The following is a 72089-nucleotide window of genomic DNA, read 5'->3' on the forward strand; positions in this document are numbered from 1 at the left end:
TCATCCGTCCACCGAACTTTAAGCCGACCCCTGCTATGCTTGCCTTCTCTTGGGATACAGCCCGTTATCCTTAACGACCATCAGTTAGCCCGATGGATAGAGTGTGCCATTTCGGACGCACTAACTGAAACCGTGGGGCTGACAGAGCCCGAGTCAGCGGTCAAGACCAACTTCGAGTGGGCTAGCGACCGGAATTCTGTTTCAGCGCAGAACAGGGTGACAAGTCTAGCTTTGAATGCCCAACGGCAGCCCGCATTCGCAACAGGAAGCAGAACCGTATTAAGTGTTGACAGAGTGAGTCCGGCATAACCCTCATTTACGTGAACCCAACCAAGTTTTATACCTTAAACCTGACAGCGGTGGATTGAGTCGGGGGCCGGGATAAGCAAGGTCACCCCAACTCGATGACTGCCCGTTTATATGTACTTGATACCAGAGAGTGAACAGTTGTGACTGTACGAGTCGTAAACCAGCTCCAGCTTCTGTTTTCCACAGCAGCAAATCATTTCCCCCACACACACACGTGAAAGAGGATCAAGGGCAATTTGCAGAGGTGGTTTGTGAGCCAATCCACCCCCCCCTCCCTTTGCTTTCAGGCTAACTGGACCTGACCCCTTGACTGCAAGACCTGACTTGATTGCATTTACATGAACACGCTAAGTGGTTTTCTGCCCGAAAAACGAACTTGACTGTCAAGTCCGTGTAAACACAGCTATAGGCAGACGAGTGGTCCGTGATAAATGCGGCAAACTGCAGGCTGGTGGCTCTTATTTGGAGAGATGGGTGAACAGACCAGGCCCATTTCATCCGCATAAACGAGTGCGTACGAGTGAAGTGTAAAGCTCTACCACCATGCCAAGGGTAGGACTCTAGTGTTGTACCACGGTGCGCCCGGAAACGGTCCACATTCTCTTATTGACACAGAGAGCTAACTGACGAGATGACAGAAAAGTTCTTCATACGAAAGCGAAGATATTAATTAACCAGGAGCAGGTACAACCATACAGCACTCCCGGGAAGGGCGCTTTACATGGCAGCACTGACGACCATGGCATGTATGAGCATGTCGCCGTTCCAGAGAATCCACACAGTTGCCATAGCTGGATACAACAAAGCGCCAAGTGCCCCTAAAAAGACGCACTCCAGCCAACGGCGTCGACTAATTTCCATGACGTCGAAGTTAATCTGCGAGTAATTCAGACGCTAGCATGACAGGGGATTAACCACAGATAAATCACAATGTCATGAAAATTGGTTGATGCTATTGGGCCAAGGGCCCTCTTTGAAGATTTTCTGCCGCTTCATTCTTGAGTAATATCCAACTATAGCGCGTGCAACATCTGTAATCTTCTGTGTAATAAGCAACATAAAAGTGGTGGCCGACCACTAGTTTCGCTCCTTCCCGTGTGTTAGCTATCTAAAGTATAACATGACACGTTCCTGGTTCATACGATATCTAGGGTCATGCGATCAAAACTGGGTGCAATTGAAATGTTTCTTTGAGATTGCTGCGTTCCTAGATAACACGCTTTCCCGGTAGGTACGTTAATTCTGCCAAATACGGGTCGTAGGGGACCCTTAACAACCAACACAAAATGTGCTATAAAAAAAATTTATAACGTGCAAGCAGGTTGAGCCTGCCACACGTGACATGATGAGTAGGAGTGCAATGCATTCGGGCGCTGTGGCGGCTTCTCCACGGTGTCTGCAAGAAGGTGAAGCATCCGAAAATGACGAGGAAGAGGCCCCAGCTACTTTCGCTCAGGCTGCTACCGGATTGGATGCGTTACTAAATTTATTCAGCGATAATGACAATGCAAATGCAGAGGATAGACGGCTGAAAGCTTTAGAAAACGATTTCTTGTGTCAAAAACGTTCGACTGACGTTATAAGGGAGTGAGCGCCAAAAATGACTGCAGTTCCAGAGTCACTTAGAAAAAAAAAAATGAATACCTTAGTCGACTTCCGGATAATACGCTTTTACCCGTATTCTTTCAAAAACGAAAGCTTCCAGTACACAACAAATCGCACTGAACGAGCAGTGCTCCAATGGGGCGATTCCATTCTAAAGCTTCCCGCTCTTAACCACAGCTCTGCCAGCCTTCCATTCGTACCAACAGGTTGCGTTCACTGCACGCAATTTTTTCCCCTGCACTAACGGAATAATGACTCGGCTCTGCCGTCTTTACAGAAAGATAGCCGCCTGGCACACAACCCACAATAACCAAGTAAGCGCTCGAGCAGTAAATAAATGCTTCCCGAGTTGTCTACACTAGGGCATAGACCATTCTTTCCCACTTTGGTAAACTTTTCTTCCCTATATCTGTGGGAGCGAGAATCCATTGATAACTGGCCCAATGATTATGGCTCATACTTGCACAAATAAGCAGCTGATGCTGAACATTCTAAAATCATCCGTTATTATTAAAAAGCTCAGTAAAAGACTTTTGGACAAATGATGTGCCAAAGTTAATTTCCTGAGCACAATGTCGTTAGCTGATCTGCACAGCTCATGCAATGCGCAGTTTTTTAGAGCCAGCTTGCAGACACAATCTCAGCAATACAAGATACCTGCTGCAAAATATAGTGTGGTTAGTATATCGTGCAGTTTGCTCAGAAGGCTGCTTCAGCTCTGGCGCAAGAACAAGCTGTCTGGTTTTGGCCTTTGTGCACTATGTGGTGGTCAAAGTGGTTTATACAAAAGAATTCCAGAATTCGGTTTCATTTACATGTGCCTTGCTCGAGGGTGATGGAAGAATAAGGCAGGAAGAGGATGCTTTCTTGTGCAATGTGGCTGGTTAACATGCAACTAATTAAGAGCCGGCTAGGAAGCCAGCATAGATTTCAGTAGCTTTCCAACAGGCCATGAGAGATGCTTGCATTGTCTCCAAGCCCTAATTCATCAAATTATAAATTAATGAAAGTTTGGCACTGGAGCCCAGTATACAGGAGCGAGGTCTGCTCTGTGAAACATATGAAAGACAGTATGACAAGACTGTGTCCGGTATTCAGCAATGATTTTATTATGTACATGCACAAAAAACAATGGTCTTTTTCTAGCTGATACCTTCAATCTCATCATACTCCTGAGAGGGACAAGTAGCAGTACTTGTGAAATCCATGTCCAAGGTAGGGCTCTGTGGGCTGTCACATGGACAATACTCTGGCAGTGCTTCAGGAACACCTGCAACACCAAAGTGACCCCCATCACACTTGAAAATGCAACACGCTCCGCGTACACACTTTCTGCAATGGCACTCACACATCTCATAAAAACTGCAAAACACACTCTGTGCTCTTAAAGACGCTTGCAGAGTGTGAGCATCGTATTGATGTGTGTGGTGTTTAGATTGAAAAAAATTAGCCGACGATTATGCTTCTTGGTAATACTAGCCTTGAGAGCAGCTGCTGTGGTACTCAAACCGTAGGCGACCGCATACGGATCATGCAGTGCCAAACGGAGGCGCCTCTGGGTTTCGACTTGGGCAGCGCGGGCAGCGTTTTGCTGCCGATGAATGAGCCTCTCCTCAGGTGAACAACTAGCGCGCTACTCTGACGCCATCTCTTGCGAGCGGCACATATCTTGCCGATAGCATCATTGGCAAGCAGGCAATGGCGCATGCTACTCTGATTTCACAGGTTACCTTCGTGCAACCTGCCTTCACGCTACCTCCGTACCCTTCTCCTATGGTTTCCTCCTCGCAATCTCCTCTGTATCGCTGTCTTTCATCCTCCGCTGTGCACCATGCTCATTTATGCCAATGCACGCCGCTCAACACGGGAACAGGTGCCTAAGAGCTGCGCTTAAAACAAAAAGTACCTGATGCCATCATATACTTGGATTCAAGCACAAGGGACTTCTCTGTATGAAAAAAACAGTAAGCTCACTATAGTCACACACAACTCAAGAACGAAGCAGCCAATGTCCTTTAAAGAGACCCTCCAATAAGTGGCTCGGCCTACTGTCGTGATGTTGTGGTCAACTACTTTGCAACTGCTAGCATAACATTGCAGGCAGCTGGCAGGTGCAAGGTGAATGATTGCAACATCATAACAATAGGTAAACACCACTGGCTGGCAGGCCTCCATTGAGGGACACTGGTCACTTCGTTCTGGAGTTGTATCCAACCAAATCAAGATGATGTCCAATTACGTGAAAGAACTTTAATGCATAATAACTTTACTATAGGCGCTTAAAGTGAAGTTTCAGCTCAAATTGAACCTTACAATGAAAAAGTGACTGGTTGATTATTATATTTCAAAGAAATACTGTAAGCCCCGACGTACAGCGTTTTACAAGTGGTGTACTCCTAATAGTGCTGCTGTGTGAGCAATTCCGATTGCGATCGAGTCCAATCCTGATTGCAATCAATTTCCGATCACACTCCATGAGCACTGCTGCTACATATCCCCACATCATTATTCTAAGCGAGGAAATGGCCTCCTTCAAATGACAAACGGTACTGCATGCCCACACTGTTGTACACGGTGGCAAACAAATGAATTCGTATTCAAGTAAAAGTGAACGAAAGTGCTGCTGATAAAAAATTCCCTGGCTGCAATGTAACTGCAGCAGGTTGGTTGCATAACAGACGCATAAAACGACATACCACCAGCCAAAGGACATGGGTGCTGTGACTGCTCACAGTTGCCCTGGCAAGCACGTGGCACTGGCAAAACTTTGGAAATCAAGTCACATTCAATGAAATAGTAGTTATTTTAAAATTGTACAGGATTTATAAAATTTCTTTCTGACAAATTTTAGTTTCCATTTTTGTTTCCCAAGCACGGGGGTAGCAATCCTTAACCCAATCCTTAACCAGGATCGGTTGAGTGGGATCACATATGATCGCAATAAACCATATATTGCCACATGTAAGTTAACGTTTTTTTTCTTCCAAAAACGGCCACCTGAAGATGAGAGAGCGACAAATTGGTGATTTTCATTACCCCGAGAGGGCACCTCAGTCTATCCAATATGGTAGCACTACAGAGGACTGCTTCTGGGCCCAGCCTATGTAGAACCGTGTCTCTTTCACTAAAAACTCATGCATGCTTGTCGGTGGTGGTGACGTGGTGTGAGTCAGACTTTGGTGCTCGACAGAGTAAGAGAAATAAATGAGAGAAGAAAGAGTTCACTGCCTGGCATGTGAATATGGCTGGCGTGAATGCTAAGCAGTAGATGGTGGTTGCACATTTTGGAGGGAATTTAATATGGGTAACATCAACATTGAAGATTTGCGCAGTGGGTGCATGAAAAAACTAGAAAAGCGCATTTTCTCTGCACTTATCAGTACAGGCTAGCGAACCTCAACGACTGTCAGGCAGCTTGCGTAGAAAACAGATTAGAAACATTTTCACTGTTGCATGAGTTCTTGTTGACTTTGTTTTGCGCATTTTCATGTTGAAATTTTAATGGCCAAGTGCGCTACTTTAGATTACAATATATAGATTCTTAATTGTGTGTACAGGTGGAAAGCGAGAACAATTCGAGATCACATACTATTTTTGCAGAGCAAGTGCGTCTTGCACTTTGTTTGTTTGAAAGCAATGGATGGAAGGCCCATAATGAATGTAAAGCCACTGTGATACAACCGTTCCTTCGTATTATATTCAGTTCTTACCATCCGCACGTCCGAGTGCATGCTTCCAGTCACAGCAATGGCATGGGGCAATAACAAAGAGCAGTAACCCCCCTTCACACCTCCATGAATAACAAATCACCATACACACACACCATCATAAGGCTTGCCATTACAGGGACATTCATGCACAAAACTCTTCGTGCTTCCATTAGTCGTGTGTGCTCAGCGATCATTGTTAACAATAGGTCCTCGTATTTACATGGGCCCACAGCATCTTTTTACAAATAGAAGCTCCCTGCCTGTACGGACTGCGCTGTCATGGTTTGCACACAGCGTGCAAACTTGCTGTCCCCACGCGCTCTATGAATTGCTGGAACCACAAAACTGGTGAAGCGACATTCACCGCCTCTTGTATCTCGTCAGCATGCAAGCATCCACATAAAAAGGCTCCTAGGATATATTTTTACAACAAAACACTACCAACAATGTCTGAGTGTGCAGCAAACTAATCATGTAACGGAGCAAACGGCATGGTGCCATGCACTGATCTTTAGACTAGTTTGCTGCATCGCCACAGCATCGTGTCGATTTCATGAAAATAGCCAATACGGAGTCAACCTCTTTGCGGGGACTAAGGCAGTTACGACTGAGCCACGGGTAGAACGTGCCTCATACTGATGTCCGTTCCTGGCAGGGTGGATGGAGCTCCACGTGTCAAAAAGAAAGTGCTAATTCGTGCGCAAATCAGTTCCACTACGAAAATTCAAACTGCATGCTGCCTACCCGGCTTGCTAACGCTAGTGGTCACTTTTCCTGACGAGCGAGAGAAAACTTCTGGTCCCCAAAGCGCGCTTTGCCTGAAATCCAAAACTACAGAACCATTTGCCATTCGGTGATTCGATGTGCCGCTGGTCACCAACCAGTTGCACGCAAGTATGGAGTGCAGGATGAGCGCAGTTACTGCCTTCGACAGCTAGCCTTGCAATATCATTGTTACGTGCTTTTTGCCTTGAGCTGCACGCGCTACGATGCCATTCCGCGGTGGGTGGGGGGTGTCCACGTTGACTGAAATCTCTGGGAATTTTTGCATTTTGTCTCCATTTCGAACGCAGCAGCCACAACCCGATTGAACCCGTGAACTGAGGCTCAGCGGTCGTATGCTCCAGCCACGGAGTCACTGGTGCGGGTCTACCAGAAAAGCGCTAAAAATTAATGAACAATGGTAAATAAAGAATCGAATTTGCATTCCATTACAAAAGAGGCCCACCCATTCCTTTTACAAAAGAACAGTGTCAGATCAGTTTCTGTAATCAACAACGCAGAGCTAGAATCACTGGCTGATATTTTAATGACGGCTTTGACCATAGACGAAGTTTAAGAAATATCAATGCAACATTTGAGCAACTTTATGCCCTTTACAGATATTACCTTGGATCTTTTCCAGCTCCATTGTTAGCCGCATGTATTTGTGCACAGCATGGTTCACAGAGGAAAAAGAAACATACAGGCATTCATAGCAGTTTATGCAGACATGTCACAGTGGCTACAGTGTCCGGTTGGTAAGCCTAAGGATGAGAGATCAAATCCCTGCTGCAAAGGCCGTGTTTCAATGCAGGCGAAATGCAAAAAACAGCTGTGTGCTTTGTAGTGTCCGCTCACGTTAAAGAACTCCAGGTGGCCGAAATTAATCTCGAGCCCCCAAATTATTGATCTATCTAAATAATAAACATTCAGAAGTCAAATTGTACTAGTTGACGATCTATTATTCAACTCAAATTCAAGAACAATATTCACACATCCATAATTTCAAACGCAGCTGCACAATGCACTTCCTTCAACATAGCAGGCAAGGGAAGGGAAAGAGGGGCTCGTTAAGACATACATGACGGAAGCCAACTGTCACCGAAACCCAGGAGCATAGGGGATGTTTTTTCCACTTTAATTTGCGGTGTTCATCAATGGGAGATAAATAGAGAAATTATTAAGGTGACAGCCTTTAATGGCTCATACTCACGTCCATCCGTTACATTTTAGGTCGCGTGACCTTGTCCGTCTGTTACATCCTAAGGTCACTTGACCTTGTCACGTGATTACAACCTGCCAACTGGACTGTGAGCAAAGTGCCCACTGTGGCGGGTGGTGTGATCCGCTGCCAAGCAACAACTGCGCATGCGCAGCGTGACGTCACCACTCAAATTCAAATCAGTGCAATGAGTCACAAACGGCTTTCGCTTTCCCAAATTTAAGAGATATCTATGTTTCTCCAACGAATTATTTAAGATAATTATTAGAAATCAGAAGATAAACAACCACACGCCACCAGTAGGATGCGAACCCACGAGCTCCGAATTTCACATCCTGTGCTCTATTAACTGAGCTACGGCGATGGCTGTCGAATCTTCTGTTTTTGGGGGTATTTATGTGCAGTGTAACCTAACCTTGAAAGCGTTCCCCAGCGGCACCCTCGTCAAAAGTGGCGGAAAACCGTCCGCCAAACTGCGAAAGCAATGAGCGTGCTTTCTGACGATATCCCGTTTTAATAACGCGCTGGCGTAGACTTCACACATGGTTTTGATTCTCCTTTTGAAGCATTTTCTCATGGTAATTACCGCAAACAAACGACATTTCTAAATCACTTTGACCGCTATGGCTTCAGCTCATCACAAAGAATGTGACGCAAGAGGCAGTGGAAAACCGAGATAAACACGCACAGCAAAAATCAGCGAAAACTCCAAACGGTTCGTTTCGTGGAAGTCGCGGTTTCCCGCACGACCGCGTGGTTTCAGGTTCGGAGTACCGGAGACAGTGCTAAATGTCTGATCCCCGCCCTCACCCGTTTATTCAGTATCGTGCCTCGCCAGTCCAGCGGCCTTGCATGCCTTTTTTGCCCTCTCTACATCTCCTCCAAAGAGGGGGCGCAGCCTTGCGGGATTAAACGTGGAGGACTGTCAGAGACCACTCGAGCGTCCCTGCAAAGCGCACGACCATGGCAGCCGCATTTCGATGGAGGCAAAACGCAAAAAGCGTGCTCTGTGATGTCAGTGCATGTTAAAGATCTCCAGGTGGTGGTAGTGAAGGCCTCCACTACGGTACCTCTTCCTTCCTTTCTTCTTTTACTCCCTCCTTTACCCCTTGCCTTACAGCATGGATTGGGTGTACCTGAGTCAGTTACTGCCTGATTGCCTTTCCTCAAAAGCAATTTTCAATTTTTTCGCTCAAAGGCGATTAATGGTTAATGCTGTTGCTGGCACTGTCGCATGTAGGAGTTGTTGTTGTTAGTGGCTATTTATTGAGAAGGTAACAATGGAAGGAAAAGACGTTGCTAGTTGGGCATCTGACATCCAAACCTGAAGTACCTGAGCTATGGCTAGTGGGAATAAAAGGACAGGGAGAAGGAAAGAAAGAGGGCAGCAATAGTAAGAAAGGATAGGAGAGTATAGCAGTGCACAGAAGTTTGATTTGGGCGAACAGGCCACTCTCCTCCGCATGCCCATTGGCTGCGTCTGGCCGGCCAAGTGCACCCACCGCATTGCGCGGTGTTGGCACACCCTTCTGCCGAGACTGTGGCTCTGTGCAATATCTGGAACATCTACTTTGCTCTTGCTACGCGTTTGACACTCCCTGGCGCTCACTACACAAGGGCTTTAGGGAACTTGGCCTCCCCTCCACTAGCAATGACAATCTGCTCTTCCCATTTGGTCCATGCAAGAAAACACGACGCGCTTTCAAATTCCTCCTCCAAGTTATCGAGGAGACGCAACTATGCGCGCGTGTTTAACTTTTGCCCTATTTTTTTCCTCCTTCCTAGCACAAGCCGGACCCTTCCCATAACTACCATTTCAATCCCCCCCCCCCCCCCCCCCCCCCTCCAGCGCGGCGCAGCGACCATCATCTCGCCCGAGAGAGACTGTTGCACGCGCTGCATCCCCCCGTTCCTTCCATCGTAAACAAGAGCCTCAATTCATCGCAGAAGTGTTCCTTGGTTCGCCAAGTGCATAGGCCACCCAAGTGCACAGCGAGTAGTTCTAATTATGGTGGCGCAGCCAACTCAAGTTCGAATTAACGGGCTATGTTTTACATAGACACCTATGGAGTGTGGACAGACAGAGTCGTACAGTTCGAATTATCCAGAAATTATTTGAATTAGCGACGTTTGAATTAACGAGCCTTCACTGTGCAGTGGCTGTAACCTGAACAAAACACTGAACTGTATTGATAGGTCACTTCTCCAAGTACAGTGTCTATCAAGAAATGTGAGTGCAGTTGACAGAGTAACCTTGTTATCCTGTTGTATTTTAATAGGCCATAAATGACAATATCCAGAGCTAATGAAGGATAGCAAGCTAACGTGTTGCTGTCAGAGTATGTTTGCCAATAAACTGAAATGGAGCATCAAACACAAGTTCTATTGAATCGGAACAACTGGTAACATGGTGATGCAGAATACAGCATTCACAGCCGTACATTGCTATGACAAAAATGCAGTAAAATTCATGCCATTGTTTGCATTCCTTACTAAACCTTTCACAAGGAAAATTCTCCAGCATATCAAACTACTCTTATAACAATGAGTTAGTAGAAACCTGAGAGAGTATTGTAATAGGTGAATGAAAATTCTGAAATGGAACCACATGTAGCAGAAATAAAAACAGTACTTTCATTGGTAACTCATTATTTCATATAGCAAGTGCTCCTGTGTGGTATAGGAAAGCGGGTCACCTAAAATAATTTGCCAAGGGGCAAGAGTTCTCTATTTGCAGGCTGTCCACAACGACATCTCATATATTACAACTGCCAAATGCATGCGTGGTTGTAGTCATTGTTGTTTAACTGCCTACCTTTGCAGGGTGGCAGTTCGTTCATCTGCTGCTCTATTGCTTGTGAAAGCATGGTGGTTGAGAAGGCATCGTCTCTCTGCAAACCCAAAGCCTGAAATTGCAAAAAGGCCAAAATGGCAAAAACTGTGACAAGTTTTTCCTGATATATGTGAGGGGCGCTGTTTTATCGCCTTGTATCTCTGTTTGCCTCTGACTGCTGGAAAATAAAGGAAAGTTAACTGTGAACGTGAAAAGAAGGTGGCACAGGCTGTTGAGAAAGGGAAGGCAGGAGAAGAGCAGCGAGGAGTAGGGAAGAGGACAAGAATGGCGAACAATTGCAGCACAAAGCAAGCAACAGCAGTGGTAGGAATCAAAAGGGTAGCGGCACTGCATAGGAGGCTTTGCCGTGCTTGTTTGTGTGGCACACGCTCCTTAACAGCTGCCTTTTAAATGAGGCCATGGAAGACGACATCATATTCATGCCAAGCTTTCGTTTTCCAATCAACTAAAACTACTACTCTCCCGCATTATATTCATGGCCGCATTATATTTGTGCAAATCAATACTTCCACAGAACTCAGCCGAAGTCGAAAACACGTTAACATAAAATATGATAACTGACAACAAATCATTAGCACATAATGGGATGATTAGAGCAGGATGGAAGGCATTTCTAAGTGCTTCTTTCTAAACCAACACTATGTATTCACTAAGGAACTGAATTATCAGGCAGCACATTCGAAATCATGTCATCACTACAATCGATAAAGACACAGATATAGCAAAAATATTTGCTGGCCTGATCAAGTGACTCAATACAGAGAAAACTGCATTAGCTTACAAATTAGTTGACACGTAGTGTAGGCCGACTCCCTGCCCTCAGGAGCCAGAAAAGGAGAGGTAAGAATGTCATGCTGGTCAACCAATGAAAGCTGCGAGCCCCCCAAGTGCAATTAAGATGACCGGCACAGCGCACCATACACCAGAACTGTGGCAGTCACCACGAGAAACTTCATCACTGGAGAGGTGCTCCATCCGCTTTCCCCGGTATCTGATGCACTTTCTGGCGACATCAAAAATGCGTGCTGTCACGTTTTGTGATGCCTTCGTGCATGAGAAGAACAGTCGCCCACATTCAGAAGGCATGGCTTGTCGTGCGGCTCGGCAACTGAGAAAAATTTTGTTTGTATGACAATGCCTCTAAAACGCGCAGTCTGTGTGATGACGGCACAGTGGGCTATATCTTTACCTTTGTATCGGTCTTATCTGAGATTATCTTGCGAGGCCCTCTTGAAAAAGAAATGGTGCGTGAAAAATTTGCACAGTAGCATTGATATCTACGGCCATAGTTTGCAAAGGCTTTAGGTGGCCCGAATGCAGGAGTTCTTGCAGTAGTATCGTTGACATCATTCTCCCTTCCTATTCCAAAGTTGCACCCAGGTTAGCACCTCGCCCTGGCTGAGATTTGTGCGCTGACCTACACCCAAGTTCAGACGGCACGATTTTGAATAAACAGGTTTACCTACACCCAAGTACATAACGCAACTGACTGTAAAGTTCAAATGCACCCTCAGGCTTGAAGGTAGGATAATATGCTCCTGGGATCAAAATATCAGGAGTCCAATGCATACTGTTCCCTACTTTTTCCAGCTGTCTTGTGTTCACTAGCTAAGCTACCAAAGAACACAGGCATCAACCAAAAATAGTTTTCGGTAGCTTGAGCAGGGACAGCAAATTGTCTGCTGCAGTTTTTTCTTTAAAATGATGTGTCAGACATTAGTAAACATGGCTCGAACGTGTGGAATTCACATGCAACTGGCAAATGATTTATAATTAAACTAATAATTACTATAATTATAATTTTTATCTCGTGTTGCTTCGGTATTAACAGCCAAACTATAGCTAGGGTTCATTACAGTTAGGGTTGAGATCACATAAGGCATACAAGAACTATGATAAAATCGATATTTCACTGTTTGAATTCACTCCAGCTCCAGCCTGCCTCAAGATATGGAATAACATCATAAGACTGAACAGCAATCACATCTCTGCTTTTGAGTGTCTGACGTGAGCTCAACCGAGCCTATGGTATCATGGATTTGGCACAACTCTTGAGACGAGCATTGAGACTGCACGAAAAAAATTTTTTTCAGTTAAAAATTATTCATTGGGCGCAGGCAAATTCTACACGGTGATCCATGTTAACTAATTCCTTGCGCATCGCCTCAAAGCAAAGCACACAACAAAAATTTTATGTCCTAACTCCCGTACTGACATCAGCTGATGGCCAAATTAGCTGGGGTGTTTTATTTCATACAACAAATGCCGTATTTACTCATGTAATTTGCGCATCCCCACTTTTTATGCGGATTTCTGAAAAACAGCTTTCACTCGCACATTCTGTGCTCTCTGCTGCGCCAGACCGCCAACATGTATGCGGGTGCGCTCAAAGCGGGCTGGGGAAAATAGTCGCGGCAGCGTTGCCGCGTGCGGTTGCGTAAGAAAGGTGATAGAACGAATTGTGCACCATTTACCCAGCTCGTTCGCACTAGCGGTCGCTCTCCCGGACAAACAGTTGTGCACGCACCAGAGTCCGAAACTACTGAACTGTTTGCTGTTCGGTTTGCCGCTAGTCAGCAGGACCGCACGCGAAGGATCAGTTTTATCGCCCGTTGTCTCCCTTGCCTCTCACTGTTGGCTTCGCAACTGTATCGTTGCGTGTCTATTGCTTCGTGCTGCGCACGCACCGTCATGCTGTTCCGCGGGGAACTAGATAAAGATAACGTGGGGTTGGGCAGGAGAGGGCATGCGTCTTATATTTGAAGTCAACTTTTTTTTTGGCAGCGAGAAGTGCGAGATGGGAGGTCTACGTATAGGCAACAATATACATTATATAATGCACATTATGGCATTAGAGTATTTCACGATGTGTTCATAAAATTTTGGCGTTACTATTCCAGCTATTCCGGTGCGGGTCATGGAAAGTTTGGGTGCGGCCCTTACACGGATTTTTTTTCTTTGTAATGTTCCCTTCAGGGAAACAGGGTGCAGACCATACACGGGTGCAGTCCTCACAAGCGTTTATACGGTAATGTCACATCTCAGTACACGACACGGGCGAGAGCTATTATGAGCCATGGCCTCCGAGATCGGGCATCGAGGCTGCGTTTGCTGAACCTGCCTGGGCCCTGTCACGTCATCCTATCACTGAGGGCATGTATGAGCATTATGACCGCCATCACGTGAATGGAATACATTGTTGCACTAAACTTTTCAACCCATGCATACTGATCCCCATGATACCAGCAGCATGGTATGTGGAGTCTCTAGTCACTGTTTTTTTAACAATAATGGGAAAGAAAAATATGGCAGGACTCATGAATTTCATGCCAATTATTTGAAGAGTATTCAAAAACTTGAAAAGCTACTCGATTCGTTCCGAATAATCTTGAACATGCACTATTCAATTCGTTCAACAAATCGAGTAGAAGGCTATTTGATTCGTTAAACGAAATTTTCGAATTCGCGCATCTCTAGCTTTAACCAGTCATCACCCCCTGCCACAGTCTCTGGACATGTATGGTGGCTTGTTGCATGCCCTCGATGTTTACACTACTTTCTCTGGCTGCACAGCTCTTCCTGGTGAAATCTGCAAACCGCTTACTCCAACGCGGTGATTGATCAATAGAGATTGACTTGATTTTCGTGCTTGTAGCACCTTTTAATGCACACGCTTTTTTCCATTCACGTAGGAAAGAGTATGCAATGACAATAAGCATCATGGCTGGGGCATGTACTCAGCAGTGTACTGCCAAAACTGAATTTGCTAAAAATAACGTCTTGCAAAAAACCCACCTTATGGAAATAGTCAACAGCCTCAGACCAGTGGCGCAATAGGCTGTGGACGAACCCAATAGCCGAGAACGTTGAAGAATTTTTCGGAGACAGCACCAAGGCCTGGTGATGATATTCCAGCGCTTTGTTGTACTTCCTGCAGTCAAAACAACATCGAGTCAACATATTAGGTATTAAAAAAAAGTAAAAACTCAAAAAGGCTGATTAAGAAGGATTCAGAAAGCGTAGGCAGTGTTATTTCAGCATGGTATTGTTGTCATTGAATTAGTGAACATAAGCAATTTAGGTTCAAGACACGAGCAGCGATGCGCACAGAATAAATTTTGAGTATGTGGTACAGTATAGTCTCGTTACAAGAGACCTCGATAGTGTCCAAGAATTCGGTCTGTTGTAAGAGAAGTTTGCAGAATCCAAACACTGTTACAAGAGATTTTTATTATAACTGCTAACAAGGCAAGAGCAGGGGCTGGTTGGAGCTTCACAGTATAAATATTGAAATTTAACTGTTACAGACAAGACGAACATGAACAGAACGACAGATGGAGCATGTACCGTAAAAACTGGAATATAGGTCGAACTTTAAAAAAAAAATATGGCGAAAAGTCAACCCTTGTCTTATATACCAGTCATTAGCGGAAAAAATATGGAAGTCTTGCAACAATGGGCGGCTGAAGTCAACAGCCTCCATCCCCATCAGCAGTAACGCGGCATGGCGGCACCACCATTTTGCGTTTCCGTCGTTGCAAAGCTATTTCGTTAAAAGCCTGCTTTTTCACATTTTGTTTCAAAATGAGCGGAAGCCGACGGCAATTCACTGTCACCTTCAAGAAAAATGTGATTGAGTACGCAGAAGCTCGCAGCAACCTGGCGGCAAGGCGCAAATTTGGAGTATCCGAAAAGAGCATTCAGTACTGGCGGAGGCAGAAGCTGCGTATTACAACTTGCAGCAACCAGAAGAAAACATTTCGTGGGGAGATCGCAGCATATCCAGAATTGGAAGGAAAGGTTGCGCTGCATGCAAGATCGCTGCCTGTGACTGCCGAATGCATCCGCATGAATGTGGTAGAGATCGTGCATGCCTCTAAACTCACGAGGGTGCAATTCAAGGGCTCGCCACCCTGGGCGCGGTGATTCATGAAGAGGAAGAGCTTCGCTCTATGGCGCTGTACTTCTATGTGCCAGAAACAAACACGCGGGTCGATGGGCACGCGATACTGTTAAAAAATTGGCCGGGTGTACCTACGAGCAGCATTTAAATGAAAGTAAATACTGTCACCATTGTGCAACCTGTTGATTCGCATTGTTTCAAGTTAAGGGTGTCTTTCGGTACCTTTTCCATTGAAAAAGATTTTTGTTCATTTTTAGAATTGGTTAGTTAGGGGATCGACCTATATTTCGGTTCGACCTATAGTCTGGTTTTTACAGTCCTTTCAGCTTATTTTGTTGCATAGGATATGGCGCTTTTATACAGAATCGAAATGACAGGAAGGATTAGAACATGACAGAATGAAACATATTCATTTCGGAATATAAAGCACTCGGAGACGAGTTGATGATTCATTTCGGAATATAAAGCACTCGGAGACGAGTTGATGACTGCACATGAAGTCGATAAACGAAAGGTGAGCGGGCATGAGTTCATGAAGAACTACATGCCAAGAAGCATGCTCTATACATATAATACATCTTTCTTCGAAAAGCTAGGGCTGCAGGATGAGGAACAGAGCCTCTTCACCTCTTCTGGAGCTCTAGCTTACTGACACTCAACATGAGTCAATACAAATGTAATATCTTATATTTCGCATTTTTTTAGCAAGGCCCGTGAGTTGGGCAGCAGTCAACTTCTACTCAGAGACCATCCATGCGAGGAAATTCGCAGTAATAACAAAATGGCTGCCGCCATCATAGTTACTGCCACTGACGCGTGTATCGCCAAGAAACACCGAAGAAGAGTACTTGAAATTAGGAACTTGCTGCCCAATAGCCCACTGCAACGAAGCCCGAATTAGCTTAATGGTCACCTAATAGAGTCCTTTCTGTCCAAATGTAAGCTTTAACCGAATCCGCAATAAACGAAGTTCAATCAATAACAAAGATAGGAAGATCAATCAAATATGGCAGATTGGTATGTCACATCTGAATACGGTAGAATCTCGGTGATACAAACCCGGTTGATACGAATTTCGCGATGATACGAATTCGCGAAATTCCTCAGCCAGATTGTATTGTGTACAATGTGCGAAATTTCGGATATTCCAAACTCTCTCCCTCGCCTCTATGGATGATACGAACGTGCGAGCCGCGGCCGCACCCTCGAGCACCAAGCGCTGCCCGCACAACCCAGACGTCGGGATCGCACTGAGTGTCGGTGCATGGCCCGCACACATCGCCAAAGTCGCGATCGCTTATTGCGCGCTACGCACTGCGCGCACTGGGCGTCGGTGCGTGGCCCGCACACATCGCCAAAGTCGCGATCGCTAATAGCGTGGTACGCACTGGGTGTCGGTGCACGGCCCACACACATCGCCAAAGTTGCGATCGCTAATCGCACGGTATGCACCGTGAGTAGCGAGCTGTGGCCGCACAGCGGTGAATAAATCCCGCCAGCCGTAAACACATCTGTGTCAATGCATTTTTCATGCTTCTGCATACGAATTTTGTTCGTTTGGATGATACAAAATTTCGGATGATACGAATTTTTTCGCGACCCAGTGAGATTCGTATCACCGATATTCTACTGTATCCATTGTGACAAGACTGTACCATGAATGGAACTTTAAAATGTTGGGCGTCGCTTGCTGCAATTTTAAATTTGTCATTCTGCAATTTTGATAGCCACAGTAAACAGTCATATTTTGACAATTTTAACTGAAAAGAGACAGATGTTTGTTTGAATTATGCAAAGTTCATATCAATGAAAATGTTTTTGACACCCTTGACTTTGATGCCACAAAATCATCAGTTTGACAAACTGGCAATTCAGGGTAATTAATGAGAGTCTGCAATACAAATGCCGACCACACCAAATGAATGGCAAATATGAACGATGCCTAAATCTTGCGTCACAGAAGTAATGGATAAGGAACAACAGCAGCAAAATGCTGATGACTGTGATGATGTGTTACACTATGCTACTAGTACGTATTTTATCAACATACGGGCTGTGCAGAGCAAGTATCATTTAGCACACTGCACTCAATGCTGCTTTTCTGCCAATATATACATTTCAATATGCACAACAAACCGATGGTTTCAAGCATAACATCTCTCATGAACTTCTGATACCTCAGTTTGCGACAGGTGTGACCTAAGTTGTTCAGGAGGGGTTCCCACTTTTCAGGAAGGACTGCGTTACCACTGGACTGGAGCAGACTTAACGCATGCTCAAAGTGTCGCTTGGCGTTTGCATACCTGCGAAAAAGTGAAAAGGCAGTGGAATTAGTGCAGCGAGTGAGAGACTGCATACAACATTTGTCCGTAAAGTTCAGAGACTGAGTCCATTAAAAAATTGCGTTTAACATTGCAATCATTTGTGCAGCGCCCCTTCGAAATAGTTTCCCTTGCAGCCTACACACAGCTTCCAACATTTCTTGAGGTCTTGGAAACAGTTGGAAAACACTTCTTTTGGCAGGGCTGTCAACTCCTTTGTCGTGGAGTCTGGAATGGCCTCCACGCTCCCCATCCAGTGACCTTTTAAGGCTCTCTTCACACGAGAAAACAGGAAAAAATCGCATGTGGAGAGGTCAGGCGAGTATGGCGGATGGGAAAACGCAGTAACGCTGTGCTTGGCGGGAAATTTTGTCACACTAAGAGCAGTGTGCAACCTAGCGTTATCGTGGAGAAGGCTCCATTGTCCGGATGCCCATAAGTCAGGGCGATGGCATCGCAGTGCATTATGCATGTGTTGTGTGTTGGAGCATGCGGATATAAAACTCCTGATTCACCGTCTTCCCTTGTGGGACGAACTCGTGATGTATGACACCTCTGGCATCTAAAAAACTATCAGCGTCGTCTTTGTTTTGGTCTTCTGTTGCCGCACCTTTCTCGACGCCGGAGAGCTTGTGGACCGCCATTCGGCACTCTTCCTTTTTGATTGAGGATCGTATTGAAAACACCTCGTTTCGTCTTCAGCAATGATGCTGTCGACGAATGCAGCATCCTTGTCTGCCTCGGACAGCAAATCAGCGCTCACTGATGCCCGCGTGTCCTTCCGGTCCTGTGTGAGGGAGTGCGGCACAAGTCTGGCATTCAGCTTTCGTTTCCCCAAGTTCTCACGCAAAATTTGGTGGCATGTTGTCTTACTAATGTCAAGAGCATCTGATAGCACGCGGACTGTAATGGTGCGGTCTTGCTGTACGATTTCCCTGATCCGAGCCACATTGTTTTCACTCCGTGAGGTTGAAGGGTGCCCCTGCCTTGTGTTGTCTTCCACCGACATTCTCCCCGAAACAAACCTCTTGTGCCACTCGAAAACTCGCGCCCGCGATAATGTCTCGTTGCCATAAGCATCACGAAGACACTCATACGTCTGCGTGGCTGTCTTGCCAAGCTTCACACAGAATTTTATGTTTACATGCTGCTCAAGGTGGACGTCCATCTGTCCACATTCACTCACAGCAGAATGCGCCGATGACTAGTAACAACGTAGGATGGATGGATGGATACGGTTGAACCCTTTAAATCGGGTGGCGGCTCAAGCCACCTAGCCATGATGTATTTTTCTACATTTAGTACCATCTAGCGGCTGCCACAGCAATTAACATAAATAGCTCAGGTTAGCCCGAAAAGATGGCGCTACACATATGCACCAACATTTGTTTTGGGGAATAATTTCTAGAGAAGAAAATAAATCAGTCTCGAAACCTTACGGGCAAAGGCTGTAAATAAGGCACCACAAGAATGGTATGATATAACAAAAGAGTAGCCCATATTCCACACCCAACGTCGTTGCTCAATCAATAAAAACGTCAAATCTTGCTACATCGTTTGCATGTGCAGAGCAAACAGAACAGGAGAATGGCTCAGTTATTATTATTATTAATTGCTTTGATTTCAGTCTTCTTTTTTTTATTCACTTATCCTACGCATGTGCAAAACTTTGTAAAATCGTCTGTTTGTTGTATCGTATTAAGATGTTTTTTACCTATTTCGGCCAAGAAATTATTGGTTCATTTATTAGCCTACAGTGTACTCATGTAAGAAATCACAACTTTTGTTCATTGTTCTGGTATCTGCCATCAACGTGCAAATATATTGTTAAAATGCATGTTAAAAAGTGTTACGATGCATGTACTCCGCAAAATATGAACCTTTTCCAGATGCTAGGGATTCCCAATTTCGATCCCTTTTTGTTCATTCAGTGATACTCAAACATTTCTGGAGCGATGGAGTTAAAGTCCTCACTGTGCTTCCTCAGCCTTTACGTCATGTGCCTGCATTTTCAGTTCCTCCCACATTGACCAGATTTGGTAAATATACTCGAGCTTATTATGTTCCAGATATATTCAATGCTCTTCCCCCTGAAATTAATTCCTGTGAGTCTATATGTGATATCTGCATAAAACTCAAGGAAGTACACTTAGAATAATTATGTTGTATACTTCAATTGCAGTGCCATTGTGAAATTTTTTCTGTTTCTACCTGCTTTGTGCTTGGTATTGTATTACTTGCAATCTGTTTGGTTTCTTTTGTGTCTTCTTTCTTTTCTCACCCAAGAAAAAAGTCAATTTTGCAGCCGAGTCTTGCTGTTGACTGACAGGCTTCGCGTGACAAGCCACAACGATGGCTTAGGAGAGCCTGGTTTCTGTAATTGTATGTGTCGATTTGTGAATATAATTATTATTATTATTACTATTACTATTTAGCAAGTATCGCTGGGCTGTATCACAGGCCTTAGGCAGGAGTGGGGAACAGAGGTTATACAAGTACAGAGAAAAAAAACGTAACAGAAGTTTGCAAGCAGAGTGAAAAACTGTTCTCCAGTGCCAAACAAAATACAAAGCAACAAAAGGATGAACACAGCAAAAGACATCCGGCGAAATAACATGCATATGTGCCCTATTCTTCATTCAGAGCTTCTAAAGACAACTTCACTGTATCGCAATTGGCCAGGTTTATAGGTAGGCCATTCAATTCCACGATAGTGAGGGAAAGAACGAGTACCAAAGAGTATTCATTTTTGACGAAAATGCTGCTACTTTTTTATGACAGGAATGCATAGGGCGGTGACTAACAGGCACAACTAATATACCTTCCTCCATTCTTATTTTATTGTGATAAGTAGAATAATTTTAATCTGTTGTGATGACGTCGCATACACAGCTGTTAAAGTCCTGCAGCTTGGAATAGGATTGTTGGGGATATATTCCAGCTCTAACAGTTAACTTACAACCTTTGTCCATAAAGTTCGAGACTGATTTATTTTCTTCTCTAGAAAATATTCCCCAAAACAAATGTTGGTGCGTATGTGTAGTGCCATCTTTTCGGGCTAACCTGGGCTATTTATATTAATTGCTGTGGCAGACGTTAGATGGCACTACGTGTAGATAAAATGCGTTGTCGCTAGTCGTCTGCGCATTCTACTGTGAGTGAATGTGGAGAGATGGACGTCTACATCGAACAGCGTGTAAACATAAAATTCTGTGTGAAGCTTGGCAAGACAGCCACACAGACGTACGAGTGCCTTCATGACGCTTACGGCAACGAGACATTATCACGGGCGCGAGTTTTCGAGTGGCACAAGAGGTTCGTTCTGGGGAGAATGTCGGTGGAAGACGACACAAGGCAGGGCGCCATTCAACCTCACGGAATGAAAACAACGTGGCTTGGACTAAGGAAAACGTACAGCAAGACCGCACCATTACAGTCCGCATGCTATCAGATGCTCTCGAGATTAGTAAGACGAAATGCCACCAAATTTTGCGTGAGAACTTGGGGAAATGAAAGCTGAATGCCAGACATTTGCCCCACTCCCTCACACAGGACCAGGAAGACACGCGGGCATCAGTGAGCGCTGATTTGCTCTCCGAGGCAGAGAAGGATGCTGCATTCGTCGACAGCATCATTGCTGAAGAAGAAACATGGTGTTTTCAATACGACCCTCAAACAAACAGGCAGAGCACTGAATGGCGGTCCACAAGCTTTCCGGCGTCGAGAAAGCAGTGACAGAAGACCAAAACAATGACGATGATGATAGTTTTTTTCGATGCCGGAGGTGTCATACACCACAAGCTCGTCCCACGAGGGCAGACGGTGAATCAGGAGATTTATATCCGCGTGCTCCAACACATGCGTGATGCACTGCGACGCCATCACCCCGACTTATGGGCATCTGGACAAGCCTTCTCTACAACAACGCAAGGCCGCACACTGCTCTCAGCGTGACAAAATTTCTCTCCAAGCACAGCATTACTGTACTTCCCGATCCACCATACTGCCTGACTCTCCCCATGCGATTTTTTTGCTGTTTGCTCGTGTGAAGCGAGGCCTAAAAGGTCAATAATGGCTGAATTTCGGCGAGTTGGTTTTCCATTCTGAACGTAAAAGCGCAAAAACACAAGGACACAGACTAAGGCAGACAACACGAGCGCTTGTTGTCTGCCTTAGTCTGTGTCCTTGTGTTTTTGCGCTTTTACGTTCAGAACCTAAAAGGTCGCTCGATGGGGAGCGTGGAGGCCATTCAAGACGCCATGACAAAGGAGGTGACAGCCCTGCCAAAAGAAGTGTTTTCCAACTGTTTCCAAGACCTCAAGAAGCGTTGGAAGCTGCGTATAGACTGCAATGAAGACTATTTTGAAGGGGTTCTGCACAAATGATTTCAATGTTAAGCTCATTTTTTAATGGACTCAGTCTCGTAACTTTACGGGCAAAGGTTTGAAAAACAAATCTGACAGCTTTGCTTTGGACATTTTCCAGTTTCGGTTTGTTAGTTTCAGTCCACAGATCCCATACAGTTTTGGCACGAATGATATCTGCAATATTTTATGTCAAGCAATCTTTTAAACAGCTGTGGCAACATGGTCTGTTATTGACTGTGGACAAGCCGTAAGATTGATTAGGTTCCCACAGACTGCTTTTCCTCCCTTCTAGATGACACTTCTCATTTTGGTTTACTTTAAAAATGAGAAACTGCTTGATAAGAACAAGTGTGACATACTCTTGGTTTTGGAAGGCCACTACGCCCATCTCATGCAGCACGAATGGGTCATTGGGCGCAATGGCAAGTGCCTGGCTGAAGAAGCGCTCGGCCAGTTTGGTATTGTTGGTCAGACCATACTCGAGGCCAATGTACAGGAAAGGCAGGTGACACCTGCAAAATCGGTTGGCAAAAACATCAAGTTACCAAACACCAATAGATGACACAACTTCTTTGCCTTGGTAACTAACAGTGTAGAAGGAAATGTGTTAGATAACAGTACTCAAAATAAAACGCAAGCCCTGTGCCCTGATAAGAAGACACATTATGATGAAAACTCAGTCCAGAGGCATGCTACTGTGCCTCCATGGACAGATGTACTCTTAAATGTCTTGAATATTAAGTGCTGGAAAATGTCAAGAAATGTGTTTCCAAAATAGAACCAACAAAACTTGGGGGTCTTCTTAACTACATTCTTATAAAAGAAAATGCTATAGCATTTGGAAGCTGGCCCACCCCCCAAAATTTTAAAGGATCCCAAAAATTTTGGAAGTAGGCTGGCCCCAGAAGAAAAAGAATTAAGGTGGATTAGTGGGGATTAGTTGGCGGGCTAAAGTGGATTAGTGCATTGGGTTAGCATGCTCTCATATGGTAATCCAATGAACGGTATTTGAACATTCTAGTCCTTAGATTTTCAAATTTGGCAGTGCAAATGACATCACGACCCTCTCAACCAATGAAGTAATTCTGTTATGGAGAAACATGAAATTTTTTGTATGACAGCAACCTAAATGCTATCTCATTACAAGCATGCCCAAAACATGAAATCAGCTACTTGGCTACAAACACCGGTCTGAGTGCATCACATGTATGTCATCAAATGCTGACCTAGCAAAGCTCTAAAAAATCCACTCATTATTCTGAAATACCAACAGATTCATTTTAATCAAGATGAAATTTAGCACTGCAGTTAAAAAATGCAATTCCTGGAGTAAGTTAGATTTGTCAAATTATGGCTAATTAAACTGCCCGATTGTATTAACACTGCAGTCCAATCTGATATGAAGCAGTCAGCCTGAAGGTCATTCGTTGATAACCACAAAATACTGCGCACACTTCTAGAATGTGGAGCCTTTTCGTACTTCTATATCAGCAGCTATTATGCCTCAAGTTGTTTCTAAATGTTGGCTAATGCATCGCAAAAAGAAATTAAAAATTCTGCCCAAGCATCTCACATCATCAGGCACTATACTTAAATTTGAGGCAGCCTTGAAAGAGGATAAGTCTGACCCATTGCACTGCATACCAGTATGTCTTTCTGGGCACCACTTCATCGCACGCACGCACGCACGCGCACACACACACACACACACACACAGTGATATATTCTGAACAACTTCCTTTCACATAATTAGGCAGAATTATCTGGCAATTTATCTTGTCATAAAGTCAAGAAACATTTCCCACACAGGTCCATTAGTTGAGAATTCAAGTTCAATGTCTGAGATTTAGTTCAATTTCAATGTCGAAAACGATGTGCACAATCAAATTTGCTGTATTTTTGTTGCAAGCTGCTACTGATTGGAGATGACAGCAGGTGGTGATGGCACATGCACACAATGTTAGAGTAATAGCAAGAGGTGCATTAAGTGTGAGCATGGTGCCAAACTTGCTGCCTAACTATCACAGGGCAGAGTTTATCAGCTGTCACTAACACTCGCCTTCAACATTATAGCACAAATGTCAGACCACTTTTCTGACCAAGTTCAACAAGAGATAAAAGCCAGTTTCTACCCTGACTGCAAGCTAAACCCTGAACAAACGAAGACTAGACCACACTGTATGAAAATGCTTGATGCTTCAGAACTTGGAACAGGTAGACAAGTACTACAACAGCATAACAGTAGGATCACAAGTGCGTACCCACCCCTTGATCAGCTGGAGTGCCTTGAAGTAAGCCGCCATGGCTTGGTCGTGCTCGCTTTCCACAGCAAATGAGTGGCCAAACATGAGCCAGGCCGGGCCAAACACCTGGTCCAACACGGTGGCTTTGCTGTCAGCAATATGTGCAGTATAAACAAGGTAAAAATTGCATATAAGTATGTCAATTCAATAACTAAGTACATCAATTCATGGTATGTCATTTCAGTAACCAGTTACATGCTCACCTAAGGAACCGTCTTGCTGAGTCTGCCTTCCCAATGATATAGTAGTAGCAACCAACAGCAAACCACGACACCTGGCATGAATGGCAGGAAACATCAGCACAAATTTAAACATTACAGCAACAACGAAATAAATTATTGAGGCTAAACCTCCACATAAGAATGATAAGGAAAGTGGTTTAGAAAGACTCAAAAGAAAACATTTGACAGAAGTCTGTCTGGTTGGGAAAATTAATTTAGTAGAAAGAGGACTGACGCCAACTAGGTTAATTTTTGAAAAACACTATGTTTCGGGACAGGCTCGGTCCCTTCTTCACGGTGTGACTACGGGCGAGGCGCAGCTTGGGTTTTTAAGCCCTCGTGTTGAATACCTCCGGGTCGATGGCCGCAAACCATGGATGTAAGACGAAGGAAGTGTCCCCAGGGAGCGATTAACATTCCTTCGTGTCTGTTGTATGTGCCATGACTCCAGCAGAAGCCTCCTGCGCTGGTTAGCTTCGGTTTCCAGTACAATAGTGCCGTCACAGTCAATTCGGTGGTCACATTCCTCGCAGTGTTCGGCCACCGCGCTGCACTGATGGTTCATTCGTCGAACGTCCGCTTTCTGTTGCCTCATTCTTTCGGCGAAGTTCTTCGTTTCCCCCACGTACGAGGCCGGGCAGGCCTCAAAGATCATGCAACTGCTCAAAACTTCAAGCTGGAATAGACGCTTAACCTAAAGTTTCTCAAGGTTAAATTAAAAAGACTTCAGGGAGACTTTCATACTCATTAATCACAACTGTAATGATATAGTGTTATCCTGAAACCAAAAATTACTGTCATAGCAACAACTCTTAAGCCATAGTAGTATTCAGTGTATTTAATGCCTTCTTCTTTTTTACTTACTCATTGTACAAGTATAAACCAGTCATTTTGGAGCTAGTGTTTCTTTTAAGCAAGATTTTGCAAAAAAAATTATCCACACTGTTAAAGCATATCACTGGTGTTTGGTTAAATAAGCAGCAAAGATTTCTTTTGCCGAGAAAAATGCCAAAAGATGTGAAGAACAACACCTTTACAGTGATAATCGTTGGAATACTAGTACTTAAACAAAAACACTAGTGGTCAAGGTGGCCCACAAGGTGGCCCAAGACGTGGGGTTTTTCCACAGGCCCGCACAGAAGATACTTCTACAGGCCGACCTAGAAATTATACGGCAAGAAGGCTTAAAGCTTAGCGACTACACATGATCAGCAAAGAAATACAAAATAACAATTCATAGACTGTCTAAGCTAATGGTGAAAAGCACCCTGGCTGTGCCAAGAAACTCCCTGGCTAAAACATTGTGCCTGGTTATATTAAAGGTGCACTAAAGAGCATTCTAGAAAACTTCGTTTTTGCTTTTTTTTTAGTTTTTCTGGGTTTCCACAAATAAATAGTTTCAGTAGCAGACGACATAGCAGCAAATTAAGCCCGCGAAAATAAAAATACCCAACGACTCTTTGCTTTCGTAAGATTGCTGCCGCAGGGTGATGCACCCCACCGCCTGCTCTGGTGAAAAAGCATACATTGCTTTTTTGCTTGTGGTGCGTCGGTGATCATGGTTCCCTTTTCTCGAAGGTCCCGCGTCTTCTCCACTTCCCAGTTTCGCAATCCCACAACATCCATGGATCTACACTTACTCCGCCAATGGGAGAGCGGCTAGCCGCATCGCAACTGGCTGAATGGCATTCCTCGAGTTGGTTGACTCCTCCTACTCTCTGTGTTCAGTTTAAGAACAACCAACGCGAGGAGTGCCTTTCAGCCAGTCACATGGTGCCTTGCCTCTCTGCAATTGACGAAGTAATACACAGAAGTACACGGAGCTAGTTATGAAATTGTAAAGGTGGCTCATGAACTGAACAACACCTGAGAAAAACGGGATGGCTTCTCCAGATCACACGAAAAAGTGTACATCCATAGGTGTCGTGGAATTGCAAAACTTGGAAATGAGGCAGACGTGCGACCTTTGAGAAAAGGGAACCATGATCACTGACACAACACAAGAAAAGAAGCAAAGTGTGCGCTTTTGCCACAGCAGGAGGTGGGGCGCCTCACATCACCCTTGGCAGCAGACTCGCGAAAGCAAAGAGTCCTCGGGTATTTTTATTTCTGTCAGCTTAATTTGCGGCTACGTTGCCTGCAAGTGAAACTATTAATTCATAAAAATTCAAAAAACAAAATAAAAGCAAAAATGAAGTTTCCAGAACGCTTTTGAGTACACCTTTAACTACGATGCCCAGCCCAAAACCAGGGAATCACAAAACAGTGCCAAAAAGTACATGCGGGACAAGGTTCATATTCAGGTCTCTCCCACAGCGTAAAAAGAGAAAATATAGCAAGAAAAGCTGGGAAAAAGCACATAAAAAAAAAAGATGTAAGGGTTATGAGTGTAAAGAGGAGGTTCCACATTCATCCTCTGTATCAGCAATGTCCTAATCACAAGCAGAAGGTGCACGCAGAATAGACCTTGCAGTACCTTTTTTTTTGCTTGTTTATACTCTCCCTCTATTTTGCTGAAGCCTTCTAACCTGCAGACTGATTTAGCACTGGCAGTCGCACTGGCAGTGCTAAAGTCGCACTGGCAGTCAAAGAATGTGTTCCACATGCTGTTCTGATTTACTCATCTCTGATGTTTGCAAGAAACACCATATTAGTTTTTCATAAGTGTAAAGGTTTGGGAAAGTTTGTGCGACAATCTCTGGGAGGAATGGTGCAGCAGGGAAAGACGTGGAAAAAAGAAAGAAACTACACACGCAAGGGCCCACAGGCGCATGCGTGTGTAGTTTTTCACGAAAGAGGCACTTGGGTGTAGTGTTTCATGACAGATAGTTAATTTCTTTTTGATGAGGCTTGAGCAGCAGATGAGAGGAAGAAGCTTGACTTTTTCGGGAGCTGTTCGCCACTTCTCTAGAAAAGTTTTTTCTCCCACACAGGCTATGGAGACCACAAGAAAAACAACTATCAGGTTCGCCATGCAAAAATGCTGTAGTTATCATTTTTTTTAAACAGCATGTATAAAATTTTGTACAAAGTATTGCAATGGTTGGAAACTGTTATATAGAAACAGCAGGATTTCTCAGTGAGTAACAATACGGATCAGAGAATGACAAACTTTTTAAAGATGCACATGACTCTAGAAGTGCAGAAGTAAAAATGCATATTGATGTTGTTGGTACGTGATGGCAAGCCGAAGAAAACAGGACGACATGATGGATGGTGCTGGCATGATTTAATGGCAGATGGCCTGGTGCGAGCGCTTCGACCCATGCCACTGCACAGTTCATCGCCTTCTAGTTCGTGACATATTATTAAAGGCAACAACATCTGTCCACACCATTATGTCACACGATGCGTTACCAAGCTGAATTTTATGAGAATTATCATTTATTAGATTCGCTAGCAAACATAAAAAAGCACATCAGTTACAGTATGACCAGTAAGTACTAGGTTGGGATAATATATGAATTCCTTCCTGCACTGATACCATTTTTTAACTTCCCGCCCTTCGCCATTGGCTGAAGTGACGCCATACCCTAGGGTACATCCAATAACTAAGAGCAAACATGGGGCATGGCATGACTTCAGCCAATAAGGAAGAGCGGGAAATTCAAAACTGGCATGAAATCGGTTTGGGAAATGTTGTATTAGACCACCACTAAATTCGCCTCAACAAAAGAAACACTGCTAACTGTAGCACAGTTTCACGAAAGCTGTGCATTTGAAATGTACACAGCTGTGCACAGGGCACCCAAAAGGGTTAATGTCAACATTAAAAATAGAATCTAAAAAAGAATGTAATCATTCAACTAGACTGCCAAATTTTCAGCAAAAATAACAATGCTCACAGCAGGACAGCCTACAAGAAGCTGGAACTTACAGCAATTTCAGGATACATATCCACGAGCTTGTGGGCCAGGTGGAACAGGTCTGTAAAATAGAAACCACAGGAGCTTAGTCGTAATAAAGGCATGAGTTACTGAAAAGTGCTATTAAATGCATGGAAGTTAATGTACCATTGGATTTCCCCAGCTCCATCAGGCAGGATATGCGTACAGGAAAGCAGTCTATGAGGTAGGGATCCCTGCTGAGCACCCTGTAATAAAGCACGGCAATGCACAGCAAAGCACAGCTCACTGTATTTTGTCACCACCACTTCTTATATTCACACTGTCCTTATTTCTGCCTTTAACTCTTCCCTTCTTCCTCGGAGTGGTGTAGCAGGTCAAGAGGATGTTACTGAGGTTATCCCCTCCATCAATCCGTTCACAAAAGGTTCTTTTTTTCTAACTTGCTGTAGATTATTCAGAACCTGCAGCCGCACATATATGGACAGTCTGGACCAATACCTCTGTATTGATCACAATAAGCAAGATATGTGCATTAACACCATTCAAGAGTGACAGTTTATTACTCTAGAAAAGAGCTAGCCTAGCCAAGGCGATGATGTGGTACTTCCATTACAAAAGCAACATTCTTTGCCAATTCATTTTTCACTGAAACACATAATGAAAGGAGACACCTACCTTCAACACACACAAGACCCAATTTATTTTAACAATGCAACAACCAAGTTATTCTTACTGTTGTGTCACTGCATCACCTTGCGTTGCATTAATCAATTTTACTTTTATTTTTATTTTCTGCTTTTGCTGCAACACTCCAATTTGTTTCCTGTAATTTACTGCCTCTCCCATCTGAAATGTGTCTGTACATATACCATTAGGGTAAAGAATATAAAAAATTAAAACAAAGCACCACAAGCATTGCATTGTTGTCTGAAGTCCACACAGGGAAATTTTTCAAGTATCTGTGGTGCACTGTCAAGAGGACACAGCGTTACTTGTGACAGATGTAACACTGAAAAATGACGCAACTACAAGTCTTCTGAAGTCTTTTTGTTTATTTTTGCTATCAACGTTTTTAAATTTTTGGCTCCGCCATGTGATCCATTTAGCAGTGACCGATACAAGGGGTACGGGCAGCATCAACATCAGCAATAATTTTCGAATTCCAAGCTCTACCTACCACTCTTGAGGATAGCTAATGCTGCGGATGGAGCATTCTTCAATGCAAAGCATTTATCGAGTCAAACGCATGCCCGCAAATAGGCAAAAAATACATTCAGCAGTGGTTGCAAATTATGACAGGAACTTGAATAACTGCAGTGGCTTTCAGCGAGTTGCTGTTTGTGCATCACATTATGCTTCCCAGTGAAAATGGCAGATACCCCATTCTGATGAAACGTTATAAGCATAAGAGTGATGGCCAATCACACATCAGAGCCTGCCCTGCAATGAAATAAAACTGCAATGACGGCTTGTATTTGTGGTGAACCCAGTGTGCATTTATGTGAACATGTAATGTCTTAGTACGAGACCTTTGAGGGTGTAAATAAATGATTAAATGTCAGTTTCTACCTTTTTGCACCAGGACACACGCCTAGTGGGCCCTTTCGCTGTTAAACAGGCAAATTAAACTTTGGCCACTCAGATGCTTCATACAAATGAAAGCTCGCATATTCAACATGCAGGCAAAGCCTCTCAGCAATCAAAGTACTAGTAGTCCCTAATATCTGTTGCTGTTGTAAGACAGCAACATTTAAAAGCACATTCCTCCTTGTTTAAAACTGGAGCTCTCAAGCCCTAGCCACTATGAGTAAATATGTTTTTTTCTTCTCGTGATCTGTGCCTCCTATAGTTATCAGATGAGTAGAGTAACAAAAGGGTTTCGAACAAGCTTCTCTTTTCAAGATCCCTGGCTTTCCATGTTTTCCCTATTTCACGCAAAATTCCTTGACCACTGCAGAGGCGAAAAAACTTGTTGGCTGACGGTAATGGACAGTGTAGATTAATTATTCACAACAAGAAAACTATTTACTGATGCTGTAAGCAGCACACAGAAAGTAGATGTGCTCTACTTGTTCTACCGAGCTCATTTTTTTCCTGAAGCCCAGCTTCAAGCTGTGAATTATGAAGCTACTACTGCTTCATATACAGCTCTTGTGATGGTACTCACCATCACAAAAGTGGTGGCACTCGCTGCACTATCACAATTAACTGCTGACCATCGTGTTAATTTCAGTCATTTGTTTCCCATGAACTGGAAAAATTTTTTTTTTATCCCTGACAATTCCCTGATTTCTCCAAGTGAACAAAATTTCCCTGACAATTTCAGAATTTCTAGGTCACTCGGCACCCCATCGCTGGTCATTCATAAGAATGAAAGTATATTTTTAGATAAATTTAGAAAGATTTGAATCACTTTTGTTCCCCCCTCTGTAGTATCCTTCCCCTCGCACTAGTCATTTACCTGTTGTTTGTTATATTGTTTTGTCCCCTTTCCTCCACGCCTTCTTGGCTATAAATAAGCCATTATTGACTTCAATAAACAGTTGCAAGTAGCGCCTGTCTCGTGTCTTCCTTTCCTGTGTGCTGTGTTTTTGTGCGCTTCATCTACTCAAGATACTCATTCTAGGTCACTAGACACCCAAAAAACCTACCTGGAACGGTGTATGTCACGACGTTACATCCACCCAAGTACAGTGTCGTACCAAGCACTACACCAACACATGAAACACCAATAACACAAAAATGACTGAAAATAATCATCATCATCATCAACAACCTGACTATGTCCTCTGCAGGGCAAAGGCGTCTCCCATGTCTCCCCAATTAACCCTGTCATTTGCCAGCTGCGCCATCTATATCCCCACAAACTTCTTAATCTCTTCCACCCACCTAACTCTCTGCCGCCCCCTGCTACCCTTGCCTTCTATGGAAAACATCAAGACATGCAGCAGTGCAGTGCAGTGCATAAGTGCTTGCACTTTCTTGCTCACTTCGTGAGCTGAATCTTGTGCAGCGCTGTACACACTTAGGTTCGGTTTTAAGAAGGTACCAGACTGTCATGGTTATTTTCAGAATGCGAACATGAAGAAACAAGAGCTGTTGGTGGCACATGCACTGTGTTAAGCAGACCATGCAAAAGCACACTGCTCGCTTGAAAGTGAAGTAAGTGTCACAAGAGAGCCACAAAACCATTCACAACATATTATTTCAGGTACATATTTCATTCTTAGCATGATCATTGAAGCAAACACTGAGCTTTACAGGGTGACTGCAACCATTTCGTGGGCTCAGTTTTGCTGCTTAAAGCGTTCGCAGACTTTATCTTGGTTGTTGCTTGTGAATTAACAGATAAATATATGGGTTCATTTGAGTCATCACTGACAGGGCTCGATGTGTGGCTGGCATGTTTACTTTGTTATCGATCGCCATGCATGCACATAACCGCAGCAGCTTAACAGTAAAATCTCGTTATTTCGACTCCCATTAATTTAAGAAAACTAGAAAATTCAGACATTTTCACTGATCCTGTCAAATGTGTGTGCTATTCTATAGTGTGAAACACCTGTTAATTCCGAAAAATTTGGAAGCATTTCGGTCAATTCCCCAAGGTGACGGAGCTCACGTGAAGGTGCTGGAGGTAAAGTGATGATGACGGTGAGTGAGTGATAAGTAAGGGCACTATAAGCATATGCAGCACTGGCATCCAACTGAAATGTAAAGGTGCAGTACTTATTCTTATAATTATGATTTTCTTTGTTTTGGGCTGTGCTCCGCCATTTTCATCGTCTTTGTTGCATGCATGTCATGGATCGTACTGCCAGTGTCCTTCATGCTATCATGGAGCGTGTAATTGTCTTACATTACATCATATGTGCATACTTAGGATGTGCCTGTTTTCTTAGTGGTGTGCATGTGCACGTGCGTGTGTGTGTGTGTAGGGGGGGGAGAGGGGGTGACAGTTAATGCCCCAACTGTAGTATAGGATATATATGTTAGTGTTGGTTTATCCTACAGTGTACGCATACTCCACCTTTTAGCAAAACAAAAAAAATAGTATTGGCACACAAATTTCTTACACGAAGCAAACAACAATTGCAGAGTTTTTCAGACATGAACCTATGTTTATGTCTATGTGGAACAATTTGTTACGGTTTCTTTGGGGCCCACATAATTCCATATTTGGTTAATTTGGATGTTTTCTTCAGTCCTGTGAAATCCAAATTAAGAAGATTGCATTGTATACGCAGTTCCCATTTTCATGTCAGAATGTATATTCCTATGCATGTAAACGGATTCTAAATTGTGACCTTTAGTAACCATTCTCCTGTAAATGACTTAATTTTCACACTTATTTTTTTCTGCAAATACATTCAAGTCCTCAACGTTTCTCCTGTGAATGATCCGAGTACTGTTAATGTTGACTTTTCAAAACAAACGTCAACACTGCCAGCAAAATTTAGGGAAATAAACTGCTTTGAAGTCAGGACTTTGTTCCTATCTACCAGTATGAGTAACAAATGCTGCAGCAACACCCTGCCTTCGCATCTTCTCTTCCCAAAAAGAATCCATCGTAGTTACAAGAAGCCGCTATCTTCACTGCTCTCTGGTGAATCATTCGGTGGGTGCTGGAGCGAAACATCAGCCCCCAACCCAACAATACATGTCCACACACTTGAACAGCCTCTTTGTACGCCCGCAGGATGGTGCGAGGAGCCCTTAACGGCGCGAGTAGCATGTGTCCATTGAAGCACTGCTGAGCGAAAGTGCTGCACCGGAGTAATGCCAATTTAAACGTTCCGAATCCATCCATGAGGGGAACGGGCAGTACTGCTGCCGCGGAGCCAACTTGAGGTCAGGCTTCCTTTACGGCTATAAAAGCCTCTCTTACGTACCACTGATGCAGCCAATGTAGCAAAGAAATGGAAGGTTCAAACCAAACAATGGTTTTGAAAACAGAAGTGGTTCCTATTCCCGACATTTTAAAAGGGGTGGTAAACTACAGTCCCAGCCAAGACTGCATAATCGGCAAGGTCTGGGAGCTGGACTTCGACGCGCACCTGCTGCCTCTCGCACCTTAACGGAAACCTTCGTAGCAACAAACACAGGCTTACGTTGAAGTGATGTCATAGCAGCGCTTGTAATCACAGTTGTAGTAGCACTTCTCTGCCACAGCAGTGGCAATGTCAAGGTTCTCGCTGAGATGGGAGAGCTCAACTGGAAGTTCAGATGGGTCTGGCTTGTCATACTAAGGCCAAGGCAAATAAAAGGGGAACAAAATTTACACACGCTGCCACAGACCCTTCCCCACCACACTGAAGATAAAAATGGCATGCATAAAAAGGTTGAAAGTGGGAAGAAACACCCCTACCATGCAAGCAATATGAGACGTACCTTCTTAACCTTTATCGCATAAAGCAGCCTGACGAACTCACTGTCTTCGCATGAGGCACCCATGGCCATATTAAGCAGGTTAAGAACACTTTCCTCTGCAGAACAGAAAATAAAAAATAAAGCATTAAAGCTGACATCAGGATCTAGCCGGCAGTCATGACCAAAATAACAGCAATAAAGAATTTTTGCCTGGTGTTGGCTAGCAAGCCAAGAGTCCATAAGGCCAGAATGTGGGCTTGTTCAGAGTGCTTCATGCATATAGCGACATGAACCTACTGTCAGCATTCCGAGTGCACCAACTGAACCACTGATCAGACTGTTGCTTCTCAATGCTTTCCCAAGCCTCCATATGCAACTTATTTATTTACAGAATACATTAGGAACAGAATCACCAGGCACTCTACATGCTCATTTCGTGGCATGATGGTCAAAATGATGTTTCAGTTTTGCTCAGGGACAACTTACTATGGCACTGTAGCAGAAGCTACAGGCGTGAGGTGATGGCTTCAAAAAGCACACGGCTCTCACGCCCTCACAAACCGAGAACACACAGGTCTGGAGTCTGATGGCTCATGCTTGTAGCTGCCACAGTAGCGTAGACCAAGGGGTATATTCGCGAGGCGATTCCCTGTGGAACTGGCTCGCTTCTCCACGATTCGCCATGGAATATTGGCTGCTTCACCACATGATGTCACGTGGCAAAGTGGCCAATAGCGCATGGCAAATCACGGAAAAGCGATCCGGTTCCACAGGGAATAGTCAATAGTCTCGTGAATATACCCCCTGGTCTAAGCATAGACCAGAGACCAACCAATCAACCTAGGACTAAAAGGAATTAAAACAGTCATTTGAAACCATGATAAGGATGCTTTGCTCATAGGCTTGTAATATAACAATGCAACTAAGTTTTTATTTTCTGGTGAATGGTAGATATCAAATGAAAACACGCTAACTGAGCAAACCCTCCTTTTTATAAGGAACAACAACAACAGCCTATATTTGCATTCTCCAAAAAGTTAAAACCAATATGCAGCAGTGCTTGATATACTGACGCACTACAACATCAGCAAAGCTCTACCAAGAGAAATTGTGCGCTCACTACATTTCTGTTAACTTCACCTACGGAGATAAGGAAACTTGGGTAGATTAGACAGGCAATAAAGGCCTAATGGGCATGATAAAGTATTTCTCCGGGGCACTAAACATGCCATGATTTAGGGACTCATTAGCCAAATTGTATTAAACCTGATGGCTTCTCTGGTTTCATGAAGCAGACACTGGCTTACCATGATGTCTGTTTATTGTAAACAGGGAACAATAAGGTAAACATACAAACAAAATACATTAAATAAAAATGAGGTTCCAACTCCTGGAAAAAGTTGCAGGGTCTTGCCCCACTTCACAGAAACTCATGCCAATGAATCTGCACTGAACCACTTAGCAGGGCTCCACAAGATTGTCTTTATTAATCTTTTAATTTAAATATTTTTTTTTGCACACGATAACTAACTAGAGTGGTTACTAAAATAGGTCCAGCTCAGTTTCATACAAGCTCTACAATGGGTCTGAAAGCAAAGCCTAGTTTTATACTAGAGTCCTTACTTTTATACACTGCACAGAGTCCTGATCATGCCCAGGGGCCATATTCCGAGTTTGTGTCATAATAAAAAGCGTCATAATCTGCTGCAGCGGCCACACCTGATTGGTCAAAAAACCGGAAGTGGATGTCGGTTCGGTTGCGACTGTGAGCGGCGGCAGGATGTCACTGCGTTGCAGTTGCCGCAGAGCAATGTCCAGCGGCGATTTTGCTCTTTGCCGAGATAAAGAACGCGACCAATGTGACAGAAGAAACATTCAGCCACAAGTTTGGTTGTGCATCGGATTCCACTATAAAGGAGTAATATCAAAGCTGCTTTATTTACCCAATTGACTTCAGCAAATACAAACAATATAATTCAGACACTCTTCTTTGCACCGTAAAGACCGTAGCTGTACCTGAAGAAGAAAATATTGTACGCAACCACACATGGCTTTTCAGTAACAGAAGGCGGCCTCTACATCCATCGATCGCCAATGGTAAATAAAAGGCAGCTAGCTTGTTCGCACAACACGGCGTTTTACATTTATCTTGAGGAAAAGCGAACAGAGAGGAAAATTTGTAGCATGCACTCACTCTCTGCACAATGCCTGCTTCGTGCCGGTTGAACCAAGACGCTGTGACGACTTTCCGTCTGCAATATCGCTGAATGTAATTTTGTGTTGTGATCAGACGGTTGTGCAGACGGTAATTTACGTTTCTTCATTCATTTTATGCAAGCACTGCAAATAAATAAAAGGGATGAGCTAAAAAAATTTTACTGTGTTTCTCTTAATATATGTGTTGGGAGACTTCACAGACGAAGCTTTCATAGGTTCGCCATGGTACGAAGCGCACGCATGCCCATTGACGCCTTAAAACTAACTTGCAAGCTAACTCGCAAGCTCAATGATGCACAGCCACAGTATCGCGGCTATCGAGAACCGTAAGGGACACCAAAAAAATCACCTCTGGCATGTCAAACGCTTCGGTGTAGCAGCACGTCACTGGCGACTGACCATCCGTGCATGTGAGTGGTTTCACGCTGGTAGACATTACACACGACCATGATGCAGGACACTCCAACAGCTAATAGAGAGCTCTAGAATAGGAAATGCACGTTTGCACGTAGTAAACGCAAGTATTTTGCGGGTCATTCTGCGTTATGTTACATCATTCAACATACGTAGACGAGATAACTTGCAATAGTGGCACCATCCAGTTTGAATGAAGAGAACAATTTCTGCAACAAACCGGCGCTCGTTATGCCTAGGAGCTACCGAATCGTCAAATGAAATTAAAAACAGGTCGAATTTATCGCCCATCCAATTTGTTACAGGCAAGACAAGACGAAGCAAAAGTCTCGCACCCAGTTTATAGCCAGTTCACGGGCCGAACAACGCAGTAACGTCGACGAGTTCAATTTGAAGCGAAAGGCTCCACTTCAAAGCGCGCCGCCATGTTGGCTGTCGAGCATCTGCTGCATACATTATGTGTTTGACGTCAGCGCCCGGTTTCTCCGACCCTTTTCGCTGCATCCGAACCACCACATCCGTTTCGACCAATCAGGTGTGCCCGTTGTGGCAGATTATGACGCTTTTTATTATGACACAAACTCTGAAGACGAACCCAGATTTCACTTTAAAAGACCACCTCCAGCAACTAACTGCTTGTTTCTGCAAAATAGTAAAGCAGATAAATGAGACCACCTTATAACTGCGAATAAGCTCGACATTACAATTCTCAGATATGTGAAAATTTTTTTAGCTTAATCTTGGCATGGACAGATTTGTGGGCACTGCTTGGAGAGGGCAGTCCCATCACATGATGCATTTTCAAACTTTTTTTAATCACGAAACATACATAGCCAGTGCAGTTTTCCCACAGAAAACATCCCCCTTTAATTTCACCATGAGTTTTAATAAACCAGAAAAATGTGGCCACACCCACAATAATATGTGCACACAATATATCAGTAATTGAGAACTGAACTTTTTTGTTTATCTAAATGATGACTACTAATCCATCAATCACCCCTTCAATGTGTGTTAGCTCAGAAATAAGTGTCAAAGCTGTGCGCTATGTGAGAACATCTCAGATCACAGCAGCCATTTATGTTCCCCACTCACATTGCACTGCCATGCACTCATTCACTCAGCTGATACAACGTCCACGTCTTCAAAGATACGAGGACAAGAAGCAAGGTTTTGAATGTCTACACTTGTAGTCAAGCTTTTCATCACATAAAAAGACGGGGTAACCATAGGCACACTACAGATCAGAATCAAACATATTCAAAGAATTCCAGAGAAATAAAGATGTTGAAGTTTTCCGATTTGATTTCGGAGCACACCAAGAATGCACAGAAAAACATTTTATATCCCAGCAGATGATTCATTACGCAGTTTCAGTCGGTGTCTCATTTCTCCACATTGTGACTCCACTCTCATTACAGGGTCTTAATTATACTGGTTTTGACTTATTCCTGCCATAAGAACTCGACATGCAAACAAATAAGCACATTTAATAATTTTGAAGCACTCACCTTTGCAAAACGAACAAAAGAAAAAAGCAAATGTGCACTGACCAGAGCCGTACCAGAGCTGCCATAAAACAAGGGGGCATCAATCATGAAAATTATTTTTTTGCATTCATTCCGCATGCATTTAATGAAATTGTTCCGGGGACTATTCCGCACATCTTGGCGCTTGATTACAGTGCCCACATTCATGCGCACTGTGCTTTCTCTACGGGGATATGACAATATTTAGGAAACACGTACAATTGTACACGCAGTGCCTGACGAGGATAATGATGAACAGTCAAAGCCTCAGATGACAGTTCAACTAAGGCTACCTAGAATTTAAACAGGGACCACAAATGATTTGTACCATGAGAAAATGCTCAGTGTCTGCTGATTGACATTAGGCAGAGATCCCCAGCTGCAAACTAATGTTCACCCCTCCCATGCATTTTCAGACAAATGCATGAATAAACCTCAGTAAATGGAATATAAAATGAACCCTGCAATTTAATTTCAAACTACCAACCCATCCATTTTATAAAATTGAGCACAAGGAAGTTTGTGAGGCAGCCATTAAATAACATTAAATAACTTCAATTAAGCCGTATGGCTGTGATGAAAGAGTCTATAGCTTTTCAAATCATAAAAGATCAAAAACTTTGTTCCAGTTAATACATTAAACTCAGAACCCCCTTCAAAGAAGCGAGAGCACTCTATCTAATGAGCTAGCCACAATGGCTAGAAGGTAAACGAGCAAGTTTCAAAAGTGACAACTGAAAACAATATTCAGCATATCCAGCAAAGATATCATGAAAGTTGGCATACCTTCTTCTCGTGAAAGCATTTGGTGCTTCACCAGTGCTTCAAACGCTTCATAGCAGTGGATGTCAAGAGCCAGCGCTTTCTTGTAGCACTCAGCAGCGAGTGATCGGTTGTCAATAGCTTCATATGCTTTCCCTTGCAACAGATGCAGTGAAGCCTCCAGCTGCAAAAAGAATTGAGAAAGAGTCATACACACGATAAAGAAATTAATACATAGCTTCCGGGTTCAAGTGTATGAGAAAAAAGTGCACTGACTCATGTAATTAAGTAGCTAACGAAAAAATACTGATTCTTTCACACTTCATGTCTTGTTGCAAATGCTTGCGGTAGCTTTAGATTGTTTCAATACTTGAAAGATACTGGTTCTGTGTCAATTTAATCCTGCAACTCCTGGAGCGTGATGGATGATAAATATTGCATTAAATTCATTCGTTTTCATTTCAGCACTAAAAAAATATCAAACCCTCACAACATTAAGAAAATTTTATTTCCCTGCATACTTTTCAAAGACTAGTCTCAATACTAGCTGCCACAAATGAAGAACGTGCATTGCAAGATGACACCACAAAAGCTTGCTCTTGCAGTGAAGCAACCTAAAATTGCAAGGGGCAAACTGCTAAACCAGCAGGTGACTGATTAATACTGATATCCGATGTTATCATTTTGCAAGTACCAGAGTATGTAAAAATAACTTTATAGTTTAAGGCATTCAACATACGTTTAGTCGTTAAGTTTTTCACTGCCCAGTAGTATATATTGCCAGGTGGCGCTGAAGCAAAAAGACACTGGCGCTGTTGGCGCATGGAATGAAGGAAGTTGAAGTTCGCCGTTTTCTCCCACCGAAGAATGTGCTGCCGAGCCCTCTCCTGCCGGGTCCCTGTTTTGTCACCAACACCGTGACAAATCTGGCGGAGGTGGGATCGATCTCATGTCCCGCCCCCCAATGGTTAGCCAGCGCTCCAGTCCTATACCCGTCAAGACGCCCATCCACCGTGCTCGCCGCTGGATTCGAGGCTTAGCACCCGAGTTCGCCCACGAAGCCGAGCAGGCTCGTCAGCTAGCACGTCTTCACATTACACAACAACAAGATAAAGACTCATGCCGATACAACCTCCGGCACCGACAAGTCTTCTACAATCCCGACGACCAGGTTTGGGTATGGATACCTGTTCGACGGCGAGGTTTGTCCAAAAAACTCATTTGCCGCTATTTCGGTGCTTATAAAGTATTGTGGCGCGTCAGCGACGTTAATTACGAAGTACTACCGGATGCGGCACTTTCACAGCAGAGAAGCCGTCGACTACCCCGTCCAGAGATCGTCCATGTTCTACGCATGAAGCCGTATTTTGCACGGTGACCCCCCAGATACTTCGAGCATTTCTTGTGTGCTTGAGTGTGCTTGTGTTCGCGAGCAGATGAGCGCGCGTTTTTTAAGAGGGGAGGAATGCCAGATGGTGCTGAAGCAAAAAGACGTTGGCGCTGTTGGAGCACAGATTGAAGGAAGTTGAAGTTCGCCGTTTTCTCCCACCGAAGGACGTGCTGTCGAGCCCTCTCTTGCCGGGTCCCTGTTTTGTCACCAACACCGTGACAATATGCAAAACCAAAGACATTTGATCCCATGGGTACCACAGTGTTAAAGTAATGGGGTTTGAAATGTCCAATTCCAGTCAGATAAGCACTGAGGTTTGATGTTTAGGCCCTATATAAGTGCATTTCAGGAACCAAAAACAGGCACTATATAATGTGCCAAATATGGGATTGACGCATATGAACATCTGTGCGAGTTATATCCGCAGCAAGGAGAGTGATGAATCCGGCTGAGAGAAGCAGGAGCAATGCATAGGAATGACATTTTAAGACAGCTTTGAAAGAGTGCACTGCAAGTTATAGGCATATTTCTGCTGAACTACTGTCCACCTAGCAATGAAATGAGTGGAATACAAGAAGGCATTGGTGTAAATGACTCATTTTTTTTAAATGTCTCATTTTTGCTTTTTTCACGAACTGCAGAGACTCGCAAAAAAGTGGTCTTGCAAAAAATTTGGTGAAAATGTCAACAGATGTCTAGGAAAAGATGTCTACTAGTTTAATGTTATTCCTTTTTGCTCCTCGAAGTAGAAAATGCACCAGCAACTCGTTGTTGCCAGAGCCTCTTCAGAAAACAATGCACTGTCATTTATAAAAGTGGCACCCTTTGCTGACGCGTCCAATAAGTGCTGAATGGGAAGTGTTTAAAAGGTAATCTTCCTAGCCCACCACTTGAACTTTTTTTCATTGCTTTCTGTTTCTCTGCTTTTTATGTTGAGCCCTTCTTCTCGCAGTGAAACATCAGGAACCCAGCGATACAATATGATCCCAGCAGCAGCAGGTCATCATATGTCAAGGTGAGAAAGGTCATGCCACTCTCTATTGCATGCATACATAAACTCAATCTCAGCAAGCCTGGCACAACCTGCAGCGATGCCCATTGTCAAGTGGCCCAATGCAAACGTGCAAAGACATCGCAAAGATTGCACAGTGATAAAACTGCCTCAGAAATGCAATGGTGCTAGCACAAAACATATTCTTATTTTATTTTTTCCTCCCCTCTGGTAAACATGGGTTTCTGACTTGACAGCATTTTCAAAAAATTTGCCAACCTGGTCAAGCAAGACATGCTGGGCTGTCACGACTTGACACTACGACATGATTAAACAGCATATACTTCACCAAGTCTCCAATGACTCAACTCAGCCCTATTGGGTTCCAGTAGATGGTGCTACTATATCAACACATGTGACAAGGTTCTGCACAAGGCACACATGGTAGAATTACTGCTTGTAAGTGACTACAGCCTTTGCTGAAAGTGTATAATACACTACATGCACGTCCAAGCTGTCTCCAGCCTATGTTGTGGGCCTCTTTTGGTTTCACAAGCTTTAGGAACTGAGAACCTCTGTCCTCCTCCCTCTCTAAACGTTCAGAGTCTCACAAGATGAACGACAGTTTAGCGGCAGCCTACAGACTTCGAACCAGGTCCGTACGTATAAGTAAAATGGCCATGAGCGCATCACTTAATTCCAAGAATGTAATGTTGATGAAAAAGTTGTGTTCGTAAAATCAACGTACCCGATGTAGCGAGCCAGAGTCCTCCGCAGTGCTTTCAGCACCAGCAGCAGCCGCATCCGAAAGCGGCGCCTCTGATATTTGAATGGCTTCTTTGTACTCCTTGCCTGCAATCTGACAGTGTTCATTGTCATCAACAGCTAAGCCCCACAGTTTGAATGCAGCTTTCAGCCCGGGTACCTCATAACTGTGAGCGTAAAAACAAACTTATATATATCCAATAATATTGTATAAAAATATCGCATGTACTTATGGGCTACACAAAAGTCCTAAACTTACCCTGCTGGACACAGCTAGAATCTTGAAATTAAGGCTTTTCTGCAAAATGAAAAATATTGTCAAGTTAGCAAATTTGTCTTTTTTGCATAAACAGCACTTGCCTTATGAAGGCCTCTACTTTCAATAAAGTGCGCCGCTCTGCGGTACTGTTTATTCAAGTACAAGCAGTGAGCCACGGTATAAATATCTTCACTGCATTCTGTGGAAACAACAGAAGACAAATGGTGATCTCGTCGAAGCCAAAAAACGCATATAAGAGGAAGGAAGCTCAAGAGATTTTCGTACCTCTCGACATCGACGCCAGTTTATCAGCCCAGAACAAAGCAGTTGTGTACTGGTGCTGCGAAAACAGGCAGTGTAATCAGTTCTGATGCGGAATACCATCAATGATTGGAAACTTGCGGCAAGTACGACTGCTTTCACGTAAAATCTCAATCGCGGACAGCCTCGCGCACAGGTGTAAACGGAGCAAAAAAAAATAGCAAGTATATGACTATACGTGTGACGGTATAATAGCGAGAAATTGCTAACCTTGTCGATGTACCACTGGACCATTTTTCTGTATCTTTCAAAGTCGATTTGCTCATTGTGAGACCGTACGTGAGGACTGTCGCCGCAGCAGTCAAATTTCGAATGACCCTCGGCCGACATTTTTAACGCCGATGCGCGGCGGTGGCGCCGCGGATTAGCCGTCTTATGAAATACGCAATAATCAAAATTAAATAACTCCTCTCTGCTTTCAAAGGGACATGAAATGTTCTCAGTCATTATAGATTTAATTCTAGTGTTAAATAATTTTGCTTGTAATATATTAAAATTTATTGTTGTTTTGTTTGCGGCTCTCGAGACATTCAAAAGTAGCGCTCTCGCCAGCTCATCATGGCAGAATAACTCGCTTTCTGCACCATAGCTGCACAGTGCATAGAGCTACTACTGGCACAGTGTGCACCGTATGCACTTTAACACTTTAGCAGCAAGCTACAGGCCATGCTACAGGCTTTTTGAGTGCTTCTGAAGATGGCCTTTCACAGTATTTTCACAATGTTTCGGGGGTAATGTTTTCTGCCCCTATCAAAGACCTAATTTTAGTTGCATGTTTTTTTAGTAAAAATTCAGAACAAATTAGGACACATTTGTCACCACACAGCACCCGCTAAATTACATATTGCATTTTTTTTTTCTCGAGTTGTTTCGGTTTCTGTTTTGGTGACGTGAAAGTTAATATTCCAGACTTTGAAGCAGGCTGGCCTAAGCATTACAACTTAGAGCTGCGTGTCAGTGATTCCACTGTAGTTCTTTATGCTTCATGTAACCTAAACACACTTTACACGTTACAGCGAGCGGTCGGTCGTTGAAACCGAAACCGAACTAGAGGCGACGCAGGTTATAGTTGTTGCAAGCATCGCAGGCAAGGGTTGCAAGAATCCGCCTTTTTTTCATGTTCCTGTGCTGCCACCTCGCGTACAGCGCTGGAATCTCATTGGAAGGGTACTGTGCGCCCAACCCGGCCGGAGTGAGTGCCGCTGCGGAGTACGTTTTGTAGGAATCTGTCAATAATAATAATAATAATTGGTTTTTTAGGGAAAGGAAATGGCGCAGTATCTGTCTCATATATCTTTGGACACCTGAACCGCGCCGTAAGGGAAGGGATATAGGAGGGAGTGAAAGAAGAAAGGAAGAATAGGTGCCGTAGTGGAGGGCTCCGGCATAATTTCGACCACCTGGGGATCTTTAACGTGCACTGACATCGCACAGCACACGGGCGCCTTAGCGTTTTTCCTCCATAAAAACGCAGCCGCCGCGGTCGGGTTCGAACCCGGGAACTCCGGATCAGTAGTCGAGCGCCCTAACCACTGAGCCACCGCGGCGGGGCTAAGGAATCTGTCAACGATGTCATGTCCTGGGCAGCACCTGGTGCCTGGAGGATTTCTAGGATTGACTGGTGGCTGTGTGCAAAGTCCGAGGCAGGCTGCTGAGCCCACCGAAGAGCAAATTCTTCAGTATCTCCGATCATGCGGCATGCGATGCAATCGCCAGCTGAGCAAGGGCCGCCGCTTCAAAGATGAAGGCTACATTCGGAACATAATGTTCAATGAAATATCCCCGATCAGTGAGAATGGCGTTTTCTGCTGTATATGCCTGCCATCCATGAAAGGTGGATACTACATCGTGCACGCCGTAGCACAGAAAACGACTGGGGACAACAGCTTTCAAAACCCCGCCGTGGTGGCTGAGTGGTTATGGTGCTCGGCTGCTGGCCCGAAAGATGCGGGTTCGATCCCAGCCGCGGCGGCAGAATTTCGATGGAGGCGAAATTCTAGAGGCCTGTGTACTGTGCGATGTCAGTGCACTTAAAGAACCCCAGGTGGTCGAAATTTCCGGAGCCCTTCACTACGGCGTCCCTCATAGCCTGAGTCGCTTTGGGACGTTAAACCCCACTAAACCAAACCAAACCAAGTTTTCAAAAGCAATTGTTGTGCTCAAGCGCTTCCGAATAGCTACACGAGCGATAAAAGCACAAGCGTACTCGCAGCATGGCAGCTCTGCTAGCATTTTACTTTATTTTCCCACAGTACACCGCTGCATAGGTTAAACAAGCATGCGCGTCCATAAAGATGTACGCGAGAAGCGCACATTGAGCCATTCCGACGAAACCACGCAGAGCTCTTCATCATGGATATGATTCGAACACACGCATAACGCACCTTCTGCTTCTTCTGCCTCTTAATACATGGCACGTACCCACATGGGGGTATTGGCCAAGATGTAGTGGCATAAACAAGGAAATTTCCTTAGGTGATTACGACAAAATTGTAGCACCATGCGTGAATGCTCTCGTAGCTTCTTTTTCGTTTTCTGCTCCACCGCGCGTTGAAAGCGGCTCACAGCACTTGTCCATTTGGCCTTCTTGCTTGAGAAAGTAAAAAGCGTCGGAACGAAGTCTGGGTGCCGCGGTGACATTCGAGGCCTTCCTGCCCATGAATAAAGCATTTCGTGATAGACTGCACACGCATTTGACCACAGTACCTCGTCCGTACCTGTCAAAAAGTGATTCCAGCACAGTCTTGACGGTGCCCAATGGCGGCCACGATCGTCGAGCCGGCGAACGGCTTTTATCCACGCTTCGTGTCGAAGGCGGTCCCGGGAAGCGTTCGGAAAGCGAAAAAATCCGAGTTTGCTTCTCTTTACATATCGAGCAATGCAGCCGTATGCAACACATGTCGTAGGCATTGCCAAATGCGTCGCACTGAACGCCCGACGGCTGCAGCAACGCACCCCGCGTAGGAAGCAGGTTTGTTTACACTTCCACGGCCGGTCTCGAGTGGCGCGCGACCCTTCCAATATGTTTCGCGACACCGCCGCCAGGGGATGGGCGCATGCGCAGTCGCGTCGTGAAAAAGGCGGATTGGCAGAGATTTGCGATTCTTTATCTTGGCGGCCGCGTGGCGCCGGGAAAGCTGGACCCATTAATTCTGACGCCAACCACGGTGTCCTTTAATAAATGAATTTGTGCCTTGATTTTGTCTTCGGTCTCACTTCGCTTTTCCGTCTTACTCGTGCCATCGCCATCCATGCTCGCTGTCAACCTATTTATTCGAGGCCTGCAGGGTGCTCCGTTCGACTTGCAGCATTTATTTCAATTTTTTTTAATTTTTGGCATTTCTTTCCGCCCTGCGCCGCTGTTTATCAAAAAATCAGCTGCTGCTGTGGGGTCCACTGCTCGAGCCGAATCATGCGCATTTCTGTCAAATACAGGTCGATGGCATCACGCATGATGTGGACCCTGACAGAAAAACGTCCGGAAACGCAAGGACAAAAATAAAATTGAGAAAGAACCCACCTTTCAATTTCCTTGACCAAGGACAGCGGAAGCCTCAGTACTTCTTCTGTGCCTTATGTGGTGCGGGCAACCGCCTCATCATTCGCCATTTGTCAAAGCACTGTCGTTCGGCCAGGCCGCTGAAGTTCTAGACAAGAGTGGGTAAATAAATGGCGATCGTTGCGATATACATATCAAAGAACCGAATGGTCATTCAAACCCAGGAAACAGCGGAAAAGGTGAGTGTTCTTTAATGGTGATGTTGATCAAACTGGGAAATTAATTTCTTCATCGTGTGATAATATTTAGATGAAAAATAATTCAACAAATGTACAAGCAAAGACAACGCCGACGGGATCTGAACCCACGGCCGCCGCCATAGTACAGTTGGTAGAGGAACGTATAGGAGCCACTGGAACTGTAACAACTCGAATCACTGCGACCCAGGCCTGCCCACGATGATCGACTAGGGCAGCGAGGCACAAACACCAGTAGTAGCGGCCACCATGTTACGCAGCACGTTAGGTTTAGCGTCCGCGAACTCTTGCTGAGCGCTTCCCCAACCCCGACAAGTGAATAAAATCAGCTTTTGTAGCGATAGCTACATTACGCTAGGAATTCGAGCCTTAAGCGTGGCACCCCTTCAGCTGCGTGGCCGCCTTAGAGCTCCGTGGCGGCGCCGTGACTGGCCACGTGGTTGGTCACGTGGTGCGGAGCAGCTGCCGGCGGCGGCCGGGGATTGGAGAGCAGGGGGAGAGTGAATTCATGTCCAGGGACGAAGATGACGAAGGAACGGCCAGCGAAACGAAGCGGCGAAAGGCTGACTTTGCAATTCGAATGATCGAGTTCCACTCGGCCAGCTGTAGCTATCGCGTCACTCCAAGTTTAACCAGAACTAAACCACAGCCAATTTTTAAATATTCGGCTATATCAAACAAGCCAGAGGCATAAAAATTTGTAAGCTTATAATCTCTTCTCGAAATTTTTTTCTTGTTTAGGTTAACAAGAAGAGCTTAAACAATGGTCTACTCTTTGTCAGATCGGAATTGTGTTCGGCAGTCCTGGATGTGAGCGAAGCTTCACGGCAGACTTGAGTTGTATCCGACTTTTTTTTAATAGTCGAAGGTCACCACGATGGTCGCCGCCAGCCTGATATTCCCAGTAGGTTTATCGGCGGCTCCGGGATAGGATAGGATAGGATAGGATAGGATAGGATAGGATTGGACAACTTTATTGAGCTCTAGCGCAAGTGCTTTTATTTGGTTCCGATGAGTCCATCTCCGCAACGGTCGGTTGTCACTATTCCAGGGCTCCGCTGGATGTCGCCGTCAGCTCCGGGCTGCTAGCTTGGGTCACGACGGGACCTTTAAAGGGACTATGCAATGAATAAAAAGTCGCTTGTAAATGTTGCTAAGAAGCATTCATACCAAGTATGAGTCTTCGAAACTGAGCCGACAATTTGTTATAAATTTTTAAAAACCGTGTTTTTTTAAAATTCGCGGGTCGATGGGTGTGCTCGTAGTGACCGATTTTGAAACTAAAATCGTGAAAAAAGACGCCACTATACCCATGACGTCACCAGGCCACCACACGCTGTCATTCCCTGGAGCCACAGCAGCCATGGGCACACTTCCGGTAGCCGTGAAAATTGTGAGCTCGTGCAGCCGCGCGGCCCTCTCGGGCAAGCGCGAGCCAGGGCGTTGCCTTCGCACACATGGTTTCAATTTTCCTCTGCCGCCTCCTTCTGTCGGGAGTTCCGGAGCCACTCGCAGTGGCTCGCCGAGTCGCTACTGTCGTCGCTGGCGTTCAGCCGGTACGGCGTGAACGCATAGGGCTCGATGCCCATCGCGGCCGTAAGAGCGAGCAGTCGCGCCTCGAGGTCCGGGTCCATTACAACAGACGAAGCAAAGAAACCCGACGCGCGCCGCATTCACGCCGCCGACGCTGCTGCTGGTGTGCTAGGAGCGACAACCGGAAGTTGCAAAGGGAACGTCAGCGGATGACGTATTCATGGGCAGGACCCGGTCCCAGAGCTGTTTTCTTTATTTTTGTCTGGTGCCCCGCGTGTACGAGTCGAGGGGAGAGAGGAGCGTAATTTTTAATCGTCTATATCTTCGGTGTTATTGATGCTAGCTTAAAAATTCTTGGGTTGGGGCGACGAGTGATGAAATGCCTATCTATTGTCTGCTTTTCGTAATCTCAATTAATTTATTGCATAGTCCCTTTAGTTGTCACGTGTATTCTAGTCTTCGGCATCCGGCCCTGTGGTGCAGTTGGCTTGGGCGAACTTAATTAGGCTTAGCCTCTACACCGCGAAGGTTTCGTCGGGAAAGCAGGCATATCCAGTCACAACTATCGACCAACTCGCCATGACTGCAGACGACGGTGCTTGTCTTCGCCGGTCGCAGTTCCAACACTTCCACGACGCGTAGCCGTAGCGTGGAGTGACTGCAACGAACTTGGCGAAGTCTGGGTGGACGGGGGTGAAAGAAACAGAGAAATCTGAAATGATGGCCAAATACAATGTGCTCGTGGTGTAGACGATGAGAAACATAAAAATGCGTATGAAGCTTTGCATTCGTGTGAGGAAGGACTTCACGGCAGACGAGAGGAGCAGTGGACGTCCACGGAAAGAAAACTACAACATGCAGTACAAGCAGCGTTACAGACGTTGCGGTACTCATTCACCATGGGTGCGTATATAGTTTTAAACCTGCATCAACTATTTTTCTCCCTAGAGAGAAACGTAACCATCAGAATATTTTATACGCTTTTGGCATCACTTCGAGCAACAGGTGCGTAAGCTTTTAATTGGAACAAGCTTCAAGCCTGATTTCCTCTTAATCACTCGCAGTTTTCATTACCAGTCAACTCTTCTTTGCCATTTTTCAGCCCTAATGCACATTGGGCCGTAAAGTTCTATTTCATTTCGATGGTCACCAATTCAATTCAACCCAAAATCACTGCAAAAAAAGCCCCCCCCCCCCCAGCAGCGCACACGCGGCCTATCAGTCCTTTAGAATTTTCTGACTTTGTACAAAGCACTTCTAGAGAAGTAAACGTCTTTTGTTCAGTGTCACCCTTCCTGAAGATCGCCGCCGCCTACTGATATACGTCTAACTCGCTGTGGAAGGATTGACGCCCGCCGCTTCCTCTGGACATTTCAGCCCTGCTCCCAACACGCAGTAATACCACCAAGGAAGGAAGAGGTACAAAGTTTTATTTTTCATATGACAAAAAGGGTAAGGGTTAGGGATGAGGCTTAGACAGGTGCGTGGGCCCTCGCGCGAAGGCGCTAGGTGGCTTGAAGATCATGCTTCTTGGCGACCTCCAGGGCCCAACCCACTATCCGGAGTTGTACCTCCGGGTGAGGGCTAAGCAACGCAGTGTTTGAGATTTGGAATGTCAGAGGTGGTGGGTCCTCTGGGCACTCGAATAGGATGTGATTGAGGTTTGCTTTCGAATGATTGTAGGGTGTGCAGCGGGCAACTGTATTCCGCGGGATACATCAAGGGCAGTAGCGCGAAACGACCAAACCGCAGCCCCCGAACTACTGGGAGTGGTGTACTAAGGGTCAATATCATCACAGCCTTCTCAGCGACATCAGAGGTTTTATATCCTATATAGTGCTCCGTAGCTCTCCGCCTGACCCCCAAAAAATCCTTTTCATTAATGTTCGACCACCACGCATATGTTCCACATACTGTATGCACACTAGACTAAGGGCCGTACGTATGACCCGCTGCCCTCAACTTGCAAGCCAGTAATGTTGAGCGGCCAGCTCCCCAACGAGCTGCCAGCTGACACCACCTTCCTGCTCCTATCATTATACCACCTTCCAGCATGCCCCTCCATGAAGTTGTTAGCCATTTAAAGCAGAATTCGGGCGCCTGAACTCAGAATGAATAACAACGGTTAACCGCGAGGTGACGCCGACTGGACGGATGGGGAGAGTGTCACTGAAGCTCGTCTGCTGGTGAATTTTGAATTTGTTGCATGCGGTGTACCCATACTGCGTTAAATATTTTCAACTCACAGCAACTTTCAATGCAATGGATGGGACTTTTGATGTCTGACTTCATTTGCGAGGGTAGTGAGGAGCCGGGTCTGAGCAGTGGCGATAGAGATGAAGAAGATAAAGCGTCATACTGTACGGTGAAAAAAACAGTACATTTTCCCTGGAATTTAGCTTGAAAATTGAACTGAAAAATGGCGCTTTCATGTAAGAACCGCTCCCCGCTGAAATCGCAAAAAAATTCTGAGGGCACTTACGTCTGCTTACGTGGAGGAATGCGAAAGCACGTGTTTTGAGGAAAGGACGCAGTAGCTCTCAGATCTCGACACCTCGATGTACACCTCAACCGTAGCTCTAAGATCTCGACACCTCGGTGGACACCTCAACCACACCTTATGGGAGTGAGTGAAAGACTTTATTGTCCAACATAAGAAGACGACCTCATCCTACCCTGCGGCTCTCCCTCTCAGTCGAGAGATGAGGGCCAGGAGAAACTGGGTGGACAGGGTCGCCGCGTCAGATGCTGACCTGAATTTCTTGAATCCCGGCGGCCTCTTCAGCGAGTCGGACGGCTAGAAGCTGGTGCTCAGGGTCCGGGCTAAGCAGCAAGTTCTCCCAGGCGTCTCTACAATCTATTTTATTCGCCCTGCCTGGGGATTGTGTGCGCTCCCAAAAAATATGGACGAGGGTCCACATTTCTTACATTTGTCATCCTCAGTTTTCGGGATAATGTGATTAATATCAGGTGCGGGTAGACGCCTGTTTCGGGTACCTGTCTGTCCCCTACTAGGATTTCGAATTTCGAAGGTGGCGTGTTCCTCACTTTCTTGTCGTTGTATGTGAATGTCTCCGATTTTCCCGGCGAGCATTCGAAAATGTAGTCTCCGAAATCTTGGAATGGAATGGGCACATGTCATTGGTCCGTTCGAACCCGACCGCGGCTGCGTTTTTATGGAGGAAAAACGCTAAGGCACCCGTGGGCTGTGCGATGTCAGTGCACGTTAAAGATCCCCAGGTGGTCGAAATAATCCCGGAGCCCTCCACTACGGCACCTCTTTCTTCCTTTCTTCTCTCACTCCCTCCTTTCCCCCTTCCCTTATGGCGCGGTTCAGGTGTCCAACGATATATGAGACAGATACTGCGCCATTTCCTTTCCCCAAAAACCAATTATTATTATTATTATTATTATTATTATTATTATTATTATTATTATTATTATTATTATTATTATTATTATTATTATTATTATTATTATTATTATTATTATTATTATTATGCGACCCACTGGCTCAAGCTGAGCCACAATCGCTGTCACGTGCCGACAGTACGAGTTTTGAAGAGACAGAAGAGGAAAGATTGAAAGTGCGCGCGTCGCAACAAACGCGTCATCTTATGCGATTACGAGGTTCTCCCCTCGCATCAGCGACAATCGATAAAACAAAATTTTCGGAGGAGGCGAAGAAGCTGCCATAGCTTTAGCCATTACCTCCACCACTGCCAAATACATCATCAGCGATTCTGAAACCGCAATTCGAAATTTTGCCAAAGGAAGGACCCACTCCGCAGCCATCAAAATATTACAAAAAAATCTCCAATACCCGCCAGATCACTTTTATCAGAGTCCCTGCCCATTCGGGTCATCCTGGAAACGAGGCGGCGCACCAATTTGCCCTAGGATTCGTGATGTGAACTGTGTGGATTGATTGTGTGCATAGATGCTGACTGCGGGAGAGAATGTGTGCTATTATAAGAGACTGTGCGCTTAGCGGGGTAGATGCGGCATTGTTAATATCGAAGGGACGCTGCGGTGGAGCAATTGCCGGCAGATAATGCAAGGCTAACCCCACCTGTAGCATTCAACACCTCAACTCAACTCCCTAGGATTCGCAGTTAACCAGGAGGTGCGCTACCCCGAGCTCAGGTCGGCCGAGGAGCGAGTGACGACCTACAAAGAAATTACTACCCACTTCAAGAAAGGAAGACAAATCTTCCAAGAACCGCATAGATCTCTAAGTAAAACACAACAAGTCAGCTGGCGGCAGCTCCAAACAGACACTTTCTTTAATCCGTACGTGTATTACATATGGTTCCCATGCAGTTCAGCCCTGCTTGTTTTCTCTGTGAGCACCATAAGACAGACACACCACACATCCTATATTCATGTAATCAAGACAAGCCGTCGAACAGTCTGCAGCTCTCTACCCACTCGCAGTGGGACCTTGGGCCCGGAGGTTCAACTCCGAGTCACGGAGCGGACCGAAGAGGTCGGCCACCTTGCGTCCGGCCTAGAAAAGGAGCCCAACGCGGGGAAGGGAACGTCACCCCAAACCGCGCCTAAGACCTCTTCTTTAATAAAGTTTACCTCCTCCTCCTTCGACGGTTTAGCAACAGATACCCTCGGTGGCAAAGACCCCTCACCACGTGTGTAAAAGCCTCTAGATCCCAGTCCCGTAAGACCAGGATGCCTCGCCTATCGCTCTGCTGCTGCTGTTGCTGACAGGAAGAATGAAAAAGAAAGTGCACATGCCTGCTCACTGGCCCAAGCTGAGCCACAATCGCTGCCACGTACATACAGTAGGAGAGTTGAGAGAGATAGGAGAGGAAAAATTGAAAGGACGTGCGTCGGTACATCTGAAGTAGTAGTGAGTAGTTTAATTAAATAATAATAAAAAGGAAGTAAAAGATTTTTGCTAGCCCCGGCATGTGCCATCGATATCGAAGCACCTGAGCTGGGGAAGCGTAAATAAAGGATAGCAGACAAAATGGAGAAATGAAATGAAATACGTGAGGGGACAGGAAGAGAGGAGAGCGGGAGAGGTAATATACACAAATTATTTACACAATAAAAAATGTGTACAGGTTGTGCGCGTGATTAGTTCATGATGGAGCAATAAAAACACACGCGCACAGCACTGTTAACTACAACTGGAGTGGGGCGTCCAGTTGTTAATCGTCCAAGATAGCACTCGCGGAGCGTTCGGTCACTGCGTGTAACTACCTGACGGGGACAGACGGGACGTCAAGCCCGTCTGTTCGAGGAATGCACAGAGGCTCACCAAGGTTCGCTCAGTGACGGGTGCGCGCACTACCCTGCGGCCACAATAGCGTCTTGACGGAATCTGGTGATATGCCCAGGGCCCTATATAGGCCGCAAGCATATCGCGACGGGCATCGGCGAACGCAACACAGCGAAGGAGCAGGTGCTCCAGTGTTTCCGCTGCAGGTGCTCCAGTGTTTCCACTGCGCCGCATCCGTCACACACATCACTCGTCGCGATTCCGTGACGCTCCCGTCGTTCCCTGGCCACATACTGCCATTGGGCGCTATTAGGATTGGCACCAGCAGGTCTCGAGATTTGCCACCGAGACAGCAACTCTCGCCATGTGTTAGCATGGTGCCTTTACCGCGCTTCGTCTGGTCGTGGCGTGGGACCAAACGGGGAGCGGGGCCGTCTTCAAACCTTCCCCACACTCGCTAAAGGCACAACGAATTCTGGCTTCCCGGGATCCGAACGAGCGAGAGCTCAGGCGTGGAAATCAACCCTTTCGGAGGTCTTCGGTGCCGCTCGTCCAAAGCAGTCACCGGCCGCGCTAATGGCTCAACCACTTTGGATTACCTCCCGACGGGGCGCTCCGGCTTTGCGCCTCGGCTTCTTCGAAGGAAGAATAGGGTTCGCCGACCGTGGGAGAGTTGGCGGACCAGCTGACGTCACCTGCCAGCCCGGCTGGGTCCCGACCGCATCCTCCTCTCTCTCGGGCTCAACTTATGCCAGGGGCGTGCCCATGTGTGTGGAGGTGTCCGTTTGTGCGTGCGAGTGAAAGTTTTCGGCCACTCCCACCACTGCGAGGGCGTCCCCAACCCGGAGAATTAAGGGAAGACGAAGTGCACAAAACTGGACGACGGATGTAGTTGAAACAGCTCACTTCTGAACTCACATGTTTGTAAATATGTAATTAAAACCAGTCTTCTTTCTCCACTAACGAACTCCTTCACTCAGCAGCACTCCTCTCCGGGTCGGAGCAGTCGTCGTCTTGGTCGAGGTTTCGTCGAGAAGCCACCCCGATCCCCGCCTACAACATCTGTTGCAGTGGTGGGATGGACCAGGTGACATCGGTCTGCATGTACGGGTGAGCGCTTTGTCTTTGTTCTGTGATTCACTAGGCTTTAAACTCTGGGTTAAAAGTTTGAAGTGCTCGTAATCGGGTGTCTGTAGCACAGTGGTAGTTTGCACAGAACCATTAGTGAGTGGGCAAAGCCACCATTTGGGGCAGCGATCATTGACTTCAGGAAGGTTGATAAGGAAGAGCTGTTGCTGGTGTGTGAAGAGTTGGGTGTGGAAATGGAGGAAGGATTGAGGAAAAGGGAAATCATAAAAGCAATCAATAATAACGAGGCGGACGAAGAAGGGATCCAAATTGCGTGGGAAATGGCAAAAAAAGAGCTAGACGGCAAAAAGAGAAAGCAAAGGATGGAAAAAAAGCAAGCCGCAGAACCGAGGCAGCTGAAAATTATGGAGCTTCAAGTCGAAAGCCAGCGTCTGGCAGCCCAAAACGGGGGAGCAAGCATTAATGAAAGATTAAACAGGGTGGAGTCTCACCGTAGAGATAAGGGAGGTGCGGACGCTAGTGACAACGTGGAGAACATTCTGACCCTCTCCGTGAATGCAGATTTCCTAAGCGGGACCCAGGTCGACACGCTAAAGCAGTTGTTGAGCGAATTCGCTGACCTATTTAGAAGTCGCCCGGGGAAGACACACCTCCTCACACACGAAAGCAAGCTCACCTCTGATGAGCCGGTATGGTCGAAACCCTACAGGGTATCACCGCGGCAAAAAGAAATAATGGACGCGGAAATTCAGCGCATGTTGGAGTTAGGGGTTGTACAGCCAGCGGAAAGTGACTATACCTCACCGCTAATTCTTGTTGAGGCCCCAGGGAAAGATCCTCGTCCCTGCGTGGATTATTGAAAGCTGAATGCAATTACCAGGGATCAGCTATACCCGATTCCCAATATAGAGGAAAGGATAGAAAGGGTGAGCGGCGCGAAATTCATTTCCACCCTTGATCTCGTACGGGGATATTGGCAAGTTCCCCTCTCAGAAAGCGCGAGCAGGTGTGCCGCTTTCATCTCCCCAGCGGGCACCTTTCGACCCTTAATGCTTAGTTTTGGGTTGAAGAATGCCCCCTACAGCTTCTCGAAACTCATGGACATCGTACTGGAGGACATGCAGTGCTTTGCGCTCCCTTATTTAGGCGATGTGGCTATTTTTTCGGAAACCTGGCAAGAGCATCTAGAACACCTAAAGACCGTGTTATCCAGTTTACGACAGGCTGGACTGACACTGAAGGCAGAAAAGTGTAGATATGGTTGAGCTCAGGTGACGTCCCAACAAACACAAAACCTTCTCAAGATCTCCCAGAAATATCCCATCAGGACATTTGGAATGTCCCCAGGAGGTCCTCATTTTACCCGAAGACGTCCAAAAAACGTCCCCACAACTAGCCGTGTCCAAAAAGCTGTGCGTCCCAGGGACGGCCCCAAAAGGTTAATGCTAGATTTATCGGCTCTGGTTCAATAAAATTATTTCTTCTTTTTCATGCAGACTTCAGGCATCTAAGCGCACATATGTGCCAAATTTCAGGCACATGCTTACGTTACAGGTGGTGTAATACATCGGTCAACTCGCGTGAATGCTTGCTGGCTAGGTCATTCAGACTTACCTGTTTACATGAAATGTGCTTTAACAAGGTGAAAATTTGGGCTGGTTGGTCATGATCTTGTAACGGGAGCAGCGCAGCACGAGACAAAGAGAGAGGCAGGACACGACGCTGAATAACAACCTGATTTTTAATGCACGTTCGTCGATTATATACATCAAGCTCGTATAAGAAGGAAAAGAAAGAAGCATGAAAAATGCATAAGATGTACACGTGGTGAAATATTAAAGGGACACTGAGGAGAAATTGAAGTTGGCTTGTATCGATAGAATAGCAGCTCCTGATCACAAAAACGCCACTCTTACTGAAAACAAATCTCTTGTAATGTCGAAAATAGCAAGAACCAAAATACAGGTGTCGCCGCCACAGGCCAATCTCGCAAGTACAAGCGTGATGACTTCCTAGGACAAGAGGCGCCACCTTGGAGGAATTTTCTTTACTTCATGGAAGCAACGAATCTCTGAGGCTGGAAAAGGAAGGTTGCGCACCGCACCGCTAGCCGTCAGAAATCACGGAGTCTGCGTTTACGTCACGTATCACGTCACTCCGTTCTGAGACGTCATAAGAGTTGCCGTGGCGTCATAAGAGTTCCCTGAGTTTGAATCAGAGTGGCGGGAAAAACTTTTTCATCTTCGAATCCAAATTTCTTTGAAATAAATGCATCTTTCGCGCCCGGACAAGCGGCAACAAAGCCATGAAATGCCGAACTATCAGATCTTGCTAACAAAAAAAATGATAGAGTTCTCCTCAGTGTCCCTTTAAGACATCGCACGCAGATAATCAATTTCTCTGTCACGAAGCGCTATTGAAGGTATGCAGACGGATATGTCGCTCTTTGGTCGGATGTTGAAGGCTTCTTCAATCTCCCTGTTCCGTTGATCAAAATACGACGGGATGATCATTGTGTTGATAACCTGCGGAGGGCATTCATGCTCTCTGCAATGTTTTGCTAATTCACTGCTGATGGCGTCCTTTGGGGATCTTTTGTGCTCTCGAAGCCGTTTATTCAAACAGCGCCCTGTTTGACCAACGCATGTGCGTCCGCATGACAGAGGTATTTCATAAACCCCGCTTTTCACACATTTCACATGTTTTTTCAGGTGTTTTTTCTTGCATTGATTTTTTTCTTTGCTCGCTGTTGAATTTGGCGCACAGGCTGCTTAACTTGTTGGGTGCTGACATGAGCACTTTTACACCAGCTCTTGCTCTTACCCTTTTGAGACTGTGGGAAATGCCATTAATGCAAGGAATGACCGCGTACGGCTTCCTTTATTCTGATGTGGTTGTGACATATTTTCTGCCTCTAGGTGCTTGCAGAATCCCTCCTGCGACACTGGATAGCAGTCTCATCGGGCAACCTGCTGCTTTCAGCCGACGGTCCTGGGTGTCAAAACTGCCGTGAACCTCATGATGACAGGATCTCGTCAATGCGGCTCTCATTGCTGTTTTTTTTCTACCCCCGCTTGATGATCTTGGAGTACGCAGATGTGTAGGGGAGCAGACCCTTCTAGCTTCGTGGTCCGTACCGCCAGCATATGTGAGCGCCTAGAAAGGCAGCGTCAAGTCAAGAAATTGCATAACGTTGTTTTCTGGGAGTTCACTTGTTATTTCTATTCCTAGTTCTTCTAGTCCTTCTAGTCCTTAGCAAAAGTAGCAATGAGAGCCACATTGACGAGATCCTGTAATCATGAAGTTCGAGGAAGTTTTGACGCCCAGAACAGTCGGCTGAAAGCAGCAGTTTACCCGACGAGACTGCTATTCAATGTTGCAGAAGGGATTCTGCAAGCACTTAGAGGCAGAATATATATCACAACCACATAAGAAGAAAGGAAGCCCTACGCGGTCATTCCTTATATTAATGGCATTTCCCACAGTCTCAAAAAGGTAGGCGCAAGAGCTGGTGTAAAGGTGCTCATTTCAGCACTAAACAAATTAAGAAGCCTCTGCGCCAAAGTCAGCAGCAAGCAAAGAAAAATCAATGCAAGAAAAAGCACCGAAAAAAAAACATGTGAAATGTGTGAAAAGCGGGGTTTAGGTAATACCTCTGTCATGCGGATGCACCTACATTGGTCAAACAGGGCAGTGTTTGAATGAATAGCTTCGAGAGCACAAAATATTCCTAAAGGGCGCCATGAGCAGTGAATTAGCAAAACATTGCAGAGAGCATGAATGCGCTCCGCAACTTATCAACACAATGGTCATCACGTCGTATTTTAATCAACGGACCAGGGTGATTGAAGAAGCCTTCAACATCGGGCAAAAGAGCGACGTATATGCGTCAGCATACTTTCGATAGCGTTTCATGAAAGCGAAATTGATTATCTGTGTGCGTTGTCCTAATCTTTTCACCATGTGTACATTCATGCGTTTGTCATTCCTCTGTCCTTTCCTTATTGCCCGATCGAATCGAAATGTGTATATATATATATATATATATATATATATATATATATATATATATATATATATATATATATATATATATATATATATATATTCGATCGAACGTGGATTAAAAATCTGGTTGTTAGTCAGCGTTGATTCCCGCCTCTCTCTCCTTTGTTTCGTGCTGAGCTGCCCCCGCCACAACAACATGAAATGTGCTAAAATTTTACACCAAAAAGGAAATATTAATTCAAAAAGTCGCCCGATCCCACCCATATAACAGGAAATAGCAGCGCAATACAGATGTAATTTCAGTTTATTAGATGTGCTCTTTGCATTTTAATGAATACAAAAAGGAGACGCATATGTATGCACAATTTAACACACAATGTACAGAGAACTACGACACCAGCAAATAATAATGGCCAAAACTTTCTCTAGCGCTGAGTAATGTGAAAAAATGGAGCAATAGAAACATAATACAGGCTGAAAATTGATGCACCTTAAGCAAACATCCTAAAGGGTACAAAAGCATATATGCACACGCAAAAGCAAACACATGTAAAGAACAATTAAACTGGGTGCCAAAAGAAAAGACGATAAGGGCGTACGATACAGATACGCGGTTTCAGGTTACGGATATTCTGCAGGGTGAAACCTCCCTCTCGCTTTATCTCTCGCATGAGCCTCGGAGTAATCTTTAGCGTGTTATCAAAACAGGAAAAAAATTAATTCTACGATGCGAAAATAAAAAACGAGCGTAAACCACATACCTTGACGACGTTGCCAACAAAAAACCGGGGATGAAATAAAATGCTGCAACTATATATATATGAGTGCAACGCACCCTTCTGTCCTCCGCCCTCTCACGGCACAGCGAACGCTAAAACATACGCCTTACATCCTCGTTACACCCCCGTTTTATTTTCTTGTGACTAAGTGTGGAGATAAGACTGCTTGGAGCCGGATGGAAAGGGGGGACGTCTTGAGGTAGGAACAATGGCTCGCCGCACCCATGGTACAGCAGACCAGGCGTGCGGCACAATACGGCGTGAGAGGCGAGATCAAGGTGATCAAGGCACAAGTAATCCGGTGGGGGTGGGTTGGGAGTCAGCGACGCGAACACAACACAAACTATACCGCTGCGACAGGACGGCAATGTAGGTAGAGCAAGTTAATCCATAGGCACTCGAAGCAAGAGTCTGGTGGCCTTCCGAAGATCTCTCCCGCCTATGACCGCAGTGGACGGCCACGCTGCCACCAACAACACGCCACAGTCGTCAGAGGCGCTGAGGAATGCAGAGTGCGTTCTAGAAGTCGCCCATTGCCTTGAAATCCGCTGCCGCGAACGACGCCTGTAAGAGCGCCATTATGGTGTAGGGCCGGGAAGCTGTGCAAAAGACTTGCGATAACGTTCAGCAAAGGCGGAAATTTGGGCGAGTTGGTAAGTGTTCATTTTCGCTCACAGCGCCTAACCTACCACGTGCCTTCCAGATAACTTTTTGTTGATTGATAAGTAGTTCAGTGTTTGTATTTATACGCTTTTCGTTCTTCAATAAAAAACCAGTTGATAGTCAGCGCCTGTTTGTGCTAGTCCTTCGTCTTGTGTCCCGTTCATGTTGCGCTGTGAGCGAAAATGGACTTGCGATAAGCCGCAGCTACGAAGTTCACGACAGCCCAGTTATGAGAGCAAGAGCTGCCGCGCGCTGCGGCTTGCGCGCGAGCGGCTAGGGGCTGCGCGAATGCGTTTGCGCAAGATGGCTTCCGCCCAGCGAGGAAGCCGGGCGAGCGACGGGGGGCCCATTACTGCGCCTCTGCTAGACAGCGGCGCAATCAGGACTGCTGGTAGTTGGAGATGCCTGCAGGGACCGCCGCACCATGCTGAAGTTGGAAACACTATTGAAGACGGGCACGTTGGTGACCGCCGCTCCCGGCGATGCGATGAAAAGGCAGACCGCCGTCGCCTGCCTGCCTGCAGCATGGAGCCGACGGCCCACGAGAGAGATGCGGGGTGAACTGCGCTTCCTTCGGCTGTTCGAACAAAACTGTCTGATCTCTCAAAACGGCGAGCGCAAGCGCAAAACCTTCTCTCCTTGTAGCTTATGATGCGAGGGAGAGAGAAAAGGCAGCGAGGATTCAATCTGTATCTTTCGTTGAAAAGCATTGGTCCCAAAAACGTTCTCTCAGTTACCTTTCTGGGACCAAAATGCTATGATTTGTTTTTGTTTCTGCTTAACACCCTCGAAAAAACGTCTCTAGGACATTAGTGGGCGCACTTCCCTTTTGCTTGTGTTTCTATGTCCTGCCTCTATGGCCTGGAAATGTTCGATAGATGTTGTACTGGGACAGGGACATTGCATCCTTTCTGGGCGCTCCTGAGGAGGTACGTTGTTTGCTGGGGTACTTGGGCCACGTTGTAGGCCAGGGAACTAGGAGCCCATCCGAGTTAAAGATTGCCCCGATCGCAGCATTTCCGCAACCATGTGCACAGAAGAATACAGACATTCGCTCCTTTTTGGGATTAGTTTGGTACTACCAGCGATATATTCCTAGCTACTCACAGCGGGCTGGTCCCTTAACTGACGCCTTGCGAAAGGGAGCACCTACTAACGTAAGTTGGGATAACCAAAAAGAAAATTCCTTCAAAAGCCTAAAAGAAGCACTCGTGTCCCGACCCTTGCTCAGGACCTCTGACTATGGGAAAGTGTTTATAGTCCAGTATGATGCCAGCGATAGAGGTCTGCGTGCTGTCTTAAGCCAAGTTGGCTACGACCATGAAGAACACTCAGTTCTGTACATCAGCCGCAAACTGACCAGTAGAGAGGAAGCGTACAGCGCTTCCGAAAACGAGTGCGCGTGTTTAGTATGGGCAGCGCGGAAGTTGTCGTGTTACCTGTACGGAGCAAAGTTTGTATTTGAGACTGACCATTGTCCTTTAACGTGGCTGCGACAGATGTCCCCCAAAAATGGTCGCTTGCTCAGATGGAGTCTGGCTCTCCAACAGTACAATTTCTCGGTGCGTTATAAGAAAGGGAAACTGCTCGGAAATGCTGATGGCTTGAGCAGACTGATGTAAGCGGGAGAACTAAGAGGAATCTCCTCCTGTGTGAGTGTTTTTTTTACTTTGTTCCGAGTAATCCGGCTGTGGCAGTTTCAAAAGGGGATGTTTCGTCCTCAGTCGGCACAAAATTAACCCAAATTTAAACACAATTTTTTTTTAAGTGTATTGTTGTCAATGGAAGAAGCCTGGTGATTCTTTGGCGAGTTCCGAGCGCTTGTGGGCGGGGCAGTGCTTTCCTGTTTGGAACGTCCCACCTGCGCTTTCCTTTGTTGGTGGTGCTTTGGGTTCTGCCTTGGGGGCGCTGATATTGCAATCCAGGGGACCGACACGGACGCCATCTCATCTCTTCCTGCCCAGCGGTCGTCAACGCTGGACATTCGAGATTTTTCGTGCCGCGGAGGAGCTGTAAGGATTCTGGCGACAGCCCGTCTGGTTCAGCTGCGTATTCGGCCCGGGACACCTGCAGCCGGGGTCACTGCACGGCGATAGGCATCTTGGTTCCCACTGCCTGTCCCCGCTTGGGTTATTGGATTCGAGACGGAGGACTCTGCTGCCGTTTGTAAACAACATTGCTACGGAGGCAGTCAGCGACCGCCGAACCGAGCAGGAGTGGCTCACCCCTTCAACTGTGCTGGCTCTCCGGCGCCTCGACCATTCGGACTTCCCGGAAGACGTGTTCGGCTTGACAGCGTGAGAACTATCGTTCGGACGCGAAGACAACGCTCTCTCTGGTGGGGGAGATGGTCCAGCGGCACCCTCCCTCTCCGGCGAGACATATGACGGGGGCCTGTCCCTATGTGAAGTGGTGTGTGTGTGTGTGTACGACAGCGCAAGTTAGGCCCCGCCCAGCCTGGCGAAGACCTCCTCGAACCTGGGGAATCCTAGGGACCGGACCCTTTTAAATAAACCGGACGACGAGTGCCATGAGAAGGAATCCTTGATCATCCTCAGATCTTCTCAGATCCTCCGACCTTCCCCCATCACCCTCCAATGGGTTCCTTAAATCTTGTAAATAATGTAAAATAAACCCCCTGTACAGTTTCCTTCATAACCAAGTCCGACAACGTCATTCGTAGAAGGGACCTGCGGCACTGAAGGTCAGCTCACTCAAGGACCTCTCCCCTCTAACAGTAGTGATGAAAACCTAGAACTGCTTCGCCCCACCATCATGAGTTAGAGGTAAATGGCAAGCCCTGTAAGGTGCTCAGGGACAGCGCGGCTACGATGGATGTAGTGCACCGACCCTATGTTACGGCTGCGGATTTCACGGGAGAAGTAACGTGGATTAAACAGGTGCTGAAGGAGTGCAGTGTTTGTTTACATTGGCAAGGGCTGAGATTTCAGGTCCGTTTGGAAAACTGGTGACGGAGGCAGCCGTCTCGAAAACAGTTCCTCTGGAATATCCTTATCGGTTCTCAAACCGGTCTGACTGACTGTTGCGTGAGCGAGGACAGGTCTTTGGAGAAGGAAAAGTACAGGCACTAACGCGCTCTAAAACCCACCAGCTCGCCGCTCAGTTAACACAGGACCTGGGACAGGGAGAGGTGGAAATCAGAGCAGAACCTGAAATCATGGCGTCAAACCTAAAGGCTGAACAAGGGGTCGAGGTTGTCCCTAGATCAGGCGACATAAACGCAACTGCGGCGCCAAGGTAACCGCAGGAAATAGAGCCCGCCGGAGCGTCGGTATTGGCCCCCACTTCGCGCAGTTTTGAGCGGCTTTTGGGGATAGACAGAGAGATGCTGAAGGCAGACCAAAAGAGCGACCCCAGTTTGAGGCGCCTGCATGCTATCCCGGAAGAGTGCGTAGGGAGGCGTATCATCACGATACTCGTAAAAGGCGGACTGCTGTACAGGCACTACAGAGTTCGCAAAGGCAAGACTTTTGATCAGCTAGTAATTCCGGAAAAATACCAGGCTGACCTTTTGAGCTTGTGTTATAAGAACAGCTGGTCGGGACACTTGGGGATCAACAAAACGAAAGAGCGACTTTAATGGAGTGCTACTGGCCAGGGTGCTTCAATGACGTTGAGCAGTACGTGAAGTCGTGTGACACATGTCAACGAGTCCGGAAACCAGGAGACAAATGGAAAGCTCCCCTGAAATTGGTTCCACTGATCACCGAGCCTTTTCGGGGGTTAGTAATCCACACGGTAGGGCCCCTACCGCAGTCGAAATCAGGATACAAGTATCTCCTTACCATGCAGTGTCCAGCAACAAAATTCCTCGAAGCAGTCGCCCTCAAAGAGCTAAGCTCTTCAGAAATAGTGGACGCTTTGCTCAGCACCTTTGCACGAATCGATATTCCCGCGAAGATTCAGGCGGATCAAGGAACCGTGTTCACTGGCGCCTTAACAACCACCTTTTTGAAGAGGTGCGGTATCAAGCTAATACACATTTCGGTATATCATCCCCAGTTCTAACAGTGTCGAAAAAATGCCCTCCGTGCTCAAAAGGGTTCTGCGCGCGTTGTTATATGAACTAAAAAGCGACTGGGAGAGCTGCTTGCCGGCAACGCTGTCCGCGCTCAGAACAGTTCCCCATGAGGCGACCGGATTCACCCCTGCTTAACTTGTGTATGGGAGAGCCGTATGCGTTCTCATCTCCGGATTTTGCGAGGATTCTGGGAGGGAACAGGAGAAAGCCAAACTGTCGTGAGTTACGTGCTGGAATTGCTCGACCGACTAAGTTCTACGCGTGCTCTAGTAGAGGAAAACTTTAAAGCGGCACAACAGGGTACAAAAGTCTGTTATGATCGAAGCGCAAGGCAACGAACATTTCAGACTTGCGATAAGGTCATGATTTTGCGACCATCCAGGAAAAACAAGATGAAAGTGCAGTGGGAGGGGCCGGTGGAAGTTCAGCACAGGCTGTCAGACACAAACTACATCCTGAAAAAACCCGGCAAGAGAAATGAGGTTACCATATAGCATTGCAATTTGGTGAAACCCTGTGTAGGCAGGGAGCAGGTGGTGAACATGATGTTAAACGTGTCCGAGGAAGTACAGACTGATCTACCTGAGTTAGCGCTAGACAGCGATGCGGATTGCAGCATTCAGGACATTCTTGCGCGCTCTGCGAGGACTGATGTTCTGAAAAAGGAACAGGTAGACGAACTTAAGGGACCTTTGGGGGAATTCAAGGAGATGCTTAGCAGTCGGCCAGGGAAAACTGACCTGATCACTCACGAGATCGAGCTGACCTCCTCCGAACCAATCAGGTAAAAAGCTTATCGGGTGTCACCACGTCAACGACAGATCATGGAGGCAGAGATTCAGCGAATGCTTGAAATCGGGGTAATCGAACCGACAGAAAGTGATTACACTTCCCCTACGATCCTCGTCGAAGTTTCAGGTAAAGAGCCTCGTCCATGCGTGGACTACCGTAAACTCAATGCAATCACCAGAGACCAGCTCTATCAGATTCCGAATATTGAAGAGAGAGTGAAGCGGGTAAGTGAGGCACCGTTCATCGCTACGTTAGATCTCGTGAGGGGATATTGGCAGGTCCCTCTCTCAGACGCCTCGAGCCGCTATGCCGCCTTCATTTCACTGATTGGGACATTCAGACCTCTAATAATAATAATAATTGGTTTTTGGGGAAAGGAAATGGCGCAGTATCTGTCTCATATATCGTTGGACACCTCAACCGCGCCGTAAGCGAAGGGATAAAGGAGGGAGTGAAAGAAGAAAGGAAGAAAGAGGTGCCGTAGTGGAGGGCTCCGGAATAATTTCGACCCCCTGGGGATCTTTAACGTGCACTGACATCGCACAGCACACGGGAGCCTTAGCATTTTTCCTCCATAAAAACGCAGCCGCCCTGGTCGGGTTCGAACCCGGGAACTCCGGATCAGTAGTCGAGCGCCTTAACCACTGAGCCACCGCGGCGGGTATTCAGACCTCTCGTTTTAAGCTTCGGCCTCAAGAACGCACCGTATAGCTTCTCGAAATTAATGGACATTGTACTTAAAGACATGCAAAGCTATTCAGTACCCTACTTAGACGATATAGAAATTTTTCGAACAGCTGGGAGGAGCATATCGTGCACCTGAGGAACGTGTCGGCAAGGTTGCGGGACGCTGGACTTACCAGCTCTTCTAATGAAGGTACTGTGGCCTATCCGTGGGCTTTCTATAGACACTGGTGATTAAGGTACCCTTCTCCATTCGAATTGAGACGTCCAAGAAATTAATTTGACTTGTGGAGTAAGGTTGTGTGAAACAGATGTTTGGATGTACGTTGTTAAATGCTGAAATAAACTGGATGAATTGGTCCTCTGTTTTCGTCCATACCATGAATATGTTGTCTAGGAAGCGTTTGTAAAAAAGCCGTTTTTGTTGGGTATGAGCGGATAAACTCCGATTCAATGCTATACATATATATGTTGGCATAGTTTGGCGCCATTTTCGTTCCCATAGCGGTACCACTCGTTTGTAGGTAAACTGAGTTGTTGAATTCAAAAAAGTGGAGCTTGAGGACCAGATAAGTAAGTGCAGCGATGGCACTTTGGCTAGGAGCATCAGCGTTTTTGTGTTTTCCATAGGATGCGACCAGAGCTCGGATGCCATCATCATGCGGTATGTTGGTGTACAGAGACACTACATCAAGGGTAACTATATATATATGCAAAGTTGAGAGACGCTTCATTTAGACAGATCTATTTTGAGTCGACGTTTCGAACAGAGCATGTCCTTTCTCAAGACTGAAGTTACAGCGATCTTCCTCCCGTTCTTGAGGAGTTGTAATTGGCACACATGTCCGCCACATGAAAATAGCAACAAGCAATCGGGTGCTGGAAAGAAGATGGACAGAAAAGAAAAATACTAGAAAAGGGAGAAAGAGTAATAAATAGAAAAAGAAAACGCGCTGTCGCACCCTGTCCACCGAAAAGCCGCTGGGAGCGTGCAGAAAAAAAAAGAGAAAGAAAAAAGAAAACGAGGAGCGGGAGGGGAGAATGGTCGCCCCTCAAGGCAGAGCGGCGGCGAGTACAGAAACAGACGGTGGCGGATTCGCGGAGATGCGTGTACTCGCGTGCCCCTGGCCAAAACGAGTAAAAAAAAAACAGAATAAAGCGCAGACACGGCAGGACACTTCCCTAGAGCCTCTTCGGCAGGAATACTCAATGCGGAATCAGCGGCGCAGTTAGCTTAAGTAGAGACACGTGCACTGTGCATGCAAACACAAACATACAAAATAAAAATAAAAGAAGGCGACAAAACATTCGAGTTCGGGAAAGTGTCGTTGGGGGGGGGTAGGCGGGGGTAAACGTGAATGGCGGGAGCATTTAGGCAAGGGTTCTTCAACTGCACCCGCTCGGCAAAGTGGTGAACTGGGTGGGGTGGACGTAAAGATGCGCTTCTTTATCCCGCGCACGCTGTCACAAACGTGGGGAATTCTGAGAAAACTCTAGGGAAAATGTGTCTGTCCCAAACCGGACATGACGTCATTAAAAGTCACGTCACCATGACGTTACAGGCGTGACGTCATTTTTTGGGGCCAATCATCGTTTCCAGAATACCGACCCGCAATCGCTTGTGTTGCTATGACGACGACCAACGCTATTTCGTCAGGCTTAACAGCTGAAAAATCGCTCTTCTGTCTGAAAAACAAAAGCTATTTGTCGCTTGAAACCTTATGCGAGGGTAACAATGGGCAAATCGAAGGCCAATACAACAGTTTAGAACACGATATCGCCTCGAGGGATTAGCGACGAAGCTATTATCGCTGTGGAGCGGCGGGCAGGGCGCCGCCATGTTTGTCAACGCTACGTACGCAAGCAACGCAAAGACCGCAACGTAAAAATCTGAATCTCACGTACGTACGTGAGACTCGCGCATTCCCTTTGCGTTCTGCGCATGCGCACTGGTCACCCGTAAGAGCTCTACGTGAGTGAAGCCTCTACGTACGTGAAACTATCAGAGTTTTAGCAACGCTCTCGCTACAAATGGCTTGGATTAAAAACTTGTCTTGGATGATTTAGGCTACAACCAGTGTCTGTGCTTCTTAGTAGATGGCGCTAGGCGTAACGCGCGGCGTGTTTCGCGTACGTGTAACTATAAGGGTTTCAAACGACCTGCGTGCAGGCTACGTAGACTTCTCACGTTTGCGTACGTGAACCCTCTACGTACGTGAAACTAAAACACTCTATTTTCGACCACTCGAGGATCTTTCACGTGCCCTGACATCGCACAGCACACGGGGGCCTTTGGGCTTCGCCTCCAAAGAAACGCTACAGGGCTATCGGATTTGGCGGTCACTGACAATTCTTACTGAGCAACAAGCAGCCTGCCGCAACTATCTTTTCGACAGAGTAGGTTACAGAGCGCTCCGCATACTCCGCTCTGTAGGCTGCAAGACACAACATACATATGCAGAACCGATCAAACATACGATCATCTGGGTACCGGGGCACACGGGGGTGGCAGGAAACCAAGAGGCGGACAGTATAGCTCGAGGATATACTAACTACCGAGGAATACTGGGCCATACCAAACAACTAGAAAGGCAGCAGGATGCGGTACCCAACACCGCACAAATCCTTAAGCAAAGAAGCGACTGCCACATTAAGACAACTACGAACGGGGTCATATCAAAACCTAAACACACTAAGTAGAATCCACCCCACACTTTACGAAAACAAGTGTCCGTGGTGGCATGAAAAACCTACATTATATATCACAAAACATGGGCATGTCAAAAAGTCGACGTTGTTCCAATTATACCAAACCTAAGGGCGGAGCAATGGGAGGGTATGATCTCCAGCGACTGCCGCGAGCACCAAATCGGTCTGATACGCCAAACTCAGCCGACGGCGCCATCCAGCAGAGCCCTGGAATAGGGGCAGCCGACCTTTGCGGAGAAAGACTCATATGAACCGCATAAAAGCACTTTCGCTTGAGCTAAATATAGTTCTGCTATCCTATCCTACGCAGCCGCCGCGGTTTAGTTCGAACCCTGGTACTCCAGATCAATAGCCAAGCACCTAACCACTGAGCCACCGCGGTGCGGGCTAAATTCTAGACGGCATGGTATTTTGGAGGATAGGGAATGTGGAAATGAAAAATTAAAATTTGTTTTCAGGAAAACCAATTTTCGTTTTGCATGTTAACCTTCCGTATCCTCCAGAAAAAATTGGCAGTGGATTAGCTCGGCTATGCCAAGATATACGTTGCGAGAGGTACGTTTCCCTGGCTGAGCTTGTTGCGGTCACTGCATATTTAGCAATGAGAGACATTGGGTATACACATCTTGTATTCATTTTGCTTGACAGAGACGGAGACTTCCCGATTATGTGCGAAGTAGCAGGCAGCGGTCTCAATTTTTCCGATAGATTATTTCGATTTGGTAGAGTCCCTTTAGTATACAAGCTCTATAATAGTTCCCCATTGTGTAGTCTGGACGTAACAGTCCGAAGTTAAATTAAACTCAAACTATTCTTTCATGCACTCACTAGCAGAATCCTGTTTCCTGTTGAAATCACCCAAAGTCACACACAACTGTGAAATCGTGCATTAGGTTGGTATACACGTGGCAACCACATCAATCGTCAGCTTGACAGATGTTCCCAGTGCCACGTAGGTTCCTTGGATGATAATGCCGCTTTCCAGAAGCCGAACACAGCAGGTTTCACCATTAATCACCGCGATCGATGTGAGATGTCTGACAGCGGTGATACCTTGTTTCAGGTACACACAGAGTCCAGCGTTCTTATTTGGTTCAAGCCAACTGCCAGGCGACAACCCGAAAATCGCAAGAGTTCATCTTCCCTTGTCTATACCGCCGTTTAGCAGCGGCTGTACTCTCCTTCTCTGTATACATGTAAAACGTTGTGATACAGGCGCCCTGCTTCTGCTAATAGGAAGAAAGAAAAGGAACGTGCATGGGCCAGCCTAGCGGCTCAAGCCGAGCCACGCTCGCTGCCACATGCTGAAAGTAGGAGAGTTTAAAGGGACACTGAGGAGAACCCTATCGAAATTTTTTTGTTAGCAATATCTGATAGTTCGGCATTTCATGGCTTTGTTGCCGCTTGTCCGGCAGCGAATGATGCATTTATTTCAAAGAAATTTGGATTCGAAGTTGAAAAAGTTTTTCCCGCCGCTCTGATTCAAACTTGAGAACTCTTATGACGACACGAAGAACTCTTATGACGTCACAGGACAGAGTGACGTGAAACGTGACGTAAACGGAGAATCCGTGATTTCTGGCGGCTAGCGGTGCGGTCTAGCAGCTGCCGAAATGAAAGCTACCGCCGCCGCACGTTGAAGGCATCTATCGGGGGTCGCTACCGTCGCTCTGTTTACGTTTGCACCGGCGTCTTGCCAGCGTTGCGATGGATCCCGTTCCCGAACCCGACGACGTAGTGCTCGCAAAATCTCCGGCTTGCATTTCAGCGACCTCAGCCACACAGAGCGTGCGGTGCTTTTGAGGGAGCACGGTTAGGTTAGGCGCCGGCGGGTCGTTTCCCCCTTCCTCAGTGAGCAGCCGTTGCAAACTAAATATCATAACCACAGTGCGGGGAGTCGCGAGGCGCCAGGACAAGGTCGGCGCGTTGCGCCCATCGGAGGCTGGCCGGGGCTTTGGGGCCAACGGATTGGGATTCCTTGAACGGCGCGGTTGCACGGGGCAGCAGGCGGCGTCGAGGTCTCCCACGGTTGCAAGGTCCAAGTTATTTATTTATTATTGCGAAGCAATACTACTTTAGGTCGCACTTCAGCCCGTTCCGTGGAGAGGCGGTGGTAGGCACCATTGACCTTTAGCGTGACCTCGCTGCGTGACGTCACACCACGTGACCTAGAGTGACGTCACACCAGCTGTGTAAAAACGGGGCCCCATCTCACGCCGTCGCGAGGCGAGGCGGTAGCCACCAACGGCGGCCTAACTCCCGTTCCTCTCACCAGGGGCGCTACGGTCGGTGTGACGTCACACTAGCTGTGTAAAAATGGGGCCCCATCTCACGCCGTCGCGAGGCGAGGCGGTAGCCACCAACGGCGGCCTAACTCCCGCTCCTCTCACCAGGGGCGCTACGGTCAGAGTGACGTCACACCAGCTGTATAAAACAGCTCCGCTCCTCTCGCCAAGGCAGTCATACAGCCAGATGTTACGATACTATTGCTTCGCAATCACCAGGCTGAACCAAGCTAAGTCACGGCCGTTTTTTTTTTATTGCCACAAAAAACGGATAGGTGCTCAAGGGAGGCCGCGTTTAAAGTGGGCGCCTTGAAACTAAAGCCGACGCACGACGCTTCAACGGCTTCCGCTAGATCCAACGGGTCCACTGGATCGGGCTCTCTCGCCCACTTGCATGTACCTTCATATGAGTAACGCGAATGGGTCAAATTAGCTGAGAGCTCGAAAAGAACAGCTCCGCCCAACTGCCGAAGTTATTGAACTACGTCACAACGTGCACCTCGCCGCGGAGCCGAATCAGTCTGGCCGGGCCGGCGGCGGCTGGCGCACTCAGTGCGAAATAGAGACATGCTCCAAGTCTCCCCGCCAATGCGGTCAGAGTGCACCGAAGCCGCCGAACGTGTCGGCGGTCAAGCGCAGTTGGAGTATAGAGGGTCTCGCTTGGCCGACGTGACGTCACCGTGCAGCGCGCGTGTTACGCCGGAGCATAAACGCGCTTTAACAGAGCCTGCGCTTAACCGCTAACCATCGTATTCGTTGGCGGCATCTATAGGAGCCACTGAAAACCCCCGCCCACTCACTGAATAAAAAAAAAGGCCTGTGCCGAAGTTCGGAATGGAACCAGGGCCTTTGGCGCTTGAGGCGGAGACGCTACCACTCCACCTCGACGGCTCAAGTAGCAATAGTCAATAAAGGCGCATCTAGTGAATGCCCTCTTCCGATGCAGAAATCTCCGCGCTTTCGCTACGTATTTCCTGGCCTAACAGAGCTAGGCCATCAGCAATTTTTCTGAACTGCCTTGTACCTTGTCCCCCGTCCCTAATAAACGATTTCCGTTAAGTAGTTTGAAGTTGACTGTCACAGCCGGGAATGTTTCGACGGGCGAGCGTGCGAAGACACAAGTGCTGCTTTGTACGATTACCGACCATCGTGCCATCATAGTTTTTCATCGACCGTGGCGATCATCTGACAAGCCTTAACAGGCTCCTTCAAAGGTTAACCAGCACTTGAAGCGGCACTTGGAGATCCTCTGCTGTTCGGCGCTTATAAATCGAGGCGCGTCAAAAACAAAACCACGGGGCACGCAAAGCTCATAGACGCAAAGCGCTTTAACAAATCGAAACTCTCCTGGCCGCCTGTGGCGCCGCCAAGCATCGGTTTTCTTTGCATCCAACATTGAGGTTGCCTTTTGTCTGCCTTCTTTGTGTGATAAAAGTGCACTATCGGTTTTAAAACAAAACTTACTTCAATATTGAACCAGGCAATCTTCCTTTGTCAGCCTCAAAGATTCGCGCACCATGTAGGAAGGAAAATTCCTCCTAGGTGGCGTCTCTTGTCCTACGACGTCACCACGCTTGTACTTGCGAGCCTGGCCTGTGGCGGCGATACCTGTATTTTGGTTCTTGCTATTTTCTACCTTACAAGAGCTTTGTTTTCAGTAATAGCGGTGTTTTTGTGATCAGGAGCTGGTATTCTATCGATACAAGCCAACTTCGATTTCTCCTCAGTGTCCCTTTAAAGATAGGAGAGCAAAGATAGTAAGAAGAGGCGCGCGCTAATATGCCCGGGCCGACCCGTGCCAGAGTGCTTCAAGCCAAGCACTCCGCCATATTCCAAAAATAAGTTTAATATCTTCGGTCCAAGTACCCGCAGCAGATATTAAATCGGGTATCAGATATCCGGTATGAGGTATAACACCTGATACATCTCTCCCGATACAGACGCCCACTACATCTGCACCTTTTATACGCAGTGCTGCGCAAGCGAAGCGTGGTTTCGGTGTTAGAGCGGCGTGCGTCGAAGCGGCGACGAAGAACGCGGCGCAGCTATGGGGTCACTCTGGTT

The 72089-nt window shown here is 46.2% G+C and overlaps 1 protein-coding gene across 1 annotated transcript; it reads right to left on the reverse strand.

Moving 5' to 3' along the window:
* Positions 1 to 3000: 3000 nt before the first annotated feature.
* Positions 3001 to 42782, reverse strand: Cdc16 (cell division cycle protein 16). The gene is made up of 17 exons (XM_077627591.1): positions 42654 to 42782; positions 42408 to 42462; positions 42224 to 42321; positions 42123 to 42161; positions 41847 to 41957; positions 38742 to 38901; positions 33817 to 33911; positions 33537 to 33670; positions 28591 to 28670; positions 28455 to 28504; positions 24560 to 24630; positions 24319 to 24444; positions 22413 to 22565; positions 17543 to 17668; positions 14258 to 14393; positions 10424 to 10514; positions 3001 to 3184 (listed from the first exon to the last, which is right to left on the reverse strand). The coding sequence occupies exons 1-17, from the start codon at positions 42771 to 42773 to the stop codon at positions 3057 to 3059; spliced, it is 1773 nt and encodes a 590-aa protein (XP_077483717.1). The 5' UTR covers positions 42774 to 42782; the 3' UTR covers positions 3001 to 3056.
* Positions 42783 to 72089: the final 29307 nt, after the last annotated feature.

The sequence above is a fragment of the Amblyomma americanum genome, chromosome 6 (assembly GCF_052857255.1).
Source record: "Amblyomma americanum isolate KBUSLIRL-KWMA chromosome 6, ASM5285725v1, whole genome shotgun sequence".
In the NCBI taxonomy this organism is placed as follows: Eukaryota; Metazoa; Arthropoda; class Arachnida; order Ixodida; family Ixodidae; genus Amblyomma; species Amblyomma americanum.

What these genes read in the sequence shown, in the direction of transcription:
- Cdc16 (XM_077627591.1), bottom strand. Translation starts at nt 42,773, where the DNA reads ATGTCGGCCGAGGGTCATTCGAAATTTGACTGCTGCGGCGACAGTCCT. An exon ending in AAAGTAGAGGCCTTCATAAG is followed by an intron (nt 42,162 to 42,223) that starts GCAAGTGCTGTT and finishes TTCATTTTGCAG; the next exon opens with AAAAGCCTTAATTTCAAGAT. An exon ending in TCAGCAAGACGGTTCCTTAG is followed by an intron (nt 24,445 to 24,559) that starts GTGAGCATGTAA and finishes TATTGCTGACAG; the next exon opens with CAAAGCCACCGTGTTGGACC.